Source organism: Diachasma alloeum, unplaced genomic scaffold, assembly GCF_001412515.2.
Source record: "Diachasma alloeum isolate Michigan unplaced genomic scaffold, Dall2.0 Dall_scaffold_00368, whole genome shotgun sequence".
In the NCBI taxonomy this organism is placed as follows: domain Eukaryota; kingdom Metazoa; phylum Arthropoda; class Insecta; order Hymenoptera; family Braconidae; genus Diachasma; species Diachasma alloeum.
The window spans coordinates 330756-402109 of NW_021680507.1; the positions used below are offsets into that span (position 1 = coordinate 330756).

Here is a 71354-nt window from a genome sequence, read left to right on the forward strand (position 1 = left end):
GGTTTGAAATTTCGTCGGATGGATGAATACATATTTCTCCAATGATGGAGGGAAAAAAAAAATTTTTTAAATCTTTTTTCAAATTCACTTGGCACCCTTAATTGTCAATGGATAATAGAGAGTGTTTATATTTTTTTTTGTAAAACCAAATCATAAAACGGATGTACAAAACGTAGAGATTAGTCGAAATTTGTAGGATTGGTTCACATTTCTGTAGATAAATGGAATTTTTAATTAAAAAATTTTCAATCAATCTTATTATTCGTTGCAATTGAATTCAGTGGAGAATTGGTGGAATGGTGTAAGTAAATGTCACTTTGAACCAAATTTTGGAATATTTTTCGGAATCGAGATAAGATTCGCCTATCTTAGGTTGAAAGATACACTGAGAGAAAAACGACAAAGTTCTCAAAGTCTTACTTGTGCCAAGAAAATAGTTTTTTGAAAATTATCAAAAAAGGATTTTTTGGGTCAAACATGCAGAGAGTGCGCCGGAATGAAAAATTTTTGTCGCAAAAATAGATTTAGTAGTTCAAAAAAAATTGCATTCTCTGAACACGCAAGAAATGTCATTTCTAGCACTACTCCTTCGTTATTCGATACTCCCATACGTATTTTGCTCCCGAAAAATTTTTGTTTTATGCGAAACAAGGGATAGTAGTTTTTCGTTTCGACTGTCAAATAATCACAGACAACAAATGAACCCTTAAATGAAACAATAATAACGATATGATAGCAATCTCGTAACTTAGGGATAAAATATTTGTTGATAAATTTTCCTCTATACGAGATATTTTCATCCTGAAAAGGCACCACCTGGTGTGAATTATCCGCCTCTTGAGCCAAATATTTCGTTGCTGTCGAAAGCAGAACAATTACTCATGTTTGAGACTTTCAAATTCGAACCGAACAAATTCTTTTTTGGCAATTATCAACTAGCGATTTTGTTGGCCCAAACAAGACTTGTTTGACAACGTGTTTGTTTTTCTCTCAGTGTAGGCTCAAGAGAGCTCCCTATCCACTCAACTTTTGAAATACCTTCGAATCCCTGTAAAGGGAGCATTCAAATATTACGTCACGCGTTTTTCGGATATTTTAAACCCCTCCCCCTCCGTCACAAGACCGACGGGGGAGGGGGTCTCCGTTACGAATCCACTCGGAAGCTATTACCAACGGAATTGGTAGAAATAAAAAAAGCCCTGCTTATTCACATGTAAAAAACTTGATAAAATACCGATGATATTTTACTTGTCCAACTCTGAATGGCCCGGTGTTCCTGCACACCTCCCTCACCCAAACCCTAAAACAATCCATACAAAACTCACCGTGAGTCCCATCGCCACCTCCGCCATCTTCTCATGATTCAAATCCAAAAAGCTCTCAATTAGATCTCCATCAATGAAGCCTTCACACTGCTCCACCTTCAACTCCGTATTGAAGCTCCTCCAGAAATGATGCTCAATCTTCCCCACACTCTTGATAACCGAAGTCAATCTGTCCTCCAAATTTCGCAAAAACTCATAAAAACCGGAAGGAATTTGCGTGACCAGTCCGATAGCCCCCCCAACAGTCCCAAAGAGAACGCACCCCTGAGTGGGCGTGCTACTCTCCCCAAGATGCTGCATCACCAAGGACCCATGCCTGAAAACATTCACCATATCCCCCAGATGAAACTGCCCCACCGCCTGCATCTGCTGTCTCTCCTCTTCATTCGTAGCTGCACTGTCCTTCTGACAGACAAACAGATTGAAGCAGTTCTCGGCGCCCAAGAAGGTGTCATCATCTAGAATTTCAATGGCAGTCATCCAGTTGGGATTGTAATCCCTCGCGATTTCCTCAAAACTTCCCTCCATCGTCTTATACTGCAGAAGAGTGAACGATCTCATCAAATCTCCAACCAAAACAAAATCCCCCTTAGTCTTGAGAAAGAGTGCGATGATGTTGTTGAAGTGACTGCACTCAAGCCTCAATTCCTTCTCAGCCGTCCACTCAAACAGTCTCACTGTGCTGTTGATACTAGCCAGTAGTTTACCATTGAATTCAACGAGAGAATAACAAGCCCCTTTGATCTCCTTCTCTGCAATTTGGCTGAACTTTCCATCGTTCCATTGATACAGTAAAATCCTCCCCATTTTCGGTTCTGATTCATCAGGATTCACCAATGCAGTTCCAACGACGAAGTACGATGTGGGATCTTCCCCGAGTTTCGTCGAAATTAGGGACAATGCGTACTCGTTGGGCATCAACGTGTGAGCATGAAGTACTTCGAAGGTGTGTTGATCAATGATCAAGAGATTATGGATCTCGACTTCCTGGCCAATTTCACTGGAGGCTGTGTGTCCGGGCTTGTTGTGTGGCGCCACATGGGAGGAACTCGAGGTCGATGTTGCTTGCGTGGAGGCAGAGGGGCGAACGATGCTGACTCCACTGCTCTCTTGAACGTCTACTCGCATCGTGATGACTCCGAAAGTCTGCGAGGACTCCTGATAAGCTATTCTCCTCGGAGATTCTCCCAAAGGTACAGTTCTAATATGAAGTTTCTGAATCTCATCAATCGTGCCAATTGTCACTGTCGAATCTGTCGCCAGGGCTAAACTATCCGGATAGGACTCAGCATTGAGCGAGCACATGTGATTGACTTCCTTCAAATTCACATTACTAAAGACTAATTTATGATTGGATGAGTATATGACAGTTGGTCGATCGGAGCATGCGAAGACATTGGTAGTCGACAGAGACCTGAAGGTCCTCAATACTGTCGGTTGAGTTCCCAGTGTCACCTTCTTCTTATCAGACAACAGACCATTATCCTTCAGCAGTGAGAAGTAGTACATGGAGCCATCGCCTAGAGCGCACAGTAAATAAGTATTCCCTTCGAAGCAAGTCATCAAGATTGACCTGGGGATGATTTCACCTCCCAATAACTCTTTGTTGATCTCTTCAAGACTTGGGAGAGTCAAAATCCTTATCGAAATGTCCGTCCACAGTCCCACAGCCACGATCTTCGCCTCTGTGCAGCCGTCCAGAGGTGAAATGTCCAGGCAAGCGACTTCGTGTTGCAGAGTGATGAATCCTTTGGGAACAATCTTGTCTTGGATGATTTCAATGTAGAATAGATCGTTGCCAGTGGCGCAGAGGACTTGTCTGCCATTGCAAGTGACAACCGAGATGGTGCGTTTGTTGTCTGGCTCCCACTCTGAAACCACTGATTTAGCCTCATGGGAAATTATTCTTACTGATGTCGGGGTGATTTGAATCAGGAGATCGTCGCTGACATTGCCGGTGTGAAAGGTCTGTTCGTCTGCCACGAAACCCGGGATCTCAGTTTCCTCAACTTCTTCACCATTCAGGGTTAGAATTCGCGTCTGGCCGACGAAGGAGACGACCAAAGTGTTATCGAAGCTCTTGTTACCGACTTTCAGGGCCCACATACCCTTTATACCTGGCAGGTCTATGCTGGCGTGCTCCTGGATGCCAATTCCATTTCGTATGATGCGGAGGGAGCCCTCCTTGAAGCCACCGGAGCACGTTACCATTTGGCCTTGACCTTGACGCTCTAGATCGACAACTGCCATGTCGACAATTGGAGCGAGGTTGGTGAAGGTCTCCATGGGAACGCAGTAGGAGCCGTTTTCGTCAGCCTTTGTGATCAGTTTTATCAGTTGGGAATCTCCCAGGCGGCTTCCCACGAAGATCACACCGTTGTCGAGGTAAGTTATGCACTCGGGAATACTGACTTCTCCGAGAAGTTCGACCTTCAGATCTTTTACCACTAAAGTGCCGTCGAGCTTCTTCTCTTGTTCGAGGAAGAGCATGAAGAGGTGGCCCGCCATGTCACCCAGGAGGTAGCGGAGACCCTGGGCGTCTACCTATTGAGACAAAGAGAGTTTGAAAATTCGTTCGGAGGAGGAATGGTACCATCAACAGCTAATTTCGTTATTTTTGCTTCCGAATGGAAGCCTTGTAATCGATGATTTTTACGATCTCGTAATTTTGCTTGGAAATGATGTAGAATGTCATGAACCGTGAAAATATGATGTTTTTAGAAAATGGATGTATCTATGTCAGAATGTGTATGCCGATTTTTCGGAAATTTTTTATAAATTCCCCCGAAAAAAGGACTAAAGTTTGCGCTAAAAATCTGAATTTTTGTCAGATAATTGGTATTACTTTGGAGCATTTGTGGGCGCAAGTTCAGCTTAATCGGCCCAGTAGTTTCTGAGATATAGCAATTTCTCAAAAATCTTTTTTCCTTAATATCTCATAAACTACGTGACCGAATCGAAGTTTTTTGACGGGAAAGTATTCCTTACGATAATATCTATCGAATCAAGTCAAAATATTGCTACGTCACTGGGGTCAGTCTAGTAATAATCGGCATTTTTCATTTTTACTAGGAAATCGTTGTGGAAACGATAACTCGCTGAAAATTCAAGATAGGAAGTTGAAATTTGGTAGGATTGTAGCTCTTACGATATTACAGAACTGTATTGTTCATGAGCTGAATCGGATAATTAGTTTAGAAGATATTCAACTTTTTGTGAAAAACTGTTATGCTCAATATCTCTTAAAATACTGGGCCGATTCACTTTTTTTTCTCAAAACATTTGTCACGATATCTTCTATCAAGATCAATCAAAATATGTGTACCCACCCATCAGCATTTTTCTAATTTTTTTCATTTTAAAGTTAACGTGGTGTCCATAATACGCTTCAAGCTTAGTCTAGACATCTGAGATTCTGGGTACTAATTTGTATTATGAGCCCACAGTTATGTATAAAATATTGTGTCAATCGATTCAGTACATCCAGGCATAGAGCAATTTATCCAAAAATCTTTTTTTTCTAAAAAATTACACATTGTCATTTTATCAATGATTTTCGTCTCTATATGACTTAAAAAGTCATAATAACAAACATTCGGAAGCTTATTATCAATGGAATTGGCAGAAAAAAAAGTAGATATCACATGGCTTCTTCCAAAAAGGCTTACAACCCTGCTTGTTTTAATAAAAAATTGCATCACTGATGTAAAATATCCCGAAAAATGTTTCTGAAAGAATCAAGAATACATTTGAAATATTTTAAGGATAATTTTTCTATTTTACATGAATGGCGCAAATTTTGATTTTAACCAAAACGAAATTAGCTATGTAGAAGTCGAATTCCAAAAAACTGGCTCGTAATTGTTGTTCCGCACATTTTTCCGACAATTTTGAAAAAAAAAATCTTTTGTAGCTCAAAAATTGGAGGCCCTGGGCTGTTTTTAGCATTTTAAGCGTTTTCGAGCAAACGAACAATGAAAAAAAAATTTTTTTTTGCACTAATCATTCGTTTTCATATTTATAAATCTATTTTCAACGTATGAAAAGTCTCACTCCAATAACCCACGACTTTTAAAACTCATAGTAGTCTCCCCTTAAATAGTTAATTCCTTCTGAAGAAGCTTCTCACAAAGTGAAATTAATTTTGTTAAAAAATGTTAACCTTAGCATAACAGGTAATTGTACTGTATTTGATAATGGGAGGAACAACAGCCACGTAAGTAGTTCCATCATGATAGAGAATGCTCTCCTGGCCGATGATGATTGCTCCGCAGATTGGTGATGGCACTGGGATTACCATCATGGACTCCCTCTCGACATTATCCTGTTTCCAAAGAGTCTTTACGAACTCCTTATCCCTCAGAGAGATTTCGTGGGTCTTTACATGACGTCCATTGATATCCTGATGGATTATTATCAATGTGGGATTTGCACAACCGTGAAGAAAGTTCACATCTTGCACTTGCTGTTCGTCCATTCTAATTGAGGAGGCCTTCAACTCGGGATTGTCTTTGTCCAATGGAATGATCTTGAAGAGACCATCGTACAGCCGGAGACCGATGACTCTTGCTTTTGGGTCGATCACTGCTTTTATTCCGGTCTCTGAAGGCTTTCCTATTCGGTCAGCTACGTTTCCGTGAGCTTTGGTGATTATTTCGATTTCTTCACCTTCTCCGGAACATTCTAAGATCATGGCATTGTATCGCGTGGTAAGGAGAAAAAGGAGATCCTTCTTTTCGTGCTGGAAAGAGATTGATTCAAGTATTAGTTTAAATTCGTCATTATCCAACTCTAGAGAGAAAAAAATGTACCCTAGACTGGTCACCATGTGAGGGAATTATCGCAACACGTCGTTTTATTCACCTTGCCATTGACTGGTTGACCGGAAAAATTTGAGAAAAATTGAATTCGTCAATTGAAGTATCTGGAAAATTCTAGTATTTGTTTTTTCAATATTGTATCCTTAATTCTGGGAGAAAAAAAATTATTTGCAACAGGTGAACAATTTTTTCCCGTGTTAAATGAAATTGCCTGTTGCGCGACGTTGCTGGGAACTCGCTAAACGCGCCCGGGAAGTGTAGAGTGGATTCGGCAACGCTGGAGCAAAATAACACGGCGGCACTCTCCCGCGAAGGTGATTAAAGTCGCATTTTTCCGTCAGGTGACCAGACTAGGGTTAAATTCACGTTTTTTTCATATTTCTGGCAAATTATTGATCAGATTGACACGAAATAATATACCGTTTTTGCGTTTTGTCATTATTGACTGACTCACGAAGTTTCATGATAGTGCAATCATTTTCCTGCATTCCTGCATTTGTTCTAAGGTTTTGTGAATTTCCGAAAAGTTTTAGAAAAAAAATTTATGTTATTTACTTTAATGTAATTTTGTGACCAATCTATTGAATGTTATTTATTATAACAAAATTCTTAAAAAGAAAGGTATTATTAAAAAAAAAATTCTAATTATATTATAGCGTACCATATATACTATACTATATTATATATAATACATTATAATATATTATATGATAGGATAATCCTGAAGAAAGCACACGTTAGGCGGAATAGATTGCCGTTTTTTCGTTTTTAAATTTTTTTCATTCTTGTACGCACGATAACTTGAGAATAAATGGGGATAGCAAGTTGACATTTGGTATGATTATAGCTCTTACAATACTGAAGGTTGGTATTTTGGATAGGCGCAACCGGCCAAGCAGTTTCGGAGATATTAAACCTTTTGTATAAATCTTTTTCATTAAAAGGGTGAATATTTTCCTGTAGACACTCGGTGTCATGTGGTTACGGTTGTACGCCTGTCACAAGGATTGGGAATTGCTACGGATTCATTTGGAAGTTTACTACCAATGGAATTGGTAGAAATACAAAAAGAAAGAGACTAAGGACGCAAAAAGTAACGATCACATGCCTTCTGTCGAATAGGCTCGCACCCCTGCTTGTTTCACTATTGTTTTTCTCAGGAATCCCTGTGAATTCGAGAGATCTCGCACGTTCGCTAATTAATAAATTCTATTATTGAAAATATGACGTTAAATTTGAAAGCTTTCTAAAATTGTGGGGAACGTGAGAATATAATTTTTCACATTTCGCATAAACATGATATTCCATCTTGCTATGACCAATGATGCTAAAATGAAATGTCGAAAGACATTTTATTAAAACTTTATCAGCTACAAAAGTCTTCTGGCATATTCTCCTGAAATCACTTATTTTTTGGATGAAGAAACAAACAATCATGAAAAATATAAAAATTTACTCATTACTTTCAACACCTCTACTGGAGATTCATCCAGAACATCTGTAATTGTATAGAATGATTGATGATAAACTCCGATTCCATGAACAAAGAGCTCTTGATAATCTGGTAATCTCGTTCACTCCAACAGTACGAAGTAAACGATGGGATAATCATCACGACAAACAAAATTTTCGATCATTACCACTCATTCGCAATGTTTTCCATGCCAAAGACCCCTTAGTGATTATTATTCACTCACATGTTCGCTAATTAATAAATTCTATTATTGAAAATATGACGTTAAATTTGAAAGCTTTCTAAAATTGTGGGGAACATGAGAATCTAATTTTTCACATTTCGCATAAACATGATATTCCATCTTGCTATGACCAATGATGCTAAAATGAAATGTCAAAAGACATTTCCAGCCCACAATTTACCGGTAAATTTCCGGATATTTAGCGGTCTTGCTGGGGACTTTTAGATGGAATCCGTAAAAATTGTTTCCTGGGTTCTTATTAAAACTTTATCAGCTACGAAAGTATTTCGGTATATTCTCCTGAAATCACTGATTCTTGGGTTGAATGAACAATCATGAAAAATATAAAAATTCACTCATTACTTTCAACACCTCTACTGGAAATTCATCCAGAACATCTGTAATTGTATAAAATGATTTATGATACACTCCGATTCCATGAACAAAGAGCTCTTGATAATCTGGTAATCTCGTTCACTCCAACAGTACGAAGTAAACGATGGGATAATCATCACGACAAACAAAATTCTCGATCATTACCACTCATTCTCAATGTTTCCCATGCCAAAGACCTCTTAGTGATTAGTATTATTCATTAGTTTTAAACAAGTACTCACTGGTGGCCTAAAAAATTTGATCACAGCGATTTTTCCATAAATTCCAACCTCCTTCAATGGTCTCAAGCCCTCCGGAGTAACCAAATAAATTTCTAACCTCGTGTTTTTGGCCAAAATGAGATTGAGATCCGTGGGAGATGTGAAATTACCTAAAAATAAGGACAATGTCATTCATTTTTTAATCCAGAAGCGTTAAAAAAATCGTCAAGATTAAGGTTATTTTCTGCAAAATAGAGTTTTTTCATTACCGGTGACACAGGCAGTTACAGCCGTCGGTTTATGAGCAGTCACGACGTAGTGATGAGCCATTGCTTTCATAATATTGTGCTCACTATAAAACAACTGTATTTTCTTCACATTCGTTCAGAGGAAAACAAATATAACAAGCCTTTGAATTACCGCTTCGCGAAATTATTTCTTGGTGTTTCTCGATGAATTTTCAATTTCACGCGCCACGAAGTTAGCTATGAAGATAGAGAGGCTAAACGCATGCCCCTAGTAGCGACGTAGGGCCCCTCTGACCGCCATATTTCTCACTAAATAGAACCGCTAAGATTCAAATTTTCATTAAATAAATTCTTACGAGCTAATACCGTCAGTGTGGGGGTACTGGAACACTTTGAAGCATTTATTAAGAAAATAAAGTCCCAACCGTGTTAAAACTATAGGGAATTCCGTCTCGATGGTAGGATGGTCTCTTATCTTTCCCTAAGATTAGGTCTGGTCGAGGTGAGTCAATGAAAACCATTTTAAATAAATCCGTTAAAAGTGGCGAGCGAGTGACTCCCTCTCGTATGTGTGAATTGAGTTGTTGGGTTTCACTCGCGTGGCAAGTGCATCGCCGTGTTCAATGAGACTTTTCTCCCAAAATGTAAGTATTTGGTGAATTAAAAAGTGTTTGTAGTGACATTAGATGAATTATTCTTGATGATTCAATAGAAAAAAATTAGAAAAATGATTAATTCAATTGAAGAGAATGAGGTTCCGTTATTGAGACACCACAACACGGTCTTGAGGCAGTTAGCGAACCCCCCGCCTGTCAAAAAACTAACCTCTCATAAATTCTCTTCGAACGTCTCTTGAAATATTTGTTCTTCTCATTACATTACTTTGTTGGAATAAAGTATTTATATCAACTTCCAAGCCTAGAGAAATCTATAACCTCATATGAATCTCCCTGTTCCACAACTGGTACCTTTGAGGGTTCCATAAGGGGGACATTTTGTTTTCAGGGGTTCCATAAGTGAAGCATTTGCCGGGCGTCACCTTTTCTTGAATATTAATTAATCTATTGACCCCATAAATATGAAAAAATGTTTCAATTGAAGGAGAGATATTGTTTTAGCTGTTGCAAAAGTTAAAATCCTAAAATTATAGATAAAATCATGTATCACAGCGTTCACCGTGGATTCTACTCGTAAAGTGTTCCATAACCCCCACACTGACGGTATATAGGAAGATACAGACTTTTAGAAAGTGCATTAGAAACTTGCGTAAACAGGAAACAAGTCATAAAACTAGAAATTCCTCAGCGTAGTTTGGACCACCCGAAAATAAAGCCCTTTTGTATTAATTTTTTCTTATAAAGTTTCCAGTGCAATTAGAACTCAACTTCGAATCGTGAAAGTCAAAATAGTATATTTCAGGGCGAGTGCCATGGGGTTTTTAACTCGCGTGGAATTGGCATCTGAGCCGAAGGCGAGGACTGGCCAACCACGCGAGTAAAAAAAGCCCATTGCAATAGTCGTGAACGATATTTTTCCATAGTGATTTTCAGTTTTATGAGTTTGGGGAAGGGTCAATGCCAATCCCCGGACGAGGAAAAGTGAAAATCAGTACGAAAAAATCCTATTCCTAGAGACAGTTTATTTTTCCTCGAGTAAAAATCGAGTATTTTCTCTCGCTCACTCGACACCACATGTCAGGCCCATTGTTCGAGTCACGTACCAGGTCCGAGGCTGGGCCAGCGCCATCGACTGTCGGGTGTAAGACCAACGCCATCGATCGAGTTCACGATCACGATTGGTCCCCTACTTCTTCCTGTGGGAAGAGTACTTTCATCACATCTGTACATTTCCACGACTGAAGAAGAAGACTAAAGAAGTTCGTAAAGAACGTGAAGTTGCATCCCATATAGACTTATACAGGATCCAACTTCATGTTCTTTACGAACTTCTTTTGACGATTGTACAGGGCCTAGTGAGAAATGAGATATAACAACTGTACAGAAACCAACTGTCCAAAATAACATCTGTACAAAATCACAACTGTACACCGAACGTTTCGTCGGTCAAACAGTATCGGTAGCGCAGGGAATTAATTCCTCTTAGCCGCCATCGGTCACAATTATTGCTGCCAATAATCGAGTGATGGCAGTATTCACTTCATTAAAGTAGCTCTACCCTTAGGAGGTTATCTTTCAATTCAAAGATCTTTAAAAACTACAACAAATCGCCGAAAAACTCTGTGTGATTCGGAATCGTAATTTTTTTGCTCATTTAATTGTCGTTCAAGTTTTTATAAATGAAAATGTTGAAAATTCATTACTTAACACAGGGTCTTATGTGCTAAAATCGCTAAATTTAACACAGCTCCGGTTAAAACAAAGATTAAAATCTAATTTTTTTCCCTAAAAACGAGAAAAAAATAATAAAAAATATTGGCACCTGTTAGATAACGATTTATCGTTTAGTTTTTTTATTATTAACAATTTCCAACCAGAATCGTGGGAGACTGTGTATAGGAGTAGACGTGGCAACGACGGCTCGTTCAGCTGTCACTTGGCGGGACCTCTCTCACCCGTCACATTATCCTACAGTGTTGCCACTAATTTTTCCAAGCTAGTCAATTGAAAATCTATTTATTCATACTTTTCTTGAAAATAATTAATAATGAAATAATTCTTATGCTTATGTCCTTTACAAATTATTTGAGTAATTTAGACATCAAAAAAATTATTTTCAGAATCTTTTTTTTTCAAAAGCACTCAACGAGTCCAGCCGTAGGGGTAGAGCTACTTTAAAAGGAAAATTGGGGTCCTGAATAGCGGGGTCCGTGGGGCTGAGTTACCTCCACGGAAAAACGACATATCTAGCGACGCATTTTATGATTAATGAGCCACAATGAGCAATAATCGATAAAAAATAGAACATAACTGATTATTAAAAATGGAAGGCCAAATAACATGGAATTTTGTACATTCGCAAAACTATTCTGTTTTTGTAAATTTGTTTTTTCTCATTTATTAATCTTTCGGTCATTTATTCTCCATTGTGTGTACATGACCTCATACGGTTAGACGCACCAGCTAGATATAAACTTGTCAATGATGGTTCATTGAAAAAAATGAAGAATTATAAAATATATAAATGACTTTTTAGTGGGATCGGCGATCACAGTGGGCATAATTGATGATAGATATCCTCCGAAATAATAGTCATTTTCAAGAGGATATATTTTATAGAAAATAAAAATCTATTGATTCTTCCATGTCAAGTATTTTTTTCTGAAAAAAATGCGGAAAGGCTACTGAATTTACAATAGAAATCAGCAAAAAGATGTCTTAATTTCCGATGGCATTTCGTAGCGCGGGCGCCAGGATTATTCACTGGAATTAGCATTACACGAATTGATTAATCGAATTCCCTTGCAGATCAATTCTTGATAGATATTTCAGAATCGAACAGAAATGGCCAGCTTTCTTGGAAATCTCACTCTGCTCTATAAAAAAGATTCTGCATAAATTTTGCTCTCTTAAATTACGAAATAAAATTTCAAAAAGTGATATTGAAGAGAAATTTACATTGGTTTAAAATATCTGAAAAACTATAGAAAAGTTATCGAGACATGCAGTGGAAAAAGGTTAGGCAATTTTATAGAGAATAAACAGATTTTTGACTCAGGTCTCTACGACTAATAGTTCTCGAGATGTGAACATTTGTTTACCGCGGCGCGCACCGATGCGAACACCGCGCAATAAACAAATAACTGTAACTCAGCCGAAAATGACTATAAACTTTTTTTTTTCAACTAAAAATTCTCCTAATTATGATGTTCATATGATTATTTGTTGACTAATAATTATTGACGACTGATTATTGCTCGATAAAATCTGTACAGTTGTACTGGATATACTATTGTTGAGGAAATGTGAAGAATGTGTTATTTATTATGCAGCTATGGTAAGTCTGCAGGGACTTACCGATTTTTTTCCAATATGGGAAACCCTTCCTTGTATCTTCCCAAAACTCACTAAATCTCTTGAATTCTCAAGAAAGTTTGAGAATTTTCCAGAAATTTCTACGTTGACTGCTCCAGGATGCAAGGGCCTCGTCTTCATTCAAATTTTCAAGAGGATTCAGGATTATTTTGGAAAAATCCCGGGAGCTTTCTCAAATTGTCTAGAACACCGGAGAATTTTCTCGAATTTTCTAAAATTCGGACAGATGGCGCTGGTGAAAGAGTGATTTTTCCTAAAATGATCCTTCATAACAAAACCATATCCACGTCAAAAGGTAAAAAAATGTGCCGGGGAATTTCTATAGAAAATATCTCAATAAAATAAGTTGTATAAAAAAATCGAAATCTATTGAATTTTTCGATAAGATATTGTTTATTAGATATTTCAATTGAAAAAAACGCAACAATGAGCTGCGAAATTCTTCAATAGAACCGGCCGAAAACTAATAGAAACTTCAACAAAAATGGAATTGAATTTTCTAACAAATTCACCAAGTTTTCCTGTGAAACCTTTTCGTACGTAACGATCTGCGTGAGGACTGGATCTTCTTCTGGGTATACTAACGTCTCATGGAAATGTTTTCTCGTATTTCACAGTCAAATTAGTTCTTTTATTCAAGTCAATCGTCATGTAGCTCCCTGCCGTCGATAACGAAACTAGGAAGATCTGTCAAATAATTTCACCTAAACTGGAAACATCTGGGAGCCTATTCTCGAATTGAAATCGTACGTTCGAGTTCAACTCGAAAATAGATTCCCAGGAACTAATCACTAAGTCATCATACAGTTTCTTTATCAGTCTGATTAGATTCATTCTTTTTCTTCAAAGGTTTCAAACTGGTCAGTTCATTGGGGGAACCCCCGCCCAAAGGTTCATTACACTCATTCCACGGTTGCACCTCAGCAGTCCCCCAGCATTGGTAAGCAATAGCGCTGATTGTGAGATTTGCTGCTGCTATCATAAACACCAGACGCCACTGTTCTATCGTTTGCTGGAATGTAGATAAATTATTGATACGAATAAACATACAATGAGATTTTTTCAAGTCTTGAAGACAAGAACACCCACACGGAGAGAAATATTTAATAAAAATTACGTATCTTTTCCGTAATTCTGGAGCGAAATGTGTTTGTAGGAAATTTTATGGAACTGTCACGGAATTTTTCCGGAGCGTTCCGTAATTTTTATCTGAATCTCCTGTGAAAAATTACGATACCGTCACTTCAATTTTCTGAGTTGATTACGTAATACGGCGGAGTGAATTGTGAGTTCCGTAATTTTTACTGAATATTTCTTTCCGTGCAGAAAAATAGTTCATTTGAATCAATTAAAAATGTTTATTTGAAATTGCTTGATTTGAATAAAGACTTTATTTCGTATTATTTAAATGAACTTATTTATTTGGTTCAAAAAAATGATTTTTTTCTGAATGTATCACGCTGACAATGCTGTACAATCGCCCAAATAAGTTCGTGAACAGTGTGAAGTTGCCTCCTGTGTAATTCCATATGGAATGCAACTTCACGTTCTTTACGAACTTCTTTTGATGATTGTACGTCCACATATTCAACAATAACGGAAGTGACCAATCTGGGCCATAAGAGAAGGATAGCTTGAAAAATTTGTTCATTTTTTAGGAATTGAATGAAATAAGTTAGAATTGATCTGAAGAGGATAAATAATTTGAAGAAATGTTTAAAAACACGAGGTGGATGACAGGTTCACGCCGCCATCTTGCGTGGATACTCCCTCCCTCTGCAGCAAGGATCCTTAAAGATACTCCCTCCTCGGATTTTCAGACATTTCTTAAAATTATTTCACATCACCCTAAACTCATTTTATCCGATTTCTATAAAAAATCAAAAAAAAATTTCAAGTCATCTCCCGGATTTTCCCATTTCCTCTTGACGGAGCATTCATGGTAGAAAATACTCTTCACATTTCAGTAGTTTTTTTTTCACTCCGAGGTTTTATTAATCTTAATATTAAAAAAGTAATCAATTACCCGGTGATTCGTGAGAATTCCGACGATCAGAGGAGATATGAATCCAGCGGCAGTAGTTACTAATCCACAGAATCCCAGCAGAACACTCGCGAAATTAGGGCTGAGGTCCACAAACACCGCCAACGTTCCTGCCGACACAGCGCCGTTAATCGCAGTTCCCGCCATCATGAAGACAATCGCGAGGATAGGTTGACATCCACTAAAACTCAATCCCAGAGTGAAAATGGCTCCTCCTCCAGTCGTGACAAAATTCGCGAGTTTTCGGACGTTTTGGTGGGACATTTTCTTGGTCCGCAACAGCCAATCACTCAGGATTGAGTACAGGTAGGAGAAAATCATGCGAAGAACGTGGGGAAGTCCAGATAGGAAGCCAGTCTGAAGAAAAAAATCCAATAATTTTGGGTCGTGTTGAAACATTACACGCTGGGAGAAAAACGAACAGTCCTCAAACAACTCCTGTTTGCGCCAAAAAAATCGCTAGTTGAAAATTACTAAAAAACCAAATAGTTTGATTCGAATTTGGGAGTCTCAAATATGAATGATTGCTGTTTTCAATAACAACTAAATATTTGGCTCAGGAGGCGGATCATTCATACGAGACGGGGCCTTTCTAGGATGAAAATATCCGTTATAGAGGGAAGTTTATCAAGATATATTTTCTCCCTAAATACCTAAAATTAAATATCTAAATACGTATGGAAGTACCGAATAACGATGGAGTACTGCTAGAATAGTATATTCCTGCTTGCACAGAGGATTAAATTTTTTAGAAACTGCTAAATCTATTGTTGCGACAAAAATTTTCCATCTCAGGACAGATTTTAAATGGTTAACCCTCTAAGGTGAACGTCAATATCCCCACTCTATGGCTGCCAAAGCGGAATATCTGCGTCCCCACTCCAGCGTCCTACTACGCTTTATAGTAGGAATCCTGTAATCTCGAGCCGGCTATTTTCAACAGGCGGAGACACTGCGTCCCCACTCTCGCGCTTTCAGTCCCCACTCCTTCCGTTTACGGAATGGTCCCATCATCTTCCGGGCGCATAGCCCTATGCTCCCGAATGTTTCCCTAACCTCAATCATAGGGAAAAATGGATTACACCACTATTGATCACAGGTACATTTGATCACGGGACAAATGATCACAAATTTAATCACATCGACAAGTTATCACAAATTATTTTATCACATGGACAAGTCATCACAAATTCGTTTATCACAAGTCATGCCTCTGCATTTTGTTTTAAGCCAGAAGGGCCAGAAATTATTGCTTCACGAGGGGTATTTGTTTAACAAACTTCGTGAAAATGTCAAGAAGAAGAAGACTATCACCTGGAGATGTGTGGATCACAAATCCAGACAGTGCAACGTTCTTGCTTGCACAACGTCTGCTGAGCGAGCAGGTACAATAGTCTTATTAGTTTTGTCTTATTGATCTAATTATCTGGTGATCATTTTTCCTGTGATCAAATGTCCTGTGATAATTTAGCCTGTGTTTTTTTGTCGTGATCAATTGTCCTGTGATCAATAGGGGTGTTACCGGGAAAAATGTACTATGGGGTTATGTATTCACTGTTACCCGACGGCCGAAGACAGAGAGCAACATAATGCATTCTCTCTCTGACCTCCCCACTACGCTCGCTTGGCCAATGAGAGCTCGGCTGACTATTTTCGACTTCTCGGAATTCGTTCCCCCGTCGGGTCGAAATTATAGGAGTCCTACTGTGCTACGATTTTCATTTTAGAGGGTTAATACTAGATTTTACATGTTTGATCATATTCAGCAGGCGATTTTTTCAGTTCAAAAGATTTGTTTGAGAATAGTATATTGTGTTACTAGTGCGTAAAGTTCCACTTTTTCACAAGCACGTGTAACACATCCTATTTTTTGTGATACCTGCCGAGTTCACTGTTCGAAAGGGTAGTGGGGGTAAATTGGTTATGTTTGTGCACGACTGCGTAAAGTCCGAAAGCGTGCGCAAAGTCAATTTCACTTGAAAAACATGAACTTCAACTTGATAGTGAAATTAACTTTACGCAAGCTTTGCATTATACGCGACAATTCGCTTTACGCATGCTCGTGAACTTTACGCACGGCGTGCGGAAAACAACCGCTTTACGCACACTAAACCATTTCGAAAAGTGCACTTTTCAGGTAGTTATCACAAAATAGTATATTTATTTTATTTTACAATATTTTTCATCACAATGTGGCGAAAATTGGACTTTTAGGCACGCGGAGCGTGCCGAAAAGTTCACTTTTCGTCACAGCGTGATGAAAAATGTTTTTTTCCCCTGGGTACAGAAATTATTGAATGGGCATTTACTGCATTGATGTTCCATCCATGGACGAAATTGAAGTAGGATGGTGCTTGGGTCATGAACGTGAGGAACCCCCAAACGCCACCCCAATGGGCAACAATCGCTATCCAGACGGGACCGGAGAGGAGCAATTCTCTCCAGGGAACTTTAGATAAAGTGTGGGAACTGGACAGAGTGTCTCCTAGGCTCTCCACGATGTGGGAACACTCGTCCAGACTGATTCTCGGGTGCTCCTTCGGGGTATTGTAGACCAAAAAGTACCAGAAACAATACCTGTCGAATTTGTGTGAATCGTATGGGTTTATGCGCGTCTTAAAATATACTTTTTGAGATTTTTCCGAGGGGGCATTCATTACCAAAATCACGCTGTCATCAATCACCACTTATTTGTGAAATCATGAAATCAGCAAGTCATGAGACCCTTTCGAATACATAAAAGAGAAAAAAAAAATTTCCACTTATTTGTGGTGTATTATTCATCGTAAGCCCATTGACGTGTATTATTTTTCATATCCTATCGTAACCAGGAGAAAGGAAATCTATCTCGCTATATCTCGAATAGTGATACCGTCGGGACTAGTCGAGAATTATTTTGATGAGATCATCACGGTCTGGAGAAACATCGAAAGTTTTGGAATCGTCGCAATCTCGAAAGACATTGGATCGGTGGATCTCGTCACAATTCCGGGAGGATTTATCTTGCCTGGATCTCGAGATTTTCGGTTTTTCAAGTTCACGAGACGAGACGAGACGAGACAGATATCGAGGCAAACATTTCAAAAATACTGAAAGTCAGGCGTGCTGGATTCTTCCAAGTTCGTGACGAGATGCACCAACCCAATGTCTTTCGAGATTACGACGATTCCTAAACTTTCGCTGTTTTTTAGACCGTGATGATCTTTCCGAAATAATTCTCGTCTAGTCTCGACGGCATCACTAATCTCGAAAATCTCGAATCACTGTCACCGTAAGACTGAAACCGAAGCGCCATTACGTGAGAAGATGAGAAGGTGCGTGCGTAGCACGCGCGACTGATCTCGCAGAAAAAAAATTAATCGCTGAATACAAACGCGTATTTTTTGGTATGACCTCCTGGAATCCTCATATCAAAAAGTATCAAAACATTGTGTTATCGATAAAGACACTGTCTGCGGGAGAAGACAAAAAAATAAAACAAAAATACAACATCAACATTTACCCTCTCGTAATTCTTATGTTTGAGCCTTCTTGCATTAATGTTGTTGCGTATTTGCCGTTTTACTCCCTCATAATCACCTTCATGTACGATCGTCTCTTTCTTTCTCGTTATTCTTTTATCTTCGTTCCTAGTCCGCGAACGTGTCATTCCGTTTTGTATCTCTTTTTGCCCCAAATTCTTTGATAAACAGTCATTTATTTATTAAATGTACCCATTCTTTACAATACGCAGTATTTCTTTCTCTCCGGATTCTATTTCCTTTTACTCCATTCCCCTCTCCGCCACAAATAGATGAAATTGAAAATTTGAAATCATTTAAAATCGTCTAAAATCGCGAAATCACCAAAAAATCCCAAGCAATCACATGAAATCAATGATTGTAAGAAATCATCGAAATATCCCCGAAATCACGTGAAATCAGCAATCACTGTCTCACCGGATTTCCAAATGAATGACCCCTCGGATTTTCATATACCACACTGAGAGAAAAAATTATTCCTGCCAAGGATTGATATTCTCGTCAGAAGATAATATTTTTTCAGAACGAATTTTTCCAGGACAGTCATTTTCAGAGAGTCCAAGTCTATCCTCAAAAATTACACTGATATTGAACAATCTGATTATTATGCTACATATGACCTTGACAAAATGTTCTCCGATATCTTCCGGATTTTACAAATTGGCGATTTTCTCAGGTAAAGAAAATTGGAATAATTCCAAATGTTAATAATTATTATTGGAGTTTCTTCGAGGTCATATGCAGAAGAATATTCTTATAGATCACCATAATTCTCACGCTTGGAACTGATTTCGGAGCACCTGGAAATGACTGGCCTGGAGAAATACGTTCCAAAAGAGATATTTTCTTCTACTAAGAGTATGAAAAAGATATCACCAATAACATTTTCTTGGAAGGAATAAATTTTTTTCTCAGAGCATTGCGAGTAGAGATGTAAAATGATCGTCATTTTTTAGCAAGAAAAATTACATTCGCACGCAAATTGCTAATTTGTTAGCAAAAATGTATAGAGTATGCTTTGACGAAAGCAATTTTTCCGCTTGCTCTGATCAATTTTTTTCATCAAATATTTCTGGTACCTGAAAAATGTGGCATAACTATCTCAGAGGAATACAATTAGATTATACTTTTATTGCTTTTTAGCAATCACTATTCACATTTTAAAATTATGAACTTGTGTCTCCAACGTATTACAGTTAGGGACAGGTTTGTCCAAAAATTTAAAAATAATTATAAATGTTGTTTCTTTGTTTTTCACCTATAAATCTGTAAAGAACGACAGAAAAACTCTGAAATCGGTAGGGCTTTAATCAAAACTACTCAATATGGCGGCTCATCCCGGTGTTTGAAAGAATTGAAAAAAATTTCAGAGTCCTTCAATTTTTTTTAGCTGTTTTCAACTTTTTATTGATCGTTGATCGACCTCTCCCAACCCCTTGAATTTCTCAATTTTGGCCTTTTGTTTATGTACCCCACTATGCCCCGCACAATATCGTATATGATATTCGGATATTTCTATACGGATATTTTTTTACAAATTATTTCTATACGATTTCTATAGGTTTAATCCTATACGACCCACTGCCACATGTATAGAAACATTTGGGATGGAGTTGCGACATTTCTCTACATTTTTCTCTGGAATGTTTAGCCATCTTTCGTATGAATACAAAAATTTATGTAAAATTTATGTATAGAAATAATTCGTATAGAAATATCCGAATATCATATACGGAAATCCTATAGAATTGCTATACGCAATCCGTATAGACAATTTCTGTACGATTTTTTCGTACGTGCGGCCACCTCACTATGCCTTGATCACCCCTATGCTATCCTTCAACGTTTCATCACTCGTAACAACGAATTTAAATTCTGCTCACCAGATAATACCGATGATAGAAGTGATGTAAAAAGCAGCTCTCCAATTCATCCAATCGATGATGAATGCACAGAGGGGATAGGTAATGGCAGCGCCCACGGAACTGCCTAATCGCATAAAGAATTCATCGAAATCATCAACGCATTAAAAATCAATGATTTTCGATTGTTAATCACCTAGATAAGCGCTGACAAATTTGCTCCGCTCCATCGGAGGAATCCATTTGGCGGTCATGTCGTGCATGGAGGGCCATATGACGCCCTAGAACAATCCATCAGTCATTCTTCGATTTCAGAAAATAATTTCAATAGAAGAAACTTACAGAAATCAATCCCTGCAAAGCACGGATGGCCACCAATCCATAAAGATGATATTGAGTTGCAAATGGAATGAGTAAACCGAGAACTGCAGTTGCCAGATTTCCCATTCCAAAGACCATTTTTGTTCCATACTTACGCGCTAATAGGCCACCAGGCAATTGCGTTAACCAGTGAAACCAGTAGTAAGCACCTAAAGCTAAACCCTGATCATATTCAGTCCAGTGGAACAGGGATTCTGTCTGGAAATTAATTCACATTTTTACGTGCCACAAAAAAATCTGGTAAAGCCGAGAAATGTCAATAGAAAATATCCTTTATTGATACTGATATTGACTGATCAATACCCTTTATCAATTTTTTCCATACAATATTCTTCTGCGGAAGCTGCGAAACTTTTTAATAGAGCAATTTACCACGATTTCACGCACGAAAAAATTTAATAGAAAAACCTATCGAATTCGTTAGAAAATTCTATTGAATTTCTATTAAACTTTCTATTAGTTTTTGGCTGATTCTATTGACATGTTCAATAGAAAATATTCAATAAAAAAAGTCAACAGAATTCGATTTTCTTATACTTTCCGTATATTTTCTATAGAATTTGCTCGACTCTAATTTTCTAATTTTTTTTTCATTCTATTTTTCTTTTCTTCTCATCAAGAAAATCAAATGAAAAAACTTACGATGACTATTTTCTTTATATCCGCAAACGACAAAATAACCCGAGAAGTGGCCTACTTCAGAGGATAGTTTTGCCCCCAAAATCCACGTATTAGCCGATAATAAAAAATACGTGTCCCTTAGTTTTGACTCCTCTATAACATATATAAGTTTCATCAAATTCGGAGGCGGACACTTACCTAGGGTTCCTTGTTAGGAAATTTGAGCCGAGGAAATTCTATAGAAAATATCTCAATAGAATAAGTTATATAGAAAAATTGAATGTTATTGACTTTTTCTACTGAATATTTTCTATTGAACATTTCAATAGAATCGGCCAAAAACTAGTAGAACAGTTCAATAGAATTTTTTAACGAATTCGATAGGTTTTTCTATGAAATTTTGTCGTCCGTTTTTCTAGAGGATCCGCTAGCATTCTCAGAATATCAACTAGATTAGTTGAAAAAAAAATGGAAAACTTGTTTTTCTGCTTGTTGTCCTTGTTGTGGAATATTTTCGTATGTAAATGTATTTGAGACACATCAGGAAAATTTCCTACCTTAGACTTTTGAGCGACTGTAGGAAACGTTAACATATAAAGAGATTTGTTGGAGGGACTGTTCCAGGGGATATTGTGGAGTGAACATTCAGCTATCGCGGGCCCTTTCGTCCCTGGGACGACCATAGCCACTATCGCCAGGTTGAGGTTTATCCTGAGCATGTAGTTTATAGCGAAGCCACAAAACACGAGGATCCACAAAACATCTCGACACATGAGTATTTCCTTCCCTGTTCGACTCAAACAGTTGAAATTATTTATTTTTCGTCACTAGTGCGTAAAGCAAAATTTTACGCACGGTCCGCAAAATCCCACTTTCCACATATTGTGATGAAAACTAGGGTTCGGCACTCGTGGGAAAAATGGTCTTTGACCCTTCGGAGGGTAGCACACGCCTTCGGCAAGCGCTACCCACCTCACACGGATCAAAAACCACTTTTTCGTCACTTGTGCGTAAAGTTAAATTTTAGGTACGCTCCGCGTGCGCCGAATTCCGCACGTCGCGATGAAAAATAGGGCTCGGAAATTGTGGGAAAAGTGTTCTTTGACCCTTGGGAGGGTAGCACACGCTTTTGGCGAGCGCTAAACATCTCACACGGGTCAAAAAACACTTTTTCGTAACTCGTGCGTAAAGTAACATTTTACGCACGCTCCGCGTGCGCAGAATTCCGCACATCGGAAAAGTGTTCTTTGATCCTTGGGTGGGTAGCGATAGGAGTGCGTAAAAGTGTTTTTTGACCTCTGGGAGGTATGTAACGCTCGCCGAAGGCTTATTTTTCGTCATAATGTGCGAAAAGTGGGATTTTGCACTCCGCGTATACAAAATCCCAATATAGTAATGGTCAATGTCAATATTGTAATGGATTTCCATTACTATATTGACTTTGTCATTTTATTAAATTCGATATTCTCTCCCCCCAGAAGTGTTGGTTTCTGAGAGCTGAAAATTGAATAATTTAGTCTTAAAAAATGTGATTGCCCCTTATCATTCAAACATTGGATTCTGTAATTCATGAACGAGGACAGGACAATTTCATCTGACCCTCACTGTGTGGAACTCAGTCCACGGGTATCAATGATGTCATTGAGATTTATTAAACCGAGGGGTGCCAGATGATTCTATTATTTGACTGATAGTGGTTTATTCGATCACACGGAGATTTGCGTTTATTTTTGGATGATTCCGACATTATAAATAGAAACTGAAATGTTTCTCTGAATTGAATTTAGTTTTGGAAAGACAGTTTTTCTGAAATGTTCAGAGGGGAACGCCCTCTCAGGTGCTAACGCTTCTGGCAACAAATCCGTCTTAACACCGGTATTAATTAATTTTTGGCATCCACACAATTTGCATATTCTGGTGTTTAATACCGTCGCGTCTAATAATAGATGCGCCGGTGGCGTTAGAATGAAATTTAGAAAGTGCGTGATTGTTATCACTAAAAGTTTGACAGTTTACCTTCTTTAAAATTCAATTATTATATTCTGTGGGAAATTTCTCACCCATTTCGCTCTTTTTATCCAACAGATGCAGCTGAACTTCTATTCCGCAAGCATCACAGTTCGACAATCCGAAAATACCAATGAATTCGCTTTGAATTACAGATAACGCTATCACTTGGAATATATATAAACTGATATATGGAAAATCCCAAGAGGTATTGGACGTCCCGATAGAATTTTGGAACCGGAGCGCAGCACAATGCGACGCGCGGAGAGTTCTCGCTTGATGATACCTCCAGATCCGACTGACTTCTCTGTACTAGATGTCATATTGAATCACTGAAAATGTGTACTTCATGCAGGGGTATCTAAACGAGTTCTACGACGTAATGATTTATTGTTCTTGCGCGTTGGGATTTTATTTAGTGCTGAAAAAGTCAAATAAGATTGCCAGCTTCTCAATGAATGCCGAGAGGAAGAGATATCATAATCAGGCGATTATCGTTAAGTTTATTGGGATAACGAGCTATTGACATTTGCAAATGCTGATAATGGACGATAGTTTAATCACCTTTTTTGTGTGTATTTCATTTCTCAATATTTTTCTTTTTTGAATTCAGTCAAAATATTTTTTGCAAAACATTTGTTTTACTTTAATTCGTTGCAGTCTTCGTCAGTGCCGATGCCTCATTTCACGCCGAAATGATGAATATTTTGGGAACGTTTACAGAAAATGAAGATTTTTGTCTAATTTCTGGTGCAACTTGTTTTATTATAGGAAATAATCAGTCGCTCTCCACTTCGTGCCTTTTAGTCTTTTCGTTTTATCTGTTTATGTGAGAAATTTTCATTCTTAAATACACTATTATCTTTTGTGTGGTCATACATAAACATTCCGGAATTACGGAAAAGATACGTAATTTTTATTGTATATTTCTCTCCGTGTGGGCCAAAAAACACTTTTACAAAGTCTTTGGAATGTTAGCGATTTTTCTTATTTTTTTACCTGCAAGTTGATTTGACGTTCCATAATATACCTAAAAATTGCAATAGTCATCTGAAATTTTGACTCCTAATTAGTATTATTGAGCCATACCCTATAAAATTATGCGTCGAGCGATTAAGAACATTCTGCGATAAGTCAGTCATCCAAAAGTCGTTTATTCTAATTAAATGACAAATCGTATTTTATCAATTATTTTCCCATCTGAATGAAAATTTATCTAACACAAAATTAAAATTCTTTAAAATCGATAATCTGAGAATAAATCAATATTTGTATTTCGATTCCAAATAGATTATTCCTATTCCTTCTTTATAAACTTTGTTGGATTCCGGATTGAAATAACAAGTTAAACCAACTATTACACGAAATCTTTATTTAAGAGGACTAAAATACAAGTACTTTGGATATCTTCCTGATTAGATGTAACTTCTGACAGTGTTCGGTTAATTCTGCCTGAGGTGGAGGGAAGAGGATTTTGAGTTGGTGTCTCTTGAGGGTGAGAAGTAGGGGTTAGAGGGTATGGAGGGAGAAAGGCCCAAGTGGCTGATTGGCCACAAAAAAAAAAAAAAATTCTAAGAGAATTAGAATTTAGAGAGAAAAAATTTCCGCTTCACCCAGCCGGGAATCGAACCCGGGTCTCCCAGATACGCGCCGGGCACTCTTACCGACTAAGCTACCGGGAACCACAGAAATTCACTCTCAAATTCACCTCAAACACCGCCTAACCTCCTTTAGGCATTAAAGAATTCTAAGAGAATTAGAATTTAGAGAGAAAAAATTTCCGCTTCACCCAGCCGGGAATCGAACCCGGGTCTCCCAGATACGCGCCGGGCACTCTTACCGACTAAGCTACCGGGAACCACAGAAATTCACCGATGAGGGATGACCCTTGAGGGTTGGACTTACGGAGGTCAGGGAGAGGTATGTCTCGATGAGAGATTTTAGGAAATGAATCGTTGGGAAAGTACGGGGTTGGTGACACGAGGTACGGGAAAGTTCCGAGGTGCAATGAAACCATTTAGAAGGTTCTAGCATGAATATGGTAGTAAAACCTTTCGTCTGGGTGTCTGGATATTTGGAGTTTTAGGGATTAAAATAATAAAACCGTAATAAAATATTCGAGAGAACAGATCTTAGGAAAGGAAACATTTGGTGGACATCTGGAGAGAGAGACAAGGTTTGGGAAAATAGCGGGTATACAATAACTTTGTTCAACCCATTGGAGAATATCATGGGACACAATTCTCATCGATTTCCCACTTGCTCATTTTCACTATGCAATTGCCAAGGATCCATTCGGAATTTTACTATTAATCGAATTGGCGAAAATACAAACAAATAATAATAAAGTAAAAATACCGATCACATGCCTTCTATTGAATGGGCTCGGTCCCCTACTTATTTTTTTTCTAAAGAGAACATCACTATTGGATTTATGTGTAGGATTGAATTAATAACTCTGTGAATTTAATTTGACTGTCTCTTTATTCAGTCGCACGTAGGAGACGCATCTCGATCTTTACTCTAGCTCCGGCTATCGGAGACTCACTTCAGAAAATTAAGGGCCAGTACATTGGACCACTTGGGACGCTTGGATTTTCTCTTTGTCCTTTGTTCTATGTTTTGTTCATAGTATTCATAGCCGTCCACCATGTGGTCGCCATGTAACATAAACACAGCTTTAAAAACCTCAGTCTGAAGAATTTTATGTGGTGATACTGAAATGTGTCGAGCTGTGTAGAGACTGATTTTTGAATACTATTTCGATCCATGAAATCCAACAATTATTATGAAAATCTCAAAATTGTCAAATTTATCCGTGATTTGGTCGCAAGGATTGCGTGAAATAGTGGGTAAAATTTTGGTTTGAAAATTTTTAATGAAAAAATTGGTGAGGAATTTAGTTTTCCCGGGACTAGATCCTGGGCGCTTGAGATTATGGATCCCTACCTCAACCATGTGCGCCACACAGCCAAGATGGTAAATTCTGCAACAACTTATTTATTTATTCTTATTTATTCTTATTTATTTATTTATTCTTATTTATTTATTCTTCAATATTTTTTTTTGTGTAACCCCAGATGCCATTGCGTTCCTCAGAAAACAAAATAAATTTTTATCTCTAAATTCCGTCGTTATCAAAAGCAAATTTATTCTTCCGTGCGTGAAAGTCAGTGATGAAAGAAAAACCAGTCTCTCCCCAGACTCAAACTGTAGTCGGAGAGTTTCTCTCCGGATAGAATCTCTTTTTTTACTTCCGAATGGAGGCATTGTATTCATCAAATACGACATTTTCAATTTCTTGCGTCAGAAAAATTTTTAGATCATGTCCGGATGTATGCATGTATGTATGTGTGTATGACCGATGGTTTTTCGACGATAACTGGAAAGATAATTGTTCAAATAAATCCAATTGTGATTTAAAATATTCTTTCCAATACAATCTTGACCGAGTTCGATCATGAGATTTATTGCATCCTCGGTTGTTGAAAAAAATTATATTGAAACCAATATTCGAGAAGTGAAAATTTTTTACGTTGGGGTAATGTTGGGGCAACGTCGGGGAAATGTTGGCTGCCAACGTTAAGGTAATGTTGGCTACCAACGCTGGGACAATGTTGGCTATCAACGTTGGGTCAATGTTGCCGGTCAACGTTGAAGTAATGTTGGCTGCCAGTGTTACGGTCATGTTGGCTACCAACGCTATGACAATATTGGTTACCAATGTTGGGACAATGTTGGCTGCCAACGCCGGGACAATGTTGGCTGCCAACGCCGGGACAATGTTAGCTACCAACGTTGGGGAAATGTTGGCTGTCAACGTTGGTACAATGTTGGCTGCCAACGTTAAGGTGATGTTGGCTGCCAGCGTAAAGGTAATGCTGGCTGCTAACGTTGGGACAATGTTGGCTACCAACGCTGGGACAATATTGGTTACCAATGTTGGGGGAATGTTGGCTGCCAACGATGAGGTAATGTTGGCCACCAACGTTGAGGCGAATGCAATTTGCCATTTGTTTGATTTGAAAATTAAACCAATAATTTTGTTTTTTCCACAAAAAAATTATTCACTTTTTTCATTCAAGAAAATTTTTCTTTTTTTCATTTTTTATTTGAAAAATTGTGTTGAGAAAATCCTCCCGTAGGGGGATATTACCAATTTTTTGTATTAATTTTTTTTATTCCAAAAGTGAAAAACCTAATTACTCAATCATTAGAATAATTTAATCGCATTTTCCGGGTCGACCCAGCGAATGAAACTACACGGATGCGCATCACAAACAAAAACAAATTGATCATAACAGGCTAACACACTGTACGACTCATCTTCGTCACTCACACAGATGTCCAGGATGAATGGTTTGCCGAGGCCATGACGCGGCAGCTAATATGCGAACGGCGTTAAGCGGTCATGTGCAAACGTTGTACAGTAGAAAATCAGATCTTGTGTCAGAAGCATTTCACGACAGCCATCGAAGCGTAGTTCAGAAAACTCCGTTAAATTTCGACATGGAATTTTGGACGATTTTGGGAACACTCCTAGTGATTCTGTTGATCTACTATTATTTCTCCAACCAGAACGACTACTTCAGTAAACATGGCATTCCCCACATCAAGCCTATTCCTCTCCTCGGCAACATGGGGCCGACACTCCTGAGGAGAATGTCCATCTTCGAGCTCATTCAGAAGACCTACTATTTGGATAAGAACGCCAACTACGTGGGATTCTTTGACTTTAAAACCCCAATAGTGATGCTTCGTGACCGTGACCTCGTTAAAAATATCACTGTCAAGAACTTTGACCATTTCGTCAATCACCGTGACTTCATCACATCCGATCTGGATCCTCTCTTCGGAAATCTTCTCTTTACAATGCGCGACGACAAGTGGCGGAAGATCAGGGCAGTGATGACCCCGGCATTCACCTCCAGTAAGATGAAGGGCACGTACAAACTCGTTGCTGAATGTGCCTCTAATTACGCCGACTATTTCGTCGAACAGTCTCAAGAAAAACCAGCCGAATTCAATACCAAAGATGCATTCACACGCTACACCAATGACGTCATCGGAACCTTCGCCTTTGGAGTTACCATTGATTCGATAAGAAATCGAGATAACGATTTCTACGTTCTAGGGAGAAAATCCACGAGTTTTGAGGGGGTAGGAGCATGGAGACTGACGTTGATGCGATTTGTTCCGACTTTGTGTAAATTATTTAACATTAAATTTGTCACCGACGATGCGGTCGCTTTTTTCACTAATCTTGTTAAGGACACCATCGCAATGAGGGATGAGAAGGGAATATCTAGGCCGGACATGATTCAACTGATGATGGAAACGAGGAATAATAAGGAGGGAGAGGGATCCAAGCTGACGCTTCTTGAGATGACTTCGCAGGCGTACGGCTTCTTCTTCGGGGGCTTCGACACTTCCTCAACGCTCATGTGTTTTGTGGCTCAAGAGATCGCTGAGAAGCCGCATGTACAGGAGAAACTCCAGAGGGAAGTGGATCAGCTTTTTGAAGAGCATGAGGAAGACCCTCCGTACGAGGCTGTTAATAACATGGTTTATCTCGATGCTGTGATCAGTGAGACACTCCGGATGTATCCGATCGGTCCATTCCTGGACAGAATTTGCACTGCGGAATTTGAATTACCTCCAGCTCTACCGGGGGGTAAACCAGTCATGATGAAACCAGGTGACATTGTGTGGATTCCAGTCTACAGTTTCCAAAGGGATCCGGAGAATTTCCCAGATCCGGACGTCTTCGATCCCGAGCGCTTTATTAAGAATGATAAGTCGTCCGGCCACTCGGCTAACTCGTTGACGTTCGGCCAGGGCCCTAGAATGTGCATTGGGAACAGATTTGCACTTTTGGAGACCAAGATACTGTTTGTTCATCTACTGAGGAAGTGCTCGCTGAAGCCGGGCAAGAAGATGATCACTCCGATGAGGGTGAGCAAGACGAGCTTCGTTATGACCGCTGAAGGGGGATTCTGGGTGGAGTTCCAACCGAGGAATATATGAAGACGCAATAGGAAAAACAAGAATTCGTGGTAGCTTAAGTATTCTTTAATACTCTGTTTCATCACGTGTGCGCAAAGTGAAATTTTACGCACGTGGAGCGTGTTGAGTCTTTTTTGACACACATCTTAATGAAAAATAGGGTTTGATCTTCGTGGAAAAAGTGCTCTTTGACCACTGGGAGGGTAGCACTCGCCTTCGGCGCACGTGATGACAAATTTAATAAGAAAACTTGCGGGAATTTTTTTCAATTTTCTAATCTCAAATTTGGGACCTGAATAATTCCTTTCCCCCTGCACAAACATTCAAAATATTGCTCATTAATAAATAATTAATTGTTAAAAGTTGAATATTTCAAACGCTTTGAAATCGCTAATGACGTCACACAGACGGTGTACCACGAAAAATATTTAATTCATTTTCGATGAAGCTATCAAATATATAAGAACTTCAGATCCCAAAATGGCTGGTATCTACTTATCTCAGTTGTAATCTTGATATCAATCTACGAATCATTGTTCTTGTCAATTGATATCACGAAAGAATTGCCTCGTGCGGCGAGAAAATAATCGTTGATAAAAATACAAATTTATTTTTGAAATGTTTATTTATTGCACACTTCTATGAATTAATACTCGCGCAAAAGAGTGGAAAGGAGAATCGATTTTCACCTGGACAGGGGTCAGCGGAGGACCTGCATCTGGCACATCAGATTGCGATTTTTGAAGAGGGTTGAAGGGATCAATGGTCTGCGGAATATACTTTCTATCATATAATAGAAACTTGCTCTGTACGAGTACGAGGTCTTTCCCCTGGACGTATCCCTCACTCCTCTGGAAATGTATGGAGACCTTAATGATAATTTTTTATTTCATAGGGAAATTCTCTTGCTTTCGAATGGAGGCATTGTAATCTTCAAGATCCGAGTTTCATTATTTTTGTGAGGATAACTAATTTTAGGCTCACGAAACACAATATGATGTTTTTAAGGATAATCGGGCGAGGAGGAAATGTAGGAGGTGAGGCGGAGGGGTTTCTATTGTTTTCCTGCAGAAAACCAATTGCTGAACAAAAAAATTTTTCCCATTCGGATTCAAAATTCAGGCAATATTAGGGAGTATCTCCGGTTAAAAATTATTTTTGGAGCTAATCAAATTTATTTGTATCTGTTCCACGCATTGAATGGTTTTCAGATTGTTTTTTTTTTTAATAAATGAAAAAATATTAATCCATGCGAAAAAGTGGCAACATCGTCGGTAGTGTTTTTTTTTTCACCAGGAGCTGGTACCACTGGCTCGAGGGAGCTCCAATCACAGCGCTTCATCGCTCTCTCTCAAGAGACGTTTAAATTGACCGCGCTCCCCCCACCCGATCGGTACTTGAGACGTTGCTGCTCGTTTGGGCTGCGTGCGCAGAAATTTCATTTTTCAGTACTTTTTTCGCTATTATTAATAAACAATGCTCCTAGGCGACAATCTTTTTCACTCAAAAAATCATTGATCACATGTTCTAAATGCGTCCAAAGTTTCATGACTTTGGCTGCTTTTTTTCCTTGAGTTTTGCAGTTTTTTTTGTAATTTCCACAAGATCACGGGTTAAATCACCACTTTTTCAAAAATTCATAATAAATTAACCATGTACCCCAGCAATCTGAAACTTTGCACACGCCTTTTCCATCATTTAAAGAATACGTAAAAAATAAAAGAGAAAAATCGCTGCTTTTTTTCTAACCCTCCAGGCTCGCCCGATTATTCTTAAACCACATGAATGTTATGTTTATATATGTGACTAATTTTTGTTTTCGAATGGAAGCTTTGTCATCTTTCAAATTTATGTTTTCGATGTTTTGTGTTATATCGACCCAGCATTTTCCAAAAAGGCCGGAAATAGAATTTTTAGACCTCGTTCGTACGCATGTGTATGTGTGTACGTATGGAATGAAGTTTTTCTTCAATTGTACGCTAATGAATGGATGGAATTGAATATTTTTTTTTTTTCAAATGTAGGTATTGTTGAGATCCACCAATCGCCATTAACCCTAAATGGTCGCATCGTGAGGGAATCCCCGCCAAACCATACGTCGCCTATAGAGCGAGGGAGGCGCTAAAAAAGCGCGACCACTTAAGGGTTAATTAAAATTCAATTCATAGATTAGTATTTTTAATTGGCAGTGTCTATTCACACGCTCCACGGTAACTTCGACCGTGGATATACGAGACGTTTTCCTGTGAATTCAAGGTAATTTCTACCGTGGATATATGGGAGATCGCGGACTCTCAACTTTTACAAAACAACCACTTTACACACACTAAACGGTTTCGAAAAGTGAACTTTTCAGGCAAGTATTACAAAAAGAAATAACCGCGAGTGCTTACTTTTGACTGATCGTTTTATCTGTCTCCCCAAAAACGCCTATCATGTAATAATAATTGTATACATCGCATTATCTTCCTCGCGATCAAATTATAAATTAAGGTCTGAGATAATATGGCACAGTTGAAATAAAAATTTGTCCCGATAGCAGTGAAAAGTTCTGCACCAATCTGTTATGGAATTTTCGACGATTTTCGCAACAATTCTGGTAATTCTGCTCCTCTACTATTACTTCTCCACCCGAGAGAATTTCTTCGATAAACACGGCATCCCCTACGTCAAACCTGTACCTCTACTTGGGAACATGGCGCCGATGTTCTTATTCCAGCAGATGTCCCTCTTCGAAACAATGCAGAGAACCTACGATTTGAATAAGAACGCCAAGTACGTGGGATTCCTTGATTTTGAGACTCCAATAGTGATGATTCGTGATCGTGAACTTGCTAAAAATATCACTGTCAAGTACTTCGACTATTTCGTCAATCACCGTGACTTCATCAGATCCGAGCAAGATCCTCTTTTCGGGAATATTCTCTTCAACTTGCATGACCACAAGTGGCGTGAGATCAGGAACGTGATGACTCCGGCTTTCACGTCTAGTAAAATGAAGGGTCTCTTCAAGATTATTTCCGAGTGCGCCAAGAATTACGTAGATTACTTCGCTGAGCAATCTCGAGACAGACCACTTGAGCTCAACACCAAAGATACATTTGCAAGATATACCAACGACGTCATAGGAACCTTTGCTTTCGGCGTGACCATTGATTCCATCAGAGATCGCAATAATTACTTTTACGCAGTGGGCAAAAAATCGACGAGTTTTGAGGGATTGCCAGGATTCAGAGTAGTCTTATTACGATTAGTTCCGACATTCTGTAAATTATTCAACATTAAGTTCATCACTGATGACGTTGTCGCTTTCTTCAACAAGCTTGTTAAAGACACCATCGCAATGAGGGACGAAAAGGGAATATCTAGACCGGATATGGTCCAACTGATGATGGAAACGAGAAATAAGGCGGGGGGAGATGGAGCCAAGCTGACGACCCTCGAGATGACTTCTCAAGCATTCAGCTTCTTCTTCGGGGGTTACGAAACTTCCTCAACATTCATGTGTTTTGTGGCACAAGAGATAGCTGAGAAGCCGCATGTTCAGGAGAAACTCCGGAGGGAAGTAGATCGGGTTTACGAAGAGCATGACGGAGAGCCTACATACGAAGCTATTAATAACATGGTTTATCTTGATGCAGTGATCAGTGAAGCACTGCGGATGTATCCGGTCTTTGCATTTCTGGACAGGGTTTGCAATGCAGAATTTGAATTACCCCCAGTCCTACCTGGGAAGGATCCAGTGATGTTGAAACCTGGTGACATCGTGTGGATTCCAGTTTATTGCTTTCAAAGGGATCCGGAGAATTTTTCCGATCCGGATGTCTTTGATCCCGAACGCTTCATCAAAAATGGGAAACCATCCGTCAACTCGGCCAACTCCATCTCATTCGGGCAGGGACCCAGAATGTGCATTGCCAACAGATTTGCACTTCTGGAGACTAAGATCCTGTTTGTTCATCTCCTGAGGAAGTGCTCGCTAAAGCCGGGTAAGAGAATGATTACTCCCTTGAAGCTGAGCAAGACGAGCTTTCTCATGAGGGCTAAGGGCGGCTTCTGGGTGGAGTTTCAACCGAGGAGTATGTGAAAGAACAGTTAAGAAGAGAATAAATTTTCACATTCGAAAATGATTTTATCAATTTCCTCAATCTTACGTCCTCAATCTTATGTTCTCATCTTATCAAATTTTGCTAGATCGATAAATAGCTATTGATGCAGACAAAGTTGATTTTTGCAATGTTCGTTTATCGAACACTAGCAGACGAGATTTGCTGATTGAAAGAGTCAACGTAATCTTAATATCATCGCAGATAATGCATTGAAGGTGTAATAAATCGCAATAATAAATCATTTCTTTGCGTTTTTTTACAGTTGCCGCCATCGCCGCCAGTGGTTGAATGAAATCAATTGACGAAAAATTCATTTCAATTAAGTAGCATTTGTCGGCAGTATTCAATCAAAAAATGGAGAGCTTTTAATAAATGAGCAGATGCGTATTTTATTACCTTTGAAATTTTCATAATTATGAAAATTAAATCAACCAATATAGCTATCGTAATCATCTTTTGACTTCGACTTTATACCGATGTCGGTGGCCGAATGGGCTGGACGGAAGTCTAGTATGCGAAAGGTTAGTTGTGAGTTCGATTCCCCGTGGAACTGGATTTTTCAACGGAAGACTCCGGCGAGCGGGAGATTGGTAATGGAGTCATCGCATGTACCGGCACGGGTTTCCTGTGGTTTCCCATGCTAATCCTATGTTCTATACACGGAGAGAAAAATCTTTCAAGAATTAGTGTACCTTCTCACCAACGCATGGGACGTCCTGAAGGGGGCACAAAAAATGGAGAATACTCTATACAAATTGGATTCTGACAATCATTTCGACTACCGCTCCCCAAACTTTCCTGTGCTGCACCCGACTTTTTTCCGCTCATTAGAAACTAGTTTTAGGAATCATATTTTTATGGAACCAGAGATGAAAAACTGGCTGGGCCCTCTCCAAATTTTAGTGTGCCACTCACTGAATTTTTGTCTGCTCTCCATTACTAAGTGGTGACCTCTGTGATTTAAAAGATGTATTTGGCTCGCAATGCACGTGGAGTATCGCATTGAGTTCAAATTTTAGTGGACACTAATTTTTGGATGCCCGAGCGCGCAACTTCGTAGCGAGTGGCACCTAGTATTCTACCTTGCTCCCCCGAATGATAGAAGTGTTACATTTCTATTATTAGCGTACTCCCCGATACGTCTCCGTGTTGGTGGGTAGCAATAGTATATTGTGCCTCTGGGGAGTAAAAGTATTTTCTGACGAATGTGACGTCAGAAAATACTTTTACTGCCAGATGGCACACGATATTTTATGCCTCGAGGACTGAAAACCGCGATTTAATCGAGCAAAGCGAGGTTAGAATCGCGGTTTTCCGTCCCTAGAGGCATAAACTAATTTTTGGAGGGACCTTCCACGAGATTGTCGTGTATTTTTCTCTCCACAGCCGCATGCATAGGGTTGGACAGAGTATGCCGAAATGAGACCCGAAAAGGGGACTCAAAAGGCCGTAAAAAAACATCGACTTTATGGCATTAAAACAAACATTTTAAGCTATGATTGAATTCATTTAAAGCATGATATACGAAAAATGAAAAAATTTTTCATTTATTTTTTCAAAAAAAATGAAATTAGCGATTATTGCTATCGCCTTCATCTCCGAACGAAGTCAAAAGGACATCCAAACAAATTTTTCAAGTCATCATTCAACCAATTCAGAACATTTTTTTTAGTTAGCATGGAACAGCCAATTTTTGAAAAAAATTCGAAAATTGAAAAATTTAATGGATGATTTAAATTTTAATTAATGACGATCAATAGGGCTCAACAATACCTACATTTGAAAAAAAAAAAGATTCAATTTCATCCATTCATTAGCGAACAATAGGAAAACTTTGTTATATACGTATATACACACAGGTACGGATGAGGTCGAAGAATTGAATTTTTGGATTTTTTGAATCATACTGAGTTGATACAACGCAAAAAATCCAAAACTTGGATTTGAATGATGACAAAACTTCCATTCGGAGGCAGAAACTTGAAAAATTTAAGCCAAGGAATTTCTATAGAAAATAGTTTAATAGAATCGGCCAAAAACTGATAGAGTTGAATTCCCAGCGAATTCCCTAGGTTTTCATGTGAAATTTTTTACTACGTGACCGTTTTCTACGCAAGCAATCCACTCCATCATCCAATAATTCCATTACATTTCCAAGTGTCAGTGAAGTGTTTATTGTGTGATTTACAAGGCAAATTGCAAATGGTACTGAATACCAGTAGGAAGGAGAATTACGTATACCAACGAAGACAACTTTTGCAATACAAAATTGTAGATTACGCAAGTCATCATCATCGTACCTTACCTGATACAGAAATAAGTGTTATCTCAGTGTTAACGGAGTAGTGTTGATACGCCAACACATAAATAACCATGAATGATCATTTATGAGTGTATTACTGGACAGGGCAGCAGTACATTTCATTGCATACGAAGCTAACAGTCCACCTCCGACATTCAAAGTGTTCAACATCAAATAATTCCTGGATTTCACCATGTACTTCTGGATGATATTAGCAACAATTGTCTTAGTGTTGTTCCTCTACTACTACTTCTCCAGCGAAGAGAATTTCTTCGATAAACATGGGATTCTCTACGTCAAGCCGATTCCCTTTTTGGGAAACATGGCACCGACAATTTTTCGGCAGCTACCCATGGTGGAGAACATCAATAACATTTACAAATTGAATAAAGACGCCAAGTACGTGGGATTCTTCGACTTTGGATGCCCAGTTGTGATGATACGTGACCAAGAACTCGCGAAAAATATAACTGTCAAGTACTTCGATCATTTTGTCAATCATCGTGGCTTCGTGGATCCCGAGCAGGAGCCCCTCTTCGGTAACAATCTCTTCTCGTTGCACGATGAGAGATGGCGGTCGATCAGAAATCTGCTGAGCCCTGCGTTCACCTCCAGCAAAATGAAGGGCATGTTCAAACTCATGTCTGAGTGTGCTGCTACTTACGCTGATTATTTCGCTGAACAATCTCGAGACAAACCATACGAGGTCAATTCCAAAGACACATTTACCCGCTACACCAATGACGTCATCGGTACATGTGCATTTGGAATTAAAATTGATTCCATCAGGAACCGAAATAACGAGTTCTACGTTCTGGGCAGAAAAGCAACTAACTTTGACGGGATACAGTCCATAAAATTCTTTGCGGTACGAAGTTTTCCGAAATTGTCGAAATTTTTCAATGTCAGAGTCATCTCTAGTGACGTTGACGTCTTCTTCAATAAACTTGTGAGAGATACCATCGCGATGAGGGACGAAAAAGGAATATATAGACCAGATATGATCCAACTGATGATGGAGACGAGGAAGAATAAGGAAGGAGAGGGACCCAAGCTGACGATTAAAGAGATGACTTCTCAAGCCTTCATTTTCTTCTTCGGGGGCTTTGACACTTCTTCGACCTTGATGTGTTTTGCGGCTCACGAGATCGCAGCGAGGGCCGATATCCAGGAAAAGGTCCAGAGGGAGATAGATGAGGCTTTCGATAAGTATGATGGAGATCCTCCATACGAAGCTGTTGCCAACATGGTTTATCTCGACGCTGTAATCAATGAAGCACTCCGAATGTATCCGGTGGCTGCTTTTCTGGACAGGGTATGCAATACGGAATTTGAATTACCGCCAGCTCTACCGGGAAAGAAACCGGTGATGTTGAAACCAGGACAAAACGTGTGGATTCCAGTGTATCCTATCCAGAGAGATCCTGAGAATTACTCCAATCCTGACGTCTTCGATCCCGAGCGCTTCATCAAAAATGGACGGTCAGCCGCCAATTCAGCCAACTCTTTGACCTTCGGCCAAGGACCCAGGATGTGCATTGGAAACAGGTTTGCGCTTTTGGAAACTAAAGTACTCTTGGTGCACCTGTTGCGGAAGTGTTCGTTAAGACCTGGGAAAAAGATGATTCTACCGTTACGGTTGAGTAGAACCACTTTCGCTATGACTGCCGAGGGGGGATTCTGGGTGGAATTCCAGCCGCGAAACATATAAAAAAGAATGTTGGGATACAAAAAATTGTTCTGCGATGTAAATATAATTTAGGGTAATTATTATTGTAAAAAATGACTACATATGACACTGTTATGGATTGAAAAAAAATTGCTTCATATCAAATGATGTAATTATCGCTGATACAAAATAAAAATTTACATCCACATATTTTTCTACCATGAGTGAGAGAAATAAATTACTGACGAATCAATGTCAAGGTACATTGAAAACTCGTCCGAAGACAACATCTATTACTATGGTCAAGGCTATTGTAATTTCATTCACTCATTAATGGAAAGAACGGGCAATGTTTTACTGCAATATAGAGTGTTTATATCAACGTATGAATCATTGTTATTGTCTACTAAAATTAAAAAAGGGATTGCCTTATCTTATAATTACGTCGCGATTATTGACACTTTTATATGAATGTAAAAGGTGATTTTATAAATTGTACACTGATAGAATGATTCATTTATTCCAAACGAGATTCGTTAACTATCAACGAATGAACATTTGGTGAGACGAAATAGACCCTAGACTCCAACCAAATCCATATGTTAACAATAATTAATCCTGTCTATCAGTGTAATGAAAAACAAGTAGACGACAGCGCGTATGCGACTGCAGATGTTTTACTAAGTCGTATGTGAATCTCGTTTTTTGCCATCAGTAAACTGATGGTCAGCTTCCGAATGATTTGGGCAGGATATTTTTTTTAGTAGAAACCTGTACCAAATTTCGAGTTAATATCTTGTTTTTTTCAAGAGTTAGAGCTCCTACAGGCATTTTGAACGAATGCAATGCTTCCATTCTGAAGCAAAAAACGAACGGAAATTGAAAATCAATCTGTAATTATAGTATACTTACTAAATGAAGTACATAAATTCATACAATAGTACATTATGCAACTAGTGCGGAAAGCAGGCGGTTACTCACGAGGGCGGCGCAGCCGCCCGAGTGATACCGCCTGTTGTTCGCATGTGTTGCGTATACTATTTTATATGATAAGTGCGCGATAAAGTCGGGGGGCGGAGGGGGAGGGAGTGTGACGGGCGAAGCCCCCCACGAGAAAAGGGGGTCCAGGGGGCGAAGCCCCCCCCCACTGAAGAAAAAAGATCACATTTATTTTAAAAAATAATTATAAATAAGTGTGANGGAACAGTGGGTTTCAGTTGAGTGTGTGAAGACGTTTGAAACCGCTACTTTCCAGTTGACTATAGTCAACTGAAACCCATGCGGTTACACGCACGTATCATATAAAATTGAATATCTCAGGATCTATTCATCGGATTCAGTCCAAGTTCAATACCAAACATCAAAATGATAAGAGATACCTCCATGCCAAATTTCAAGTTGATATCTCGACTTTTGCGAAAGCGAGAGCGCGGACGTACAAGGATTTTAAACAAAAAACGGTAAAATGGAAATATCTCAAAAACTTTGTATAAACGGGTATGCATATTTTGATTGATTGAGATAGAAGACATCGAGACGAACATTTTGAAAAAAAATATTGAAATCGGTTGCATACTTTTTGAGATATTCACGAAAAATCAAACAAAAACCAATTGCTCTTTCTCAAAAACCAATGGACCGATCGAGCTGAAATTTTATAGAGAGGTAGTCCAATTCATTACCCAATATCTAACAAAATTTCAATTTAAAAAAATTAGAAAAACAATATAAATTAAAAAAATTTGGATTCGAAATTAAGACTCCACAATTAAGGTTCGCAAGGTTCAAAATAACGGTCACGAGGGTCAAAATAATGATCATGAGGGTCAGAATAAGGGTCACAAAAAAACTTTGAGTAGTTTTATCTTTTCGCTCGGTTGTAATTAATCATTCAAGTCTCTGCTTATACACATGAGCTTTATGAACGCTATTGTGTCCCTTACCCCTCACACTGTCGACTATGTGCTAGCCAACAAAGGAAACTATATTTATCTGTACTAAACCCTAAAAAATACGGGCATGAAGTCTAATCAAATTTTGTCGTTTATTTGTTGAATAATTGAATTGATAATGTACTGATGATTTACTACATAATTGTCTTTATTCATATATTATATTTTCCGCTGATACTAGGTTACACTCGTTGGAAACTGATGCTATAAATTTTCTCAGTCTCATGTTGTTTTTCGATCTTATCAAGTCTTGCTACATCAAAAATAGCTGTTGATAAAGTTAATTAAAAGATAACATTAGTTTTTGCACTTGTCATTTATCGATCACTCACAGCCAATATTTATTGATTACAATTATTGCCATCGCGGACAATAAATCGAAGGCGTAAATCATTACAACAATCAATCATCCATTCCATCGTGTTTTTGTTTCGGAAGGGAAGCATTGTAATCGTTCCATTTTCACATTTTCCAATTGTGTTTGAAAACGACGTCGAATGGTCTGAAACATAAAACTATAAAGTTTGGAGGCCCGCCATCAATGCATTGATGATGAAAAAGCATTAAAACATCACTCAGTGACATTTCACTCAGTGAAACATCATGTTACTCGGTAAGAGTCATCATATCAGTGGGTGATAAGATCCTCGAACTTATGTTTTTCAACAAGATTTCGACTTTTTTAAAGCTAAAATCAAAGGTGAACGTTTTTTATCGATAATTCCACCGCATTTCCAAGTATCAGTCAAATGTTTGTTTGTGTGATTTACAAGGCAAATTACGCGTGGTACTGAGTACCAACAGAAAAAAGGCATACGCAGTGAAAACAAATGGTGCAGCACAAAACAGTAGATCGGACACGCTATATCATCATCGTTCCCTGCGTTATACAGAATTGCGTTCTATCTCACGGTCAGCAGAGTAGTGTTGATGCGTCAACTGAGTTAAATGATCATACACGAGTGCAGTAATGCTCAGTGAAACAGTGCATCTCAGGGCATAACAAGCCAACAGTGTACCTCCGACATTCAAAGTGTTCAACATCAAATAATTTTCAGATTTCACCATGGACTTCTGGATAATATTAGCAACAATCGTCTTAGTGTTGTTCTTCTACTACTACTTCTCCAGCGGAGAGAATTTCTTTGATAAAAATGGAATTCTCTACGTCAAGCCGGTTCCCTTCCTGGGGAACATGGCGCCGATGATTTTTCGACAGAAACCCATGGTGGAGACCATCAATGACATTTACAAATTGAATAAAGACGCCAAGTACGTAGGATTCTTCGACTTTGGATGCCCAGTTGTGCTGATACGTGACCAAGAACTAGCGAAAAATATAACTGTCAAGTACTTCGACCATTTCGTCAATCATCGTGGCTTCGTTGATCCTGAGCAGGAGCCCCTCTTCGGTAACAATCTCTTCTCTTTGCACGATGAGAGATGGCGGTCGATCAGAAATCTGCTGAGCCCCGCGTTCACCTCCAGCAAAATGAAGGCCATGTTCAAACTCATGTCTGAGTGTGCTGCTACTTACGCTGATTATTTCGCTGAACAATCTCGAGATAAACCATACGAGGTCAACTCCAAAGACGCTTTTACCCGCTACACCAATGACGTCATAGGTACATGTGCATTTGGGGTTAAAGTTGATTCCATCAGGAGCCGAAATAACGAGTTCTACGTTTTGGGTAGGAAAGCAACCACCTTTGAAGGGCTGCAATCTATAAAATTCTTCGCGGTGCGAAGTTTTCCAAAATTGACAAAATTATTCAATATGAGAGTCATCTCTAGTGACGTTGATGTCTTCTTCAATAACCTTGTGAGAGATACTATCGCGATGAGGGACGAAAGAGGAATATCTAGACCAGATATGATCCAACTGATGATGGAGACGAGAAATAATAAGGAAGGAGAGGGACCCAAGCTGACGATTGAAGAAATGACTTCTCAAGCCTTCGTTTTTTTCTTCGGGGGATTTGACACTGCGTCAAACTTGATGTGTTTTGCGGCTCAGGAGATCGCAGGGCGAGCAGATATTCAGGAGAGGCTCCAGAGGGAAGTAGATGAGGTTTTCGATAATCACGATGGAGACCCTCCATATGAAGCTGTCGCCAACATGGTTTACCTCGAAGCTGTAATCAATGAAGCACTCCGAATGTATCCGATCGGTGCATTTCTGGACAGGGTATGCAATACGGAATTTGAATTACCTCCGGCTCTACCGGGGAAGAAACCGGTGATGTTGAAACCAGGGCAAAACGTGTGGATTCCAGTTTACTCGTACCAGAGAGATCCTGAAAATTACCCCGATCCTGAGGTCTTCGATCCCGAGCGCTTCATCAAAAATGGACGGCCATCCGCCAATTCAGCTAACTCTTTGACATTCGGCCGGGGCCCCAGAATGTGCATTGGGAACAGATTCGCTCTTTTGGAAACTAAAGTACTGTTGGTGCACCTTTTGAGAAAGTGTTCGTTGAGACCTGGTAAAAAGATGATTCTACCAGTACGGTTGAGCAGGACCACTTTCGCTATGGCTGCCGAGGGCGGATTCTGGGTGGAATTACAGCCGCGAAAGATATAAATAATGCTGGAATACAAGAAATTGTTTTGCGATGTAAATATGATTCAGGGTGGATATTTTTGTTAAAAATTGATGAATATGACCCTGTTATAGTCTGAAAGATAATTACTTCATATCAAATGATGTAATAATCGCTGAGATAAAATAAAAAAACACTTCCATATATATTTTTCTACCATTACTATGAGAAAAATCAATCACTGACGAATCAATGTCAATGTACATTGGTAACTCATTCGAAAAAAGCATCTACTACTATCCTTAAGGTAATTATAATGTCATTCACTCATTAATGGAAGGAACGGGTAATGTGTTTTTCCTACTACAATTGTTGTTGTCTATTGAAATAAAAATGATTGCCTTATCTTACAAGTACGTCGCGATTAACACCCGAAAATGGCGCTGATTGACTTTGATTATAGACAGTATGGAGTGAATTTGACTGTATAGCTATATATTCCATATTTTTTTGATACATAATCAAAGTCGTTTGGGGCGTTTTGACCAAATTTGCGGAATTTTGAAGAGAAAAAATTAAAAATAAAATAGATCCAAAGAGGATCCCCAACTTGTATGACGGCTCAAAATACTTGTTTTGATTATAAAAATTACTGAAAAAAATGAAACAAATCAAAGGTGACATAATTTTCAAAATTCAACTTTTTCAACTTTTTTTTTTCGAAAATTCGTTATTGTGAGTGTTATATCAAATCATGGGTGATTTGACAGTAACTTTATCTCTCAATTTAATCGAACTCTTGAAAAACAAAAAATAGTTTTGAGTGAACACAAGGTATTTGTTTACAAAGAAAATAGAAGATGTTTTAAGTAACCTAACTCTACTGAGTCTAAATTTTAATCTGGTCCCAATGTTTCAGGGTTAAACTCCATCCCTTCCACATGAGGATGTTGGGGTGTAGGCGGACTTTTCTACCTTCAACGACGAACGGGATTGTTTCAAGAAATTCTATTTTTCCTTCCACATTCTCATTTCATTTGAAATAATAATTTTAATTAATTAATTATTTTATTTCATTAATTATTAAAACCAAAATTTATCGTAAGGAAAAATTCGATGAAATAATAAATTGATCATTTAGAAAACGCATACAAAATATTTAAAGAATATTTTTGGAGTATAGCTCCGAACAATTAATGATAAAATTGTTCACAGTCGTATAATATTTAAAAGTAAACGATATTTTTCAGTTCACATTAAAATCCCATCTTGATTTAACAGATTCAAATATTTTCAATTAAACAGTAATTCATTTAATTGATGGATTCATTCATCCCAAAATTCAAGAAGTCAATTAATAAAATTTAAGGTGTTCGCATTATAATTGAATTTAGTTCAGTGAATATTATTTTGATAATCCGAAATTCTCGGAATTGAGAATTTTAAAATAATTTACTATTCAATTCGATTTGATCAATTATCATCGTTATGAAAAAGTATTTTGTAAAAAGAATTATTCAGAAATTAGAAATATTATGCACGTGTCCCTTGACCGTTGAAATTTCGTGTTTATCTCCCTTATTCGCCGGGTGGGTGCATAGGGCGTAGGCGGGTGAGAAAGTTTCATGTCCAACGGAAAATTCTGAAGATTTAGAGGGTCTGGTACCAGACCTTAGACCCTACGTCCGCGACATGCAGTCGCCTGCAAGTCATAAAATATACAAAATATCACCAGGGACAAACACTCGAAGAGTGTTTTGGCAGCTTATCATTCGAACTTTATTTTTTCATTTTATGAGTTTCCCCGGAAATGTACTTAAAAATCGTGTACTCTTGATAATTTATTTTGTGGAGCTGCACTCTCGAGTCGTAGGAAAATAACTATTCAAGTTGGTGAGAAAAATATTTAAACGAATGAAAACATCTAGTGATGTCCAGTTGTAATTAAAATGATAGAAATATAGTAATTACTCAAAATATTTTATTTAATCAAAGAGAATAATGAATGTAATGAATTTTTCGACGGACGTCGAAAATTAAAGGAAAAATGAATTAGTACATTTTTCGACGGAAGTCACATGAGCATCTAAAGATCGAAAAAACAATTTCCTAAAAATTTTCTTATAGGCAGTAAAAAATGAAAAATTTTGATTTATTAAGCATCAAAATTTTCTGATTGAACAAAATCGGAAAAACGAGAAAAAAATCATATCTCTAAACTGGGCAGTCGGAAAAATCTAAAAAAAATTGAGAGATAGTTTTTTGACCCCACCAATCGCAGAAAAAATTGCCATCAATTTCCAAGAGGGTGAGGGTCAACGGTTGACTCATTTGGCGTGGAATACCTCATATAATCTTTGACATTGTCAAAATAAAATGTACATTGAAATTTCATCACTAAAGTGCTCCTTGCCAAAGGAGTAACCTCAGCCGTATCCCCCTACTCTACCCAAATCCCCACTTATGCTCGTGCTCCCCACCAGTGAGATCGAGGTTACTTCTTTGGCAACATTTTGTAACATATCGCGCAGCGCGCAGTCATCATACTCGCACGGTTTCGTACGGTTTGCGAGTCACACACTGAGAAAAAAATGTTTCAAAAATTAGTGTGCTACTCATCAATGCTGGGACATAACAGGGGGTCATCGAAAAATTCGAATGTGGCACCCCAATTTTTAGAGGGACTTGCGCCACTACTTCGCGCGATGCCCGTAAAACTTAGGGTGCCACATACGAATTTTCTGGTGACCCCCTGTTATGTCCCAGCATTAGTGAGTAGCACACTAATTTTTGGAGGGACTCTCACGGAAATATGGTGTATTTTTCTCTCCGTGCAGGGTTAATGCCCAGCGAATTCCCGAAGTTTTCCTGTGAAATTTTTTCCTACGTGAACGCTTGCTACGCAAGCAGTACCTCCGATCAGTCCATCAGGCAAAAATTCCATCACATTTACACGTATCAATGAAGTGTTTGTTATGTGATTTACAAAGCAAATCGCGCGTGCTGCTGAATATTAATGGGAGGCAAAATTACATATACAAAGGAAGACAAATTGTGCAATACAAAGTAGTAGGCTACTCAAGTCGCTATTATTATCGTATCTTATCTAATAGAGAAATGCGTGTTATCTCAGCATCAGCGGAGTATTGTTGACACACCGAGAAAGTTAAAGGACCATTTATGAGTGCATTTTCGCTCAGTGTAGCAGTACATTGCACTGCATGCGAAGCCAAATAATTTTCGGATTTCACCATAGGTTTCTGGGTGATATTAGCAACAATTGCTTTAGTGTTGTTCATCTACTACTACTTCTCAAGCGGCGAGAATTTCTTCGATAAAATAGTACATTACGCAACTAGTGCGGAAAGCAGGCGGTTACTCACGAGGGCGGCGCAGCCGCCCGAGACCGCTTGCTGTCCGCACGTGTTACGTATACTATTTTATATAAGTGCGTGATGAAGTCTGGGGGTGGAGGGGGGGGGGCGAAGCCCCCCACGAGAAAAGGGTGTTCAGGGGGCGAACCCCCCGGGGGTGGGGGGTTGGGGGCGAAGCCCCCCCCACTGAAGAAAAAAGATCACATTTATTTAAAATAATAATTATAAAAAAGTGTGATTTAAAAATTATGCGGAACTTCTGAAAAAAAAATTAATTATATTCATTAAATATGTAGTTCAAAAAACTTGTGAAGTATTTTTAATTGAAAAAAATTAATTATAATAATTACAAAATACAATTTTTTAAAATCATTAAGAATTCGCAAAAAAAAGAAAGTTATAATTATAAAAAAATATGATACAAAACGTAATTGAAAAATCGGAGAATATTTTATTTCCATTTTCTTCAAATGTCACATCACCAATAAACTCCTCCTCATCAGTAAATAAATTCTCCTCACTGCCTAACTCTTCATCACTATCAGGAATTATACGATTTTGGCTCATTTTATCTGCTTCGAAAATCACCTTTTCATTTTTCAGTCATTCCATGTATTCACTATTCGGAGTTTAGATTTCCTTCCTTGTTATTCTCTTTTAATAGGTGACGTGCATGCGCGTCATGCATTATTTCGGATTTCATTTGACTATAATCAACTGAAACCCATGCGGTTACACGCACGTATCATATAAATGGAGTTCTCTACGTCAAGCCGGTTCCCCTCTTGGGAAACATGGCACCGACGATTTTTCGACAGAAACCCATGGTGGAGAACATCAATGACATTTACAAATTGAATAAAGACGCCAAGTACGTGGGATTCTTCGACTTTGACTCCGAATGTATCCGGTGGCTGCTTTTCTGAATAGGGTATGCAATACGGAATTTGAATTACCGCCAGCTCTACCGGGGCAGAAACCGGTGATGTTGAAACCAGGACAAAACGTGTGGATTGCAGTTTATCTTGTCCTGAGGGATCCTGAGAAGTATTCCGAAGATGGACGGTTAACGGTCAATGCAACTAACTCTTTGACATTTGGCCAAGGGCCCAGAATGTGCATTGGGAACAGATTCGCTCTTTTGAAAACTAAAGTACTGTTGGTGCACCTTTTGAGAAAGTGTTCGTTGAGACTCGGAAAAAAGATGATTCTACCACTACAGTTGAGCCGGACCACTTTCGCTGTGGATGTCGAGGGGGGATTCTGGGTGGAATTCCAGCTGCGAAATATATAAAAAAGAATGCCCTGAACTCGCGAAAAAATCGTGAGTTGAAGCTGATGATTGAAGTCATGTCTTCACACGGAGAAAAAAATTTCAGAAAAATTACTGTGGTAGCACGGTAAAATAGGTTCATTTGGGTGGACCAGGAAAAATTCTCGTGCCAGCACCAGAATTTCTGACGTGCGCTACAGAAATTTTTCTCGAATTTACCGTGAAAAATTCTTGTACTCCACAGAAAATTTTCCGGTGCTGACACGAAAATTTTTCCGGGTCCGTCCAAAGGAACCCATTTTATCGTACTGGCACAGTAATTTTTCTGGAATTTTTTTTCTCCGTGCAATTGTCAACTTGGGTCCTTCCTTATTATTTCTCGTGTCCATGGAATATAAACTATTTTTGTACAAAAACGAATGAATATGACCCTGTTATGGACTGAAAAATAATCGCTTCACATCTGATCATGCAATAATCGCCGATACAGAATAAAAATACGCATCCCATATATATTTTTCTACCATGACTATGAGAAAAATAAATAATTGACTAATCAATGCCAATGTATAATGGAAACTCGTACGAAGACGGCGTCTATTATTATCATCAAGGCTATTGTAATGTCATTCATTCATTAACGAAAAAGATGGGTAATCTTTTTTTTCAACTATAAAGCTGAGTTTTTGTATCCACGTATCAATGCTGTTGTCTATTGAAATTGCAAAATTTGAAGGCCGAAGAAAAAATTCACATGTTTGTATAACACTGGATGAAAATTCTATATTCCTCCACATCGTCCCTCGTCCCGATATTCCACTTGTCCCTCATTTAATTATTCTTCTTTTCATTTTTGCCACTTCAAATTATTGTGTTCTCCTAATTCATATATCCTTTCAGGTCTGGAACTCATTAACTTCCCGACAGAAAGTTATTTTTTATTCATTTGGCTACTTCATCGATTTTAAATCCTTTAAAGGGTCTCCCGAGTAATTTTGGCCACAAAACGACAATGTGCTAGCGAACTAAATATCTCACATAATAATAATAATCCAGAGTGGTAAACGGAAAATTGTAAAAAAATTCTGAATTGTTTTATCGTGTCAATCATTTATAATTAATCATTTAAATGTCTGCTAGCACTTTATGAACGCTATTTTTTCCTTACCCCTCACACTGTTGACAATGTGCTAGCCAATAAAGGAAACTATATTTATCTATTTTAAACACTCAAAAGTGCAGACATGAAGTTTCATCGAATTTTGTCGTTAATTTTTTGAATAACTTGACGATAAAAATAACTGGCGAGATTCCTGTCACTATCCAACGTTGATATAACACAAAAAAAATCAAAGCTTAAATTTGGACGATTACAAAGCTTCTATTCGAAACCAAAAATTAAATATTTGGGAGGTACAGCGTTGGGTAGGATGGCGCTGCAATTTGTTAAGCATCAGTGACAAAGTTTCGGGGAGAAAAAAAAGTTTTCTTCGAAAGACCCAGGTGTGGGAATGGACGAACGCCGATAATGCGTCCATTCAAAAAATTTTTCGTAATTCATTGCAATTACGTCACTGCGAGAGATCAGTGAAGGTGATAAGAGGTAGGAAAGGAAAATATTCGCAGGGAAAAAAAATATTTTATGTAAAACCAAATAGTGAAACAGTGAAATAAAATAGTAAATAGTATTTCATTTTCTGTTTCGTTAAAATAAAATATCAAATAATCATTTTATTTCAATAGTTCTTCTCCATATTTCAATAGTTCTCGAAATAGTTAACTTTAAATATATATTTCCAATAGTATTTCATCGTACTGAACTATTTGAATTAGTATTTCTATTTGATTTTCATGAAATAGCGTCCAGCTCTGTTCAGGAGTAGGGATGGGCGATGTTTTAAAAAGCATCGCTGTTGGGAATCGATTGTTCTAAAAAAAATACCAAATATAAAAAAATGTATGTTTTTCTTACACAGGAAAAAAAAACAAATTTAAAAAAATAATTTTTTTCTCGTATTTACTGAAAAAAAAAATATTGGATATTTTTCGTGGCCGGACGTTATATTACAATAATTGTTAAAAATTTAAATTGTGAAAATTTTTTAAAAATTTACATTTTAAAAAACTAATAGACGACTGGACTTGTTCACTTATCACTTACAACGCACTTACTGTAGAAAATAATGACTTCTGATTGCAGATAAATTATGATTTTGTTCATTCTCAATCAATCAACATTATTATTCGATAAAAAAAATGAAAAATTTTGTTAGCTTGGTGAGAAAGATCGATGTTTGGAAAAAGAAATCGAAAATCGATTAATCGGCCGCTGAAAACATCGAATGAAAAATTGATGTGTTCGATTAATCTACAAACATCGGTCATCCTTATTCAAGAGTGGAAGAGCCAACCGTGCATTATCTTACTGGAGAGATGGTAGCATTCAATTGCTGCTCCCCCACCATTATGTGATATTCCCCCCGAAGATTAATTTTTGCCAGTACGCCTGTACCTCCGGCGTTGAGCGTGTTTTCAACATCAAATAATTTTTGGATTCTACCATGGACTTCTGGATAATATTAGCAACAATTGCGTTAGTGTTGTTCCTCTGCTACTGTTTCTCCAGCGGAGAGAATTTCTTCGATAAAAATGGAATTCTCTACGTCAAGCCGGTCTCCTTCCTGGGGAACATGGCGCCGATAATTTTTCGACAGGCATCCATATTGACCGTCATTAATAAGATTTACAACTTGAATAAAGACGCCAAGTACGTGGGAGTCTTCGATTTTGGATGCCCAGTTGTGCTGATACGTGACCAAGAGCTAGCGAAAAATATAACTATCAAGTACTTCAATCATTTCGTCAATCATCGTAGTTTCGCTGATCCCGAGCAGGAGCCCCTCTTCGGTAACAATCTCTTCTCTTTGCACGATGAGAGATGGCGGTCAATCAGAAATCTGCTGAGCCCTGCGTTCACCTCCAGCAAAATGAAGGTCATGTTCAAACTCATTTCTGGATGTGCTGCTAATTACGCTGATTATTTCGCTGAACAATCTCGAGACAAACCATACGAGGTCAACTCCAAAGACGCATTTACCCGCTACACCAATGACGTCATAGGTACATGTGCATTTGGGATTGAAGTTGATTCCATCAGGAACCGAAATAACGAGTTCTACGTTCTGGGGAAGGAAGCAACCAACTTCGAAGGGCTGAAATCCCTGAAATTCTGGGTGTTGCGAAGTTTTCCAAAATTGTCGAACTTGCTCAATATCAGACTCATCTCTAGCGACGTTAATAACTTCTTCAATAACCTCGTGAGAGATACCATCGCAATGAGGGATGAAAAAGGAATATCTAGGCCAGATATGATACAACTGATGATGGAGACGAGAAATAATAAGGAAGGACCCAAGCTGACGATTGAGGAGATGACGTCCCAAGCCTTCATTTTTTTCCTCGGGGGATTTGACACTGTGTCGTATTTGATGTGTTTTGCGGCTCAGGAGATCGCGGGAAGGGCAGATATTCAGGAGAGACTCCACAGGGAAATAGATGAGGCTTTCGATAAACATAATGGAGACCCTCCATACGAAGCTGTCGTCAACATGATTTACCTCGAAGCTGTGATCAATGAAACACTCCGAATGTATCCGATCGGGGCACTTCTGGACAGGGTATGTAATGCGGAATTTGAATTACCTCCGGCTCTACCGGGGAAGATACCGGTGATGCTGAAACCAGGGCAAAATGTTTGGATCCCAGTTTACTCCTATCAGAGGGATCCTGAGAATTACTCCGATCCTGATGTCTTCGATCCCGAGCGCTTCATCAAAAATGGTCGGTTATCCGGAAATTCAGCGAACTCTTTGGCATTCGGCCAAGGACCCAGAATGTGCATTGGGAACAGATTCGCGCTTTTGGAAACTAAAGTACTGTTGGTACACCTTTTGCGAAAGTGTTCGTTGAGACCTGGGAGGAAGATGATTCTACCACTGCGGTTGAGTAAAACCAGTTTGGCTATGATTGCCGAGGGGGGTTTTTGGGTCGAATTCCAGCCGCGGAACATATAAAAAAGAACGCTGGACTACAAAAAATTGTTTTGCGATTTCAACATGATTTCGGGGAAATTTTTTCTAAAGATATGTTGAAGATGATACTGTTATGGACTAAAAAATAATTGTTTAATATCAAATGATGTAATAATCGCTGCTGCAAAAAAAATGCACGTTCATATATATTTGTCTATCATGGCTGTGAGAAAAATGAATCATCGATGAATCTACATTGAGAATCCAGGCGAAGGCGGTGTCTCTTCCCATCGTCAAGGTTATCGTGATGTCATCGACAACTTCATTAATGTCAACAAGACGGCCAATTTTTTCCCTCATACTACAAAGAATACTCTTATATCAATGTATAAATCAGCGTCGGTGTCTACTGAAATAAGAAGAGAAGATTGCCTTATCATATGAGTGCTTCGTGATTATTAACGCTTTAATGGGATTGTAGGAGATGATTTAACAAATTATGATGAATAAAACTAATTTGGCGATATATTTTTCCCTGCAAGAAAATTTTGAATCCCTATTTTAATTTTTTCATCTGCTAATTTATGCAATTTCTCAATTATTTTTAACAAAATTAAAGTCACTCATGTTCTTTGAAAAATGCATCAGAATACATTTTCAAAAGCGGAGCAAAGTATTAGAAATTGCGGCGTATCTACAATTTCGGGAATACATTCTTCGATTAAAAGGAACTTATCATTCAACTCTAGAGTGATTGATTTTCTAGTATTTGCCAATTGAATATTATTTTGAAAGTTTTTATACTTTTCATGCCAATTTTATGGAGGTTTCTTTTTATTTCGCGAATTTCTCAAAAAAAAGCTTTCTGAGAAATTCGCGAAAAATTGGAAATTTTCTAGTATCATCACAAAAATCAAATCAATCAATATAGCTATCGTAATCATCTTTCAACTTCGACTTAATGGCATTCAAGCAAATATTTTAAGCTATGATTGAATTCATTTGAAGCATGATATTCAAAGATATCCCCGCAATTTTGATTTTCCAAAAAAAATTTTTTTTACAAATATTCAAAAAAATCAAAATAACGATTATTTGTATCGCCTTCATCTTTGCATTCGGTCAAAAGGACAGAAACAATTTTTTTAAGCCATCATTCGATCAATTCAGAACATTTTTTTAAGTTATTGTGGGACAACCGATTTTTAAAAAAATTAAAAAATTAAAAATTAAAAAAACGACTCGAATTAAATTTTAATTAATGCCGATCGATAGGATTCAACAATACCTAAATACCTGGTCTGCAAATTACATATTCGGACTTTTTCATTCATACTGAGTCCATATGACACAAAAAATCCAAAATTTAAATTTGAACGCTTTCAAAATTTCCATTGGAAAACAAAAAATTTTGAAAATTTAAGATAACAAAATTCTCTAAAAAACATCTCGATAAACTAAATAGTACGGAAAAATTGAAAACTATTGACTTTTCGTATGGAAAATTTTCTACTGAACATTTCAATAGACTCGGCCAAAAGTTAATAGAAATTTCATTAGAAATCAATTGAATTTTTTTGTGCGTGGTAGAAGAATCTCAAAATATTCCACAATTCTCGCGAATCTTGGTGGAAGCATATGTAGTACCACCTAACGAGCTCAACCCACACATTCCCCGCATCGACAAGGAGATCGCTGTATTATCTTGGATGACACGCGAGATTACCATCCAGTGGAGCAGTCAACTACTGTGCCCCGTACCTACTGGACCCACCCGTGCAATTTTCTCCTATTGCGTTAAAGTGATCATGGAGCTGTGCACCTTTCTACTAACGACCGTCATCGTCTACCTCCTCTACCACTTCTTCCTGAAGAAGGAAAATTTTTTCGAGAAAAATGGGATTCCCCATGTGAAACCTCTCACCGCAGTGGCCGGTTCAGTCTGCAATTTGGTGCGAGGTGTGTCCTTAGCGGAGAGCGTCAGTGAATTCTACAATGCGAATTCAAAGGTCAAGTACGCTGGAACGAGTTTCCTGATGACTTCGGCACTGATGATCTGCGACTTGGAACTCACCAAACAAATAACCGTCAAGTACTTCGACCACTTCGTCAATCATGACGGCTTCGTCGATCCAACTGACGAGCCCATCTTCGGAAACAATCTCTTCTTCCTTCACGACAACAAGTGGCGGGAGGTGAGGAACCTGTTGACCCCAGCCTTCACCTCCAGCAAGTTGAAAGGAATGTTCAAGCTCATGTCTGAATGTGCGGCTGCCTTCGCTGATTATCTCGCCGAACGATCCCACCAAAAACCCCTTGAAATAGATTCCAAAGACGTCTTCACTCGTTACGCCAATGACCTCATCGGTACATGTGCATTTGGAGTGAAAGTCGACTCGATGAGAAATCCAAACAATGAATTTTACATTCTCGGACGAAAGGCGACGAATTTCGGAGGATTAAACGTTCTGAAATTGATTTTTGTTCAAAAAGTCCCACGGCTTGCCAAATTATTGGGCATTAGAATAGTGAGTGATGACGTCGAAAAGTTCTTCATTCAATTGGTGAGGGATACTATCGCAATGAGGGATGAGAAAGGTATTACTCGACCCGATGTGATTCAACTGATGATGGAGACGCGAAATAATGAGGGACATGGACGCGTGCTGACGATTCCGGAGATGACGGCACAAGCGTTTGTCTTCTTCTTCGGGGGATTCGAGTCGACGTCAACATTCATGTGTTTTGCGATGCAGATGATGGCGGAGAATCCCGAGATTCAGGTGAGACTCCAGAGTGAAGTGGATGAGGTGTTTGATGAGGAAGGAGACAATCCTCCGTACGAAGCCGTCAATAATATGGTTTATCTCGATGCCGTTGTCAATGAAACCCTGCGGATGTATCCCGTAAATGCAGTTATGGATAGAGTCTGCACTAAAGAATTCGAGCTACCTCCACCGCTCTCTGGGAAAAAGCCGGTGCTGTTGAAGCCAGGATTCGTCGTATGGATTCCATACTACGCTCTTTTGAGAGATCCGAGTCAATATCCCGATCCTGATGTCTTCAATCCCGAAAGGTTCATCAGTGATGGGAAGACATCAGCACACGCGGCTGCCTCCTTAGCATTTGGACTCGGACCCAGAATGTGTATTGGGAACAGATTTGCGATTCTGGAGACTAAAGTACTGTTGGTTCATATTTTGAGGAAGTGTTCAGTAAAGCCTGCGGATAGAATGATTACTCCAGTAAAGTTGGATCCCTACACATTTGCGATGAAGGCGAAGGGCGGATTCTGGTTAGAGGTTCAACCGAGACAGAAATAACTTTTCTGCCCGAGAGAACACGCACGAAAAAAATTAAAAACGTAACGAATTTGCTAGACAATTCTATTGGATTTGTGTTGAACTTTCTATTAGCTTTTGGCCGATTTCATTGAAATATTCAATATGTGGAATCAGTGAATATGTATGTGTATTGTGGTTTGAATAAAGAATCCTTTGAAATGGTTCGCAGGAATGAGAAGGCGCTGTGTCAGCAGAATATTTAGAGTAAGAATTCATTATAGCCTAAATATTAGAGACAATAAGTTCTTTGGAAAATACTGAGTCGAAAAGAAAAGTTGGTTTAGGGTATGCTCGAGTGAAGTGTGAAATGAAATGTATTTATGCTGTGTGACAGTTTTATTTCGGTCCTGTTTGGTTGGAGAGAGTTTCTTGAGTGACTGAGGGTGGCCTGTGTAACGAACAGTGAGGTCATTTTTTGGGACAAAGGGTGTATTCGTTAGGAATGAGTGCGAGGGAGAGGATATTTTTGAAATAGAGAAGGAAAAGAGTGTTTTGCCCGAATGAGGGAATGACGAGACTCAGTTGTAATCGAACGAATGTCGCGTGAAGATGTAGAGCAAACTTAGCTCATTTGACGGTGTATCTTTATTAATTCGATTTTTAACTTAAATATACGTTCATTTGTTCCATTAAAATAAATATCCTGTGACATCATGATTATGATCCTACAAATGTAAAATATTCTAAAGAGAAAGTCAATAGAATCTGATTTTTCTATACAATTTATTCTATTGAGACATTTTCTATAGAACTTCCTCAGCTCAAATTTTCCAAGTTTTTTTATCGAGATACGCGGGAGCGTATCGGGCCAAGTCCACGAAATCACCAAGAGCGACCAAGTATCTATACACCACACAACTTCCCCCTCCACAACCACCAATCTATTTTTTTTTTAATAATCAATTCACGCGATCATTTAGATAAAAACTGGCCTTAGTTACATTATATAAATCGCGTATCAGCTTTCCACTGATGCAATTATCGGTTGAATTAGTTGAATATTAACAAAGATAGCCACATAGCAACGAGCTATTATGCACATTTTTCGGGTTTCGATTATTATCCATCTGTCTAGGGCATACATTTCTCTTATGAAGTTGGTAATTCTCACTAGATCTTACCTCACTATATCTTCAACTATCTGTAACTAGACTCAGGTAGTAGGGGTTGACCTCCAGGTACTTAGCCGACATAGGGCACTANTATTTTCTTGGCGAGAAGAAGAGAAAAATAGGACACGCGACCCGACATGGCGCTCTCTGCTCGGGGCGCGGGGTGGACGCCGAGAACGCTGTGTTGGGCCAGACAACTCTTTCCTTGCTCGTATCTTTCTCGAAATTTAAAATTAATATATAAAATTGACAAAAGACAAAAATTATTCCTTATTCAATTCTAAATGATTTGTGATCCGAAAAATTTCGTATATCTTTCAGAGTTTGGGCGCTAGGGCGATTTGAATAATTAAATTGTTGATAATAAATTGTTGCAATGCCTAAAATTGATTGGAAATTGTTTACTTGACGTTCCCTGATCATATTTCATTGTTTAAACCCTCAAGTACGGCGTCGATACCATGAGTCAATGCATGATATCGACCCTTTCTATCAACAGTAAAAAATCATTTTCTCAAATTCTAAAAGACCTATTGGTATTTGGAAAAGATATTTGAAAAGTCAAAGGAATTGTCTCTGCAGTGAACAATTTTTTTTTTCAATGCATTCATAATATTTTTTCTATGAACAAAACTTGTAGATGAAAATTTTACATCGAACCGATTCAATCATATTAAATCATCTCGTTTATCGCCAAAATTTCCCCCAAAAATTTTGAAATTTTTACTAAAAATACTTTAATGATCCTTCTATGGAACGGCAGAATTTAAATTTCGATTTGGTGAATAATTTGTTTGTTATAAATAAATCCATATTATGATAGCTATATTGGTTGATTTGATTTTTATGATGATTGTTGAGAATTTGGAATTTTTCATGAATTTCACTGAAAGTTTGCTTTCTGATGATGTCTCCAAATGTGATGTTTCAAATGCATTCAAGTACGTATAAATAAAAATTTTCTATTAACATTTTATCGAAGGGCTGAGGGTTGAGATAGAACCGTAAAAAAGACAACCGATTATGTACAGGGTGTCCCAAAATGAAATGTCATCCTCGAGAGAGTAGTTCGGGGGGCTCATTTGAAGGAGATGAAAACTGATAACATTTTTCTCTCCAACGCTTTATTTAAGAGTTATTTATTTAAAAAGCGAAGATCAGTCGCAAATATAAACACCCTTCCACGAAAAATCCGAATCTTCTCTGTCACTTGAGATGGCGGAATGGAAATGATGGCAATCGATTGAGCATTCAATACGCAATAGATCATTATGAATTATGTTCCTCTACTGCCAAACCGGGGTGAGAAAAACTGCGACAAAACTCAGCGTTGCGTGTGAGCCACGTGGATCCAACCTGCAATGTAACCCTGAAAATCAAAGTCCACATAAAAAATCTATATCTTCTCTCTCATTCGATATCGAGGGATGAGATTGATTGGAATCGATAGGACATCCAATGCCTTCGCCCGACTGCATTGAATGGAGAAGACGATATGATCAGCAAAATTCAAACAATTTATTATCCAAATTGATGGCACGATCTTTGGCACCAACCGACGAGACAAATCCACACATTCACTCAAATCGTCAAGGAGATCATTGTACTATCTTGGATGATGCAAGAGATTACCGTCCAGTCGAGCAGTGTGGGCTGTATTTAATGAAGCCACTGGTGCAATTTTCTCCTATTGCATCAGAGTGATCATGTTTCTGTGCACCTTTCTATTAACGACCGTCATCATCTTCCTTTTCTACCACCTCTACCAAATCCTCTTCAAGAAGGAAATTCTTTACGAGAAAGATGGGGTTCCTCAGGTGAAAGCTCTCAATGCCCTGATTGGCTTTATCTTCAATTTTCTGCGAGGTGTATCCGTGGCGGAGAGTATCAGTCAATTCTACGGGGTGAACGAAAATGTCAAATATGTTTCAACGAAATTTCTGATGACATCAGCACTGATGATCTGCGACTGGGAACTCACCAAACAAATAACCATCAACAACTTCGACTACTTCGTCAATCATGACGGCTTCATCATGCCAAAGCACGAGCCCATCTTCGGAAACAATCTCTTCTTCCTCGAGGACAACAAGTGGCGCGAGGTAAGGAACCTGTTGACCCCCGCCTTCACATCCAGCAAGTTGAAAGGAATGTTCAAGCTCATGTCTGAATGTGCGGCTAATTTCGCGGATTATCTCGCCAATCAATCCCACCAAAAACCCCTTCAAATAGATTCTAAAGACGTGTTCACTCGTTACGCAAATGACGTCATCGGTACGTGTGCTTTTGGAGTGAAAATCGACTCGCTGAAAAATCCAAACAATGAGTTTTACATTCTTGGACGAAAGTCGACGAATTTCGGAGGATTAAACCTTACGAAAATGTTTATTGCAAAAAAACTCCCAAGACTTGCGGCATTATTCAACATTAAAGTAGTGGGTGATGACGTTGAGAAATTCTTCACTGAATTGGTGAGGGATACTATCGCAATGAGGGATGAGAAAGGTATTAGTCGACCGGATATGATTCAACTGATGATGGAGGCACGAAATAACGAAGGCAATGAAGATGTCGTACTGACGATTCCGGAGATGACGGCACAAGCGTTCGTCTTCTTCTCCGGGGGATTCGAGTCGACGTCAACATTGATTTGTTTTGTGATGCAGATGATGGCGGAGAATCCCGAGATTCAGGGGAGACTCCAGAGAGAGGTGGATGAGGTGTTTGATAAGGAAGGAGACAATCCGTCGTACGAAACCGTCAATAATATGGTTTATCTCGATGCCGTTGTCAATGAAACACTGCGGCTGTATCCCATCAACACAATGATGGATAGGGTCTGCGCTAAAGAATACGAGCTACCACCACCGCTCCCTGGGAGAAAGCCGGTCATGTTGAAGCCAGGGTCCGTGGTGTGGATTCCATTTTACGCGCTTTTGAGAGATCCGTATCAATATCCTGATCCTAATGTCTTCAATCCCGAAAGATTCATCAGTGATGGGCAGACATCAGCCCACGCAATCGCCTCCTTAGCGTTTGGCTTCGGACCCAGAATGTGCATTGGGCACAGATTTGCGATTCTGGAGACTAAACTACTGTTGGTTCATGTTTTGAGAAAGTGTTCAGTGAAGCCTGGGAAGAGAATGATTACGCCAGTAAAGTTGGATATCTATACGTTTGCGATAAATGCGAGGGGCGGGTTCTGGTTGGAGGTTCAACCGAGACGAAAATAACTTTTTACGTCCAACAAAACACTCATAAAAAATTTAATAGAAAAATTGATAGAAAATACATTAATTTGAAAAATAAATATGAAAATAAAATGGTAGACGATTATAATATTTGTGGCTGCTGTTGCATACTGAAATCATGGAGCCGGGCCTTGAAGTGATAAGATAAAAAATGATATCATTGTACTTTATCACAGAAAAATCAACTGAAAATAGAAAATTGAATAATTTCGTTAGATTCTCAGCTGCACTTACATTGAGTGAAGAAGTCGTCTTTGTTAAAATGTAACGAACACACTTTCATTGATTTTGTCACTGGCTTTCCGATTCTCAAGATTTTTTTCCAAGTAATTGGAGGATCAACTGTTTCCTCTTCACCGAATTTCGTCTTCAATTTTACGAAACTCTTGTTTATTTCACGGAAATTGGACAAATCTCATTGTAGGATTACGATAGACTGAACTATTGCAGCCAGGCACACTGCAAAATTCTTTGTTTTTTGTTACTCTGATGTCGAACTCAATTTTTTGATTGAAAAATAATATTCTCTCTGCTGCGCAAACCTCACTACGTAAGGAGGCTCCAGTACTGCCTCCAGTGTTCAACACCACTCGCAGAATTCTACCATGGACCTCTGGACGGTACTAGCAACACTCCTCTTGGCGCTGCTCCTCTACTACTTCCTCAGCCCAGAAAACTATTTCGCTAAAAATGGGATTCCCCACTAGCCCGTTCCCTTCCTAGGGAATTTGGCGCCGGCGCTTGTCCGCCAGGTGTCGATGGTGAAGATTCTCCACCGAATTTACAATTTGAATAAGGACGCCAAGTACGTGGGATACTTCGACTTTGGCTGTCCAGTCGTGATGACTCGCGACAACGATCTCGTGAAGAACATAACTGTCAAGTACTTCGATCATTTCCTCAACCATCGCGGCTTCGTTGATCCCGAGGAGGCTCAGCAGGAGCCTCTCTTCGGGAGAGGCTCCTGCTGAGCCCTGCTTTCACCTCTTCTTCGTGTCTATTGGTTCAGTAAAAATTATGGAACTCTCAATTCACTCACCGACTACGGAATCGACTGACAAAATTTAAGTGACGGTATCGTAATTTGTGACAGGAGATTCAGATAAAAATTACGGAACGCTCCGAAAAAACTCCGTGAGTTCCGTAAAATTTCCTACAACCATATTTCGCTCCGGAATTACGGAAAAGATACGTAAGTTTTATTGAATATTTCTCTCCGTGGTAACTAGCCCGTTTTTCCTAGTTCAATAGAAAAAGTCAGTAGAATTCGATTTTTCTATATAACTTATTCGATTGAGATATTTTCTAGAGAATTCTCTCGGCCTAAATTTTCTATTTTTTTTTGTTTGATTTTCTTACTGAAAAAAAAATCGAATAAAAAAATTAGCGTAAACGTTGTTAGTTGACGATAAACTAGCTGACGCCCAATTAATTGGTTAAGATGTTGGAATAAAATTGCGAGCTAGTGGATTTTCTTGAGCCCTGGCAGCCCTTGGCCCTGGCCGCGCCAGGTATACGCCTTCACCCAATTTATTTACTGCAGTCCAATTCACATTTGTATCGCCGATTATTTATTTAAAACTAAAAGGCCTGTCTGTCCTGTAAATAAAAAATAAGCTAGATAAAAAACACTCCTCGTCGTTCAATGACATCTTTATCATCTCCTATTTATTCATCTCTACAATTACTCACTACCAACTAGGTATTAACAAAAATCAAAATTATAACAATAAATTACTACATTTAGAATAAATAATCTAGAGTACACACTTTGCATCATTAAATCTTTGGTTTTGTATAAGTAATCGATTCACCCTACCACCACTCGAAGTGTAAAAACATTTGATGATTGATCAATGGCGTTGATTATGCAGAATGAATTTCGATTCCTGAATCGAATAAAATGACAGTTTCATACTTTCTGTTCGAAAATACAACGATTAAATGGAATGAGTCTGTGATTGATCATGACGATATTTTGTACCAACAGTGAAACATCAGAAAAGTAAGTAAATAAATATCATAATCCGTAAGCCATTCGATGCAGTCACATCTGTCTCCAAGACTAAACCGTGATTTCTGTAATTATTGTTGAGACTAGACGTCTACTGCTCTCAGTACCTGAGAACCGACGCAGTCCCCATTAACTCTATATTTCCTCTAGAACACCCATCACTAAAAAAATCTCTGCCCAACTCTCTAAAGATTCTTTCCTTAAAATCCAGATGAATAACTCTCAGCATTCCCTCAGATCAGATCAGATCGTCATTAATTTTTTATTCACCACAAAGTAAAAGCTTATCTCTACGATGCACTTCGCTAGGATTTACGATATTGGTCTCGTGATCAAGACCAAACGTAGCATTCTCCTCTCATTGGACGGATTATCTACTCCTTCGTTCATAGACTCCTGATGTAATAAAGGCAAATACTTATCTTAATAAAATATAAAATCAATACTGAGGCCTTATCGTTACTGGATGAACCTTAAAAATGACTGGATTCTCTTAAAACCTAGTGAAAAAAATATTTGGTATGAGTATGCCCTGCGACTCGTCGCCATCACATGGAAATGTAGAAATTTGAAAAAACTAATGAAGTCATTGGTATAAAAATTCTTCAAATTATAAAATATCGATAAAGTACTGAACACCATAAACCACGTGAGAAAAAATTTTATAGAAAAAATCAGCGAATTTGGTAGACAATTCTGTTGGATTTCTATTGAATTTTCTATTGGTTTTGGCCGATTTTGTAGAAAAATAGAATTCTATTAAATTTTAATTCAATAGATTTCTACTTTTGAATTATTTTTATAGAAAAATTAGACAGAAAGATCTATTTTTCTATCGAAGTTATTCTATTGAGATATTTTCTATAGAATTTCCTCAGCTCAAATTTTCTACGTTTTTTCCTCCTATTTCTTTTCATTTCATCAAGAAAATTGAACAAAAAAATTAGAAGTTTTCAACTAACAATTTTTTTGGACCGACCAAGACTTGTTCGAGAACCTGTTTGTTTTTCTCTCAATGTAATTATTTTAAGATGCAACTCTTTTTAATATTAATAATTCAGTCATTGATGCTGATTCCTGGAAAACTCTATAGAAAACATCTCAACAGAATTCTATTTACTTTTTCCACTGAATATTATCTATTGACCATTTCGACAGAATCTGCCAAAACTGATAGAAAGTTTACTAGAAATCCAAAAGAATTCTCTAGCGAATGCCCTCGATTATCCTGCCAAATTTTTTCACACATGAGTCCTCCACTCCCCTGCCAGCATCTCCCGCGCATCGATCATTCCGTTCCCAAATTTTTTTCCTCGTGAAAAATGCCCCGAAAACTTTTTCCCTTGGAAAATTTTTCCCCCGAAAAAATGTTCGCCCGAAAAGTTCCCAAGAAAAAAATCTACATCAAATTTCCCTGGAAAATATGAAATCAGACACATTATTTTCATGAAGTTGATCATTTCTGAACATCATGAACAATTTAAACACACCATTTCGTCAAAATAGGATTCAATTCTTCAAGTAAAACATCTACAAACACACAAAATGACTGACATTCCAAAAAGCTAAAATTATTAATTTTGAATATAATCAGCAACACAAAAAATTGAACGTGAATTCAAAATTTACATATCAACATTGGTCGGTAAACAATGAATTGACTAAACAATCGCGAATAAAAAAAACAACGATTTTTTTCATCAATTTTTTCATTTATCTCCTTCTAAGAGAAAAAAGACAAATTTAATTAGCATTTTCTGAAGAAAAACTCCAAACAAAATCCCACATGAAAGAAATTCGTCAGGAAAATTAACCTCAGTGAGAACAATTCGTCGAGACAGGATTAACGGGGAAAAAATTCCGAGAATTTTTCAACGGGGGAAAAAACCCCGGGGGAAAATTCAGACTTTTGGTCAGTTTTTGATGAATATCTCGAGTTCTAAGAGAGATAGCAAAAATTTTTTAATGACCATTTTTATAAGCCTCAATTGGCCCTACAAGAAAGGTCATAACAAAAATTTTTCTATCTCTTTTAGATTCCGAGATATCCGTCAAAAACTGGCCAATAGTCAAAATTGACTTAACCCAGATTACCCCTTCGCTACTGAATTCAGCAGCGAAGTGGTAAAAGGAGATAAGTTAAGTTTGACTATTGCCCAGTTTTCAATCAATATCTCAGAATCTAAGGAAGTTGGCAAAATTTTTGTTATAACCTTTTTTGTGTAGCCGATTGAGTGCTACAACAGATGTAATTACGAAAATTTCGCTATCTCCCTTAGATTCGGAAATATTGATCGAAAACTCAACTGGGAGTTAAGTCGACTTATCTCGTTTACCACTTCACTACTGAATTCTACCTGAGAAAAATTAGTAAGGGGAAATAAGTTCCAGGGAAAAAATCGCCGGGGAAAAAAATTCCGGAAATTTCTCAACGGTGAAAAAAGACTCCGGCGAATAATTCAAGGAAGAGGAGACCTGCGCTCATAAGAAGAGGGAGGTGGCGGCAGTGCCAGAGATGGAGGTAGACTAGTGGTGCTCGTGACAGTGGTATCCAGCTTCCTGGCCTCATGCTCAAGCAGAATGGCATCCAACGAGGGATCCTGCGCCACAGTCCTCAGAGAATCCCCAAGGGCCTGCCTCAAGTGCTGCATCTCCCTCCCCGCCCTGGAGCTCCTCAGCACATAAAGCTGCCGCCGCTTGATCTCCTGATTCAGCTGTTCCCTCAGCAGTTGAATCTGGCTCTCCAGCCTGGAGACCTGCTGTCGATGGCTCTGCTCCCTGGCCTCCAGGAGCTTCTCCGCCTGCAGCTGTGCAGCCCTCAGCCTCTCGACCTCCGCCATCCGGTCCCTCCCGGAGTCCAACGCCGAGTGCGAGTGCGAGTGCGAGTGCAGAGTCTTGCACTTCATGACTTCAGCCTCCTTCTCCGCCAGTTGCGCCTCCAGCCGCCTGATCTTCATCCTGAGCTCTCGATTTTCCTGCTCGAGGATCTCCATGCTGATGCTGGAGCCCGCCAGCTCCATGTGCGCCTTCTCCGGGCGCTCGTAGCTCTTGCTGCGACCACCACTCGCCTTCACCGACTGCAGCTGCCTCTCGAGATTCCTCTTGTCCGCCTCCAGAAGCCGAACCTTGTCGTTCAGTGCATCGACCTTCCCCCGCATTTCGCTTCTGTCCCTCTGGGCTATCTGCAGCTGCCTCACCACTTCCTCGTCCTTATTCGACCCCCCCTCCTGCGGCCAGCTCGCCAGCCGCAGCTGGGACTCCAGCCCCGCGCGCTGGACCTCATTATTCGCCAGATCACTCTGCAATCTTGCGTTCTGCTCCATCAGGGACTGATTACCATGCTTCAGCTCCATCACCGTCTGCTGCGCACCGTCCAGTCGCTCCGAGAGGACCCTCCGCTCATTCTCAGCAGTCGCCAGCTGCTTCTGCAGCTGCTTCAGCCTCTCATTATTCCCGTGGTTAATCGCATTGTGCTCCATGCTGGAGCGCCTCAGCACTCCAATCTCGCTCTTCAGTTCCGCCTCCGCCGCAGCCGCCCTCTCCAGCGCCAGGTTCACCTGTTCAATCGTGGATTTCAGCGAGGCGCAGCGCTCCTCCAACCCCGTGGACGTCCGCAGCTGCACGTCGAGGCGGTCCTGCAGCTTCTGGAGATTTCCGTCCTTCTCCTGGAGGACCATCTGCAGCCGCTGGAGGTCGCCCTCCAGGGACATCCGCTGGAGCTCCAGCTTCGTCGCTCTCGCCTCCGACCGCCCCAAGTCCTCCTGCAGCCCTCGCTTCTCGTTCTCCAGCCTGTTCACCGCCTGCTTCATCTTCTCCAGCTTCTCCTCGTACTGCAGCTTCTCGTCGGACTCGCTGCTCACCGCGAGCTCGAGGGACGTCACCTTCTCCCGCAGGCCCTCCACCTCGTGACTCTTGCAGTGCAGGGCCTCGTGCTGCGCCTGATACGCCGCCTGCCTCTGCGACAGTTTAGCCTCCAGCGCTGCCTTCTCGTCCTGAAGGGCTCGCAATGATGCAGTTAAGCTGCTGAGCTTGGAGTCGCTTTTGCTCTGGTGATCGGCGGCCTCCGCCACCTGCTTCTTCACGCTGCTCAGCTCGATCCTGCAGTCGTCGCGCTCACGCTCGATCTGCGCCACCTGCTGCATCAGCGATCGCACCCCCTTCCTCACCGCCTCGGGGTCCACGTCCAGGATCACGTCGCACTTGCCCTCGTGGTCCTGGTGGGAGCGCACCGGGCTCCATCTTCGCGAAGGGCTCATCAGTTTGAAGGGCATGTTGACGGTGCCGTCCAGCTGGATCCCAGCGATTCTCCTCAGTGTTGAGCCCACACTGCTCAGCTTCTGCTCCACCTCCTTCTTCGCAGCCTCCAGCTGGCTCAGGTGACCGTCCAGCGCCCGGACCCTCCCCTCAGACCCCCCCAGGCGGGCTTTCAGCTCCTGCAGCTGCTGGGAGGCGTCCGCCAAGCAGACCTCCAGGTTGTGCTTCTGGTCCTCCAGCTTTCGCTCCCTGCAGCGGCTGTCCTCGAGCCTCATCAGCAACTCCTGCTCCCGTCCCCTCCATCTCTCGTCCTCCTCGTCGGCTCGCGACCTCAGCCTCCCCAGCTCCGTCCTCGTCATCTCCAGGCTGTTGTCCAGGTCCACAACCTGCTTCTTCAGCTGGTGCAGCTGCAGCTGCAGCCGCTCGCGCTCTTCAGTCTCGTTCGCCAGTCTCGCCTGCAGCTCCCGCTCCTCCGTCTGCGCCTGGGAGTTCGCCGAGTGGCTCTTCTGCAGCTCGTCCTGGGTGAAACGGAGCTGCTGCTGGAGCTGAATCAACTCGTGCTCCATGTCGCGCAGCTGGGACTGCACGCGGTTCTTCTCCGCCTCGAGGTTCGTCTTCGCGTCCTCCATCGACGCCATCTTCTGGTAGGACTCCTCCAGACTCCTCGCCTGCTCTCGCTTCTCCCCCTCAATCCGCTTCACGTGGTCTCTCAGGTCCTTGTTCGTGTTAGCGTATTTTTCGATCGCGTAGTTGGAGTCGGTGAGCTGTCGCCTCACGTCCACGAGCTCCTTTCGAAGGGCTTCGATCGTGTTGTCGGCGTCCTTCAGCTTGCGCACTGTCTCCTGGAGGTGACTCTGGAGGCTCTCCACCTTGTCCTCGGCGACGTGCAGCTGCACGCGCAGCTCCTCGCACTCCTTCTGCACGGTCTCTCGCTCCTTCCAGATGTCCTCGATCTTCAATTCCAGTCGCATCTTCTCCTCGTCGTCCTGCAATTTCGTCTCCTCCAGCTTCGTTCGCATTCGGTTGAGCTCGTCGCGAAGTTGATTTATGTTGTTGCGGTCCTGTTCAGCGCGAGAGTTGGCTTCCCTCCGCAGGCGCTCCAGCGTGCTGCGCTCCTCCTCCAGCTCTCGGTAGAGATTTTCCAGCTTTTCCATCAAGGCCTGCTGGTCGTGGTGGGCGATCAGGAGGGACTGCTGCTTGTCGTTCTCGGCGCGGAGGAGCGCCTCCTCGTGCTGCTGGCACAGATTGTCGATGTGCTGCTGCAGCTCCTCGATTCTGATCTGCAGTTGGTTGACCTCTTCCTCCTTTTGGGACTCCAGGGAAGTTATCGTCTGCTGCAGGCGCTTCTCCAGTGACAATCGCACTTGCTCCTTCTCCTCGTTCAGCTTTTTGTAAGTGTCCTCGCTGTTCTTCTTCAGGTTAGCGATGATCCCCTGGAACTCCGCCTCCTGGTTGCCCCTCTGCTGCGTCAGATTGTGCTTGATCTCCTGGGACCTCTTCTCACTGTTCTCCAGGTCCTTCGTCAGCCTCGTGATTTGGCCCTTCAGGCTCTCCTGCTTCACCAGCAGCTCCTGCTGGTCCTTCTCCAGCTGCACCTTCTTCGCATGAGTCGACTCCAAATTCGTCTGGGTATCGAAGAGAACTCCCTCCAGGGTCTCCTTCTCAGTTCTCATCGACGCCAGCAACTCCTGCATCCTCTGGAATTCTTTCTCGTTTGTCTCCAGCAGCACCTGCTTCTCCTCGTTATCCTTCACCAGTTCCTCCAGATTTCTGTTCAATCTCGCGTTCATCTCGTTCGCCTGCTCGAGCCTCTGCCTGATCCTCATCAGCTCCTCGTTCAACGACTCCTTCTTTCGTGCTAGGACTGATAACTGGTTCGACAAGTCCCCCCTTTCCCTCGTCACCTGGCCCAGTTCAATCTCCACTTTTTCCTTCTCAATCTCCAGGAACTTGATCTTCTCGTTCAGGGTCACCTTGTCGGACTCCAGGTCTAAGCGAGCCTGCTCGGCCTGCAGAAGCTCCTTCCTGAGGGATCCCAAGTCTCCAGACTGATCGCTGCACTGGTTCATCAATTTCGCCCTGTCCTCCTCCAGCCGTTTGACGTCGTCAGCAAGTCTCTGTTTGTCCTTCTCGTGATTCCCACAGATGGCTTCCATCTTCATCAGCTCGTCCTGCAGATCTGACTTCTCCAGGAGGATCTTCTCCAGCTCCAGCTCCACATCCCCCTTGTTCTTCTCAATAACTGAGAGGAGATTCTCCCCTTCCAACTTCTGCTGCTCCAGCATGTCTCGAGACAGATACGTCCTGTTGAGCTCCTCCCTGACAGTCAGCAGCTCCTCCCTCATCCTGCTGCAGCGCTCCTCCTCAGCCCTGAAACTCATCTCTCGAAGTTCACTGTCCTTGTTCATCCTGTCCAGTTCACTCTGGAGGTACAGCTTATCGTCCTCCAGGCTGTCACAGCACTTCTGGAGTTTGCTGTTAATCTTCTGGAGCTTCTCATAGTCGTTATTCAGCTCCTCGATCGTATGACTCATTTCGATTTTGCCCTTCTCCAGGGCATTCTTGTCCCCTCGCGCCTGATCGAGGCTCTTCTGCAGCATGTCTCGTTCCTGAACGAGCTGAGCACACTGGACCCTGCAGTTGTCCAGCTGGACAATCAGCTCGGTGCTCCGTTCCTCGAGAATCTGGACGTTCTCCTCAGCAGAGTCGCACTGCTTCTTCGTCAGGGCCAGTTGCTCTCGGCTGGTCTGGAGCTTCACCTGCAGCTCGTGAATCGTCAGCTGATACTTGTGCAGAGAGGCCTGCACCGCGCTGATCGTGCTCTCAGCAAAAGCTGGGATGGTGTTGCTCCTGGACCTCTTGGGGGACTTCTGGGGTATCGGCGCACTCTGGGACAGGTGGACGTGCTGGCCCTGAGTGTTCTCAGACTCCCTGCTCTCAGCATCCTGGATGACGGCGTGAGCAATGTCCCTGAGTGCAGCCTCCAGGATCTCCATGTCCTCCTGGATTCTGCTGGCCTGACCGATATTCGCCTCAGCCTCGCCACACCTCTCCTCGAGATTGTGAATCTCTCGAATCAGCTGGTTTATCCTCTCGTCCTTCATCCTGACGTCGTTCAGGGCGGCCTCGTGCTGATTCCTGAGGCTCGTCACCTCGGATTTGAGGTCTGAGGACTCCTGACACTGCTGGAACTGCTGGCTGAGGCTCGGCTGGACAGCAGACGCTTGGACCTGGAGGGCTAGCTTGACTCCGCTGCAGGCAGAGGTCATGTCGTTAGTCGCTGCTGTCAGATTGTGCTGAAATTTCGTGAGGTCTCGCTCGGTGGAGGACTTCATGTCCGAGAAGATGCGCTTCAGGGCGACCACGTCACGCCAGAGGTTCAGCAGGCGATGGTGCTCAGAGGTGTAGTACTCGTTGAAGGCTAGTTCCTCTTCTTTCCACTCGTCCTCTTTGATGTTCATCTCTTCTCGGAGCACCTCCCAGTCGTTCCCCAGCTTCTGGAGGTCGTTGGTCAGGGCCTCGTTCGTTCGAACTGACTCCTCCAGCTGGTGCTTCAGCGCTGCGTTGAGCTCGATCAGCTTTTCGGATCTTCTGCGCTCCTCTGACAGCTTTCGCAGGGCTGTGTCCAGGTCCTGGATCTGCTCCTCTCGGATGTCCCGGAGGGTTTGGTGGGCTGCCTCCAGGGCTGATGTGCTGGAGGAGGTGAGTGTGGGGACACGAGTGGTCTCCAGCATCGGGAGGGACTCGACCATTTGGCTCTCGAGCTCCGAGCAGCGCTGCTTGTACTGGAGGACTTTGGCTTGCAGGCGCGACACCAGGGCCGCCTGGTGCTGCTGGGCCTGGCGGTAGGTGCTCAAACGACGTTTGTAGTTGTTGGACTCCTCCTCGAGGCGACTGCGTAACTCGTGGTTCTGGCGGGCCAGGGCGTCTGGGGAATAGTCCTCGTCGCTCCCCAGGCTCTCCAGGGGCGTCGGACCACTCGTCTCCAGCCTGCTCGCGCCTTTCCCCGGCTGGAAGACAGAGATTTTTAGGAATGGGGTGGTGACGGGGGGGAGTCGTTACTTAATTATAAATGCTCGAAAAGAAGATTTTTTCAGAAATTTCTCTGTGTTTAGATTTCGAGATATTTTTGAAAAACGATGGGCTGTAATGTAAATTGTATGGATCAACATTTTTACATTGCAATTGTTGGAGCAATAGGTTTTTTCTCTGGTTTAATTGGTTTGATTTGTAATGATTTAAAACATTGGATTAATAAAGAAGACCCTGATGAGGTCTTCCCTGCAAGACGAAACGTGGGACCATCGCAAAGAATTATTTAGCTTCAACTTTATTTCTACGTTTATAAAATTGCGGAAGATCGCTAGGGCCAAGCGGTTGTCATCTGAATTTGGAAAATAATTACAGAAAAAACTTATTTAACACACTAGTTTTTTGGAAGAACAAATTTAGTTTTTCTCTGCATTTTACCTCTGAGTTTGGGAGAGCACCAAAAATGAAAATATCTTTTTGGTAGGAAATGTTTTGAACCTTACGATGAAAAAATAAAAAAATTGGAAAAGTTTGGGAACGACTCCAAATATCCGTTTAAAACGTTCTTTTTGAATTTTCTATGCCAAAATACATAGATACATAAAAAACAATATATTTTTCGAAGAGATGAGAACATTTCCGACGAAATCTATGGGTTCAAATTTTTTTTATCGTTTTTAGTGGCTCGTAATTTGAATTGAAAAGAAGAAAACAAGATTCAAACTTCACTATCTCCGCTAATAATTGAGTTGGAGAGCTCCGATTGCGCTCATTTTTCTTCTTTTGAACTATACTTTTCGATAAAAGTAGAAAAAAAAATTTTTAATTTTGAGGCCATTTTTCATATTGAAAATTGGTGGATTCGCCCATATAGAACCCGATCTTTCTATAGAAGTTATTCATTTCAGATATTTTCTATAGAATTTCCTCGGCTCAAATTTTCTTAGTTTTTTTTATTCTATTTTTCTTTTCATCAAGAAAATCAAACAAAAAAAACTTTGAGCTAAGGAAATATCTCAATAGAATAACTTTTATAGAAAAATCAAATTCTATATAGGGGAGGGTGGGTCAAAACGGGGCAGGGTGGGCAAAATGGGGCGCCTCAAAATTTTCGCAAAAATTGAAATAATGATGAATTAGCGAGAAAAGTATCAAATAACTACCAGATGAGTTAATTAAAAACTATCTCTCAATTTTTTTCAGATTTTTTCGACAATCCATTTCAGAGATATGATTTTTTCTTCATTTGTCAATAAGTTCAGTTCTATTCATTGAATTTTCATTTATAACCCACCAAAATTTTCCATTTTCTACTATCTATAAGAATATTTTGAGTATTTTTTTTTACAATCCCTAAGTGCTCATAATAATGAATATAAAAAAAAGTTTAAAAACTTGAATTTTCAAAATTATGTCACATTTTATTTTTCTCGTATTTTTTTCATTAATTCTTGTCATCAAAAAAAGTATTTTGAGCTGTCAAACAAGTTAGGTTTCGTCCTGGACCCATTTTATTTTAAATTTTTTCTCGTCGATATTCCGCGAATTTGGTCAAAACACACTGAGACGACTTCGATTATGTATCGAAAAAATACGTAACATATAAGTATACATTTTAATTAATTTCATACTATTGATAATTAAAGTCAATCAACGCAATTTTGAGGTATTTCAATTGGGGCATTCCCATATTGTCCTTCAATTATTTTTTTAAAATTGATGTGATTTCAACTCATGTTGGAGCCATATTTTACCTCAAATATAAGTAATTTTTACCAAAAAACACTCATAATTAGCTTCTATGTTTTCATGCCCCATTCTGCCCTCCCTACCCCTGCTATTTTCTATAGAATACTTTCTATTGAACACTTCCATTTCACTCAGTAAAACAAATACACACGTATGAAACAATTTTATAGAAAAATCTAGTGAATTGGCTGGTGAATCGGTTGGCTAATTCTATTGGATTTTTATTGAACTTTCTATTAACTTTTGGCCAATTCTAGTGAAATGTTTAATAGAAAATAGTGCTATAGAATTTGATTTTTCTATACAAGTTATTCTATTGAGATATTTTCTATAGAATTTTCACGGCTCAAATTTTCTTAGTTTTTTTCATTCTATTTTTCTTTTCTTTTCATCAAGAAAATCAAATAAATTAACTTGGAAAATTTGAGCTGAGGAAGTTCTATGTAAAATATCTCAATACAATGACTTCTATAGAAAAATAAAATTCTATATATTATTTTCTATGGAATATTTTCTAGTGAACATTTCAATAGAATCGGCCAAAAAATAATAGAAAGTGCAATAGAAATCCAACAGAATTGTGCAACAAATTCGCTAGGTTCTTCTATGAAATTTTTTCATACGCGTCGATTTGAATTTAATTGATCGCAACCAGCCAAGTAATTGTTTTCACGTCTGAATCTCTTCTTCATCGATATTGAAAACTGCAATAAAATATGGTTTTCGATATTTTGTCTTGGAATCACTCGTCAGCAAAAAATGTAAAGATTTTCTTTTTCAATTCCGTTAAATTCCGTAATTTTCTCCAGGAAGAAATTATTTTATCAATTTTCTATTACCGAAAAGAAAGATAAATCCAATCGCCGTCGAGCCATGTTCACTCGCTATTTCAACTTGAACATGAATTCATTTTATCACCCTCATGTGTGTGAAAAAATTAATTATTTTATTAAACAATTGATCCAATTTTTTTCGTTCCATTTCTATTATTTATTTACGAAATACGAATTTGTCTCAAATTCTGACGTTTGTAAGGTTATGAATTTGTTTACGTTTTAAACGCAGTACGGAAAGCGGCCAGCGAGAGGCGTCTCTGTCGGCGATATGAAAATAGCGGAGAATTTAAAGAAGTATAAACATCTTACTCTACATAATTTGAGGTGTCCGTTTTGCGAAAAATTATAGGGAAGGTTGGGGTAAAACGGACACTTTTGACTTTTTTTAA

General features: G+C 39.7%; 9 protein-coding genes across 9 annotated transcripts in view; 6 read left to right on the plus strand and 3 right to left on the minus strand.

The window, feature by feature from the left end:
* The window catches only part of LOC107041593 (DNA damage-binding protein 1), a 9751-nt gene extending 844 nt beyond the window's left edge, over positions 1-8907 (minus strand). The window contains exons 1-4 of the mRNA XM_015262203.1: positions 8708-8907; positions 8460-8608; positions 5488-6066; positions 1326-3869 (exon numbers count right to left, since the gene is read on the minus strand). Of these exons, the coding sequence (XP_015117689.1) occupies positions 1326-3869; positions 5488-6066; positions 8460-8608; positions 8708-8777 (3342 nt within the window). The 5' untranslated portion in view covers positions 8778-8907. The remainder of the gene's footprint in view (positions 1-1325; positions 3870-5487; positions 6067-8459; positions 8609-8707) is intronic.
* Positions 8908-13287: 4380 nt separating this feature from the next.
* Positions 13288-23409, minus strand: LOC107041594 (sialin). The gene is made up of 8 exons (XM_015262204.1): positions 23168-23409; positions 21665-21894; positions 20448-20684; positions 20302-20386; positions 20127-20232; positions 17032-17299; positions 14705-15079; positions 13288-13690 (listed from the first exon to the last, which is right to left on the minus strand). The coding sequence occupies exons 1-8, from the start codon at positions 23169-23171 to the stop codon at positions 13478-13480; spliced, it is 1518 nt and encodes a 505-aa protein (XP_015117690.1). The 5' UTR covers positions 23172-23409; the 3' UTR covers positions 13288-13477.
* A 4148-nt stretch (positions 23410-27557) lies between these two features.
* On the plus strand, positions 27558-29743 carry LOC107041545 (cytochrome P450 9e2). Its single transcript, XM_015262140.1, has one exon. The coding sequence runs from the start codon at positions 27624-27626 to the stop codon at positions 29139-29141; it is 1518 nt and encodes a 505-aa protein (XP_015117626.1). The 5' UTR covers positions 27558-27623; the 3' UTR covers positions 29142-29743.
* A 1596-nt stretch (positions 29744-31339) lies between these two features.
* Positions 31340-37706, plus strand: LOC107041535. The gene is made up of 2 exons (XM_015262130.1): positions 31340-33205; positions 35711-37706. The coding sequence occupies exons 1-2, from the start codon at positions 31687-31689 to the stop codon at positions 37240-37242; spliced, it is 3051 nt and encodes a 1016-aa protein (XP_015117616.1). The 5' UTR covers positions 31340-31686; the 3' UTR covers positions 37243-37706.
* A 2244-nt stretch (positions 37707-39950) lies between these two features.
* LOC107041570 (cytochrome P450 9e2) lies at positions 39951-41901 on the plus strand. Its single transcript, XM_015262171.2, has one exon. It carries the CDS (start codon positions 40219-40221, stop codon positions 41734-41736), a length of 1518 nt encoding a protein of 505 aa, XP_015117657.1. The 5' UTR covers positions 39951-40218; the 3' UTR covers positions 41737-41901.
* A 6908-nt stretch (positions 41902-48809) lies between these two features.
* Positions 48810-50899, plus strand: LOC107041571 (cytochrome P450 9e2-like). Its single transcript, XM_015262173.2, has one exon. It carries the CDS (start codon positions 48904-48906, stop codon positions 50413-50415), a length of 1512 nt encoding a protein of 503 aa, XP_015117659.1. The 5' UTR covers positions 48810-48903; the 3' UTR covers positions 50416-50899.
* A 994-nt stretch (positions 50900-51893) lies between these two features.
* Positions 51894-54374, plus strand: LOC107041572 (cytochrome P450 9e2-like). Its single transcript, XM_015262174.1, has one exon. The coding sequence runs from the start codon at positions 52083-52085 to the stop codon at positions 53694-53696; it is 1614 nt and encodes a 537-aa protein (XP_015117660.1). The 5' UTR covers positions 51894-52082; the 3' UTR covers positions 53697-54374.
* Positions 54375-56787: 2413 nt separating this feature from the next.
* Positions 56788-58062, plus strand: LOC107041536 (cytochrome P450 9e2-like). The gene has a single exon (XM_015262131.2). It carries the CDS (start codon positions 56788-56790, stop codon positions 58060-58062), a length of 1275 nt encoding a protein of 424 aa, XP_015117617.2.
* Positions 58063-62553: 4491 nt separating this feature from the next.
* The window catches only part of LOC107041538 (rootletin), a 12320-nt gene continuing 3519 nt past the window's right edge, over positions 62554-71354 (minus strand). The window contains exons 4-5 of the mRNA XM_015262132.1: positions 68943-68958; positions 62554-68348 (exon numbers count right to left, since the gene is read on the minus strand). Coding sequence (XP_015117618.1) covers positions 62554-68348; positions 68943-68958 — 5811 coding nt within the window. The remainder of the gene's footprint in view (positions 68349-68942; positions 68959-71354) is intronic.

Coding starts and splice junctions, on each gene's coding strand:
- LOC107041594 (XM_015262204.1), bottom strand. Junction 17,300..20,126: donor TCTATCATCGGTATTATCTG/GTGAGCAGAATT, acceptor CAAATTCGACAG/GTATTGTTTCTGGTACTTTT. Junction 13,691..14,704: donor GAATTCTCACGAATCACCGG/GTAATTGATTAC, acceptor TCTACATTCCAG/CAAACGATAGAACAGTGGCG.
- LOC107041545 (XM_015262140.1), top strand. CDS start 27,624: ATGGAATTTTGGACGATTTTGGGAACACTCCTAGTGATTCTGTTGATC.
- LOC107041535 (XM_015262130.1), top strand. CDS start 31,687: ATGGAATTTTCGACGATTTTCGCAACAATTCTGGTAATTCTGCTCCTC. Junction 33,206..35,710: donor GTTTCAACCGAGGAGTATGT/GAAAGAACAGTT, acceptor ACATCAAATAAT/TCCTGGATTTCACCATGTAC.
- LOC107041570 (XM_015262171.2), top strand. CDS start 40,219: ATGGACTTCTGGATAATATTAGCAACAATCGTCTTAGTGTTGTTCTTC.
- LOC107041571 (XM_015262173.2), top strand. CDS start 48,904: ATGGACTTCTGGATAATATTAGCAACAATTGCGTTAGTGTTGTTCCTC.
- LOC107041572 (XM_015262174.1), top strand. CDS start 52,083: ATGACACGCGAGATTACCATCCAGTGGAGCAGTCAACTACTGTGCCCC.
- LOC107041536 (XM_015262131.2), top strand. CDS start 56,788: ATGATCTGCGACTGGGAACTCACCAAACAAATAACCATCAACAACTTC.